The 71284-nt window shown below is 42.1% G+C and overlaps 4 protein-coding genes and 4 long non-coding RNA genes across 11 annotated transcripts in view; 1 reads left to right on the top strand and 7 right to left on the bottom strand.

Annotated features, from left to right (window-relative positions):
- The window catches only part of LOC125727002 (uncharacterized), a 4661-nt gene extending 2022 nt beyond the window's left edge, over positions 1-2639 (top strand). The window contains exons 1-3 of one of the 2 annotated variants that reach the window (XR_007388492.1): positions 1-880; positions 1108-1242; positions 1340-2639. The exon at positions 1-880 is cut by the window's left edge and continues 1825 nt beyond it. This is a non-coding gene — a long non-coding RNA (uncharacterized LOC125727002). Of the gene's footprint in view, positions 1243-1339 lie in introns of both variants that reach the window. The other variant, XR_007388493.1, reaches the window with a different exon arrangement.
- A 13430-nt stretch (positions 2640-16069) lies between these two features.
- LOC125727000 (uncharacterized) lies at positions 16070-18056 on the bottom strand. The gene is made up of 2 exons (XM_049003556.1): positions 17977-18056; positions 16070-16853 (listed from the first exon to the last, which is right to left on the bottom strand). Exons 1-2 carry the CDS (start codon positions 17985-17987, stop codon positions 16169-16171), a joined length of 696 nt encoding a protein of 231 aa, XP_048859513.1. The 5' UTR covers positions 17988-18056; the 3' UTR covers positions 16070-16168.
- Positions 18057-24280: 6224 nt separating this feature from the next.
- On the bottom strand, positions 24281-35610 carry LOC125727004 (uncharacterized). 3 transcript variants are annotated; one of them, XR_007388496.1, is made up of 9 exons: positions 35418-35610; positions 28394-28940; positions 28110-28149; positions 27752-27975; positions 27546-27668; positions 27372-27464; positions 26127-27269; positions 25654-25876; positions 24281-25388 (listed from the first exon to the last, which is right to left on the bottom strand). It is a non-coding gene; the product is annotated as an uncharacterized LOC125727004 (long non-coding RNA). The 3 variants fall into 3 exon arrangements; XR_007388497.1 differs by having other exon boundaries at positions 27752-28511; positions 28703-28940; XR_007388495.1 differs by having other exon boundaries at positions 27752-28940.
- A 6967-nt stretch (positions 35611-42577) lies between these two features.
- Positions 42578-44632, bottom strand: LOC125727011 (uncharacterized). Its single transcript, XM_049003561.1, has 2 exons — positions 42881-44632; positions 42578-42603 (listed from the first exon to the last, which is right to left on the bottom strand). Exons 1-2 carry the CDS (start codon positions 44328-44330, stop codon positions 42578-42580), a joined length of 1476 nt encoding a protein of 491 aa, XP_048859518.1. The 5' UTR covers positions 44331-44632.
- Positions 44633-44649: 17 nt separating this feature from the next.
- Positions 44650-46527, bottom strand: LOC125727005 (uncharacterized). The gene is made up of 3 exons (XR_007388498.1): positions 46142-46527; positions 45993-46061; positions 44650-44858 (listed from the first exon to the last, which is right to left on the bottom strand). It is a non-coding gene; the product is annotated as an uncharacterized LOC125727005 (long non-coding RNA).
- Positions 46528-47218: 691 nt separating this feature from the next.
- On the bottom strand, positions 47219-49851 carry LOC125727001 (histone-lysine N-methyltransferase set-1-like). Its single transcript, XM_049003558.1, has 6 exons — positions 49694-49851; positions 48604-48716; positions 48340-48502; positions 48058-48250; positions 47808-47888; positions 47219-47378 (listed from the first exon to the last, which is right to left on the bottom strand). Exons 2-6 carry the CDS (start codon positions 48713-48715, stop codon positions 47244-47246), a joined length of 684 nt encoding a protein of 227 aa, XP_048859515.1. The 5' UTR covers position 48716; positions 49694-49851; the 3' UTR covers positions 47219-47243.
- A 7995-nt stretch (positions 49852-57846) lies between these two features.
- Positions 57847-60342, bottom strand: LOC125727012 (zinc finger BED domain-containing protein 4-like). Its single transcript, XM_049003562.1, has 3 exons — positions 59120-60342; positions 58748-58911; positions 57847-57866 (listed from the first exon to the last, which is right to left on the bottom strand). Exons 1-3 carry the CDS (start codon positions 60187-60189, stop codon positions 57847-57849), a joined length of 1254 nt encoding a protein of 417 aa, XP_048859519.1. The 5' UTR covers positions 60190-60342.
- A 1037-nt stretch (positions 60343-61379) lies between these two features.
- Positions 61380-64909, bottom strand: LOC125727006 (uncharacterized). The gene is made up of 3 exons (XR_007388499.1): positions 63748-64909; positions 62525-62617; positions 61380-62117 (listed from the first exon to the last, which is right to left on the bottom strand). It is a non-coding gene; the product is annotated as an uncharacterized LOC125727006 (long non-coding RNA).
- Positions 64910-71284: the final 6375 nt, after the last annotated feature.

The raw sequence follows: 71284 nt of genomic DNA on the forward strand, positions 1-71284 counted from the left end.
GAATGATTTAGATGACACTATCACTGTAACTGAACTGACCACCATGGCGGCTGCTTCGCAAAGTGGTTAATGTCCCAGACCTGATGGCTTTCCTTCAGAGTTCTATAAAAAGTTATGGCCCCAGTTGTCCTCTCTCCTATTGGACATGTTCAACAACCTGAACCTCTTGCCCAAGCTAATATTTCTCATGCTAAAAAAGGGGAAAGATCCTCATTCTTACACCTCCTTTCACCTAAAGGCTTATTGAATACGGACTAAGATCCTGTCCAAAGCACTGGCCCTTCAGGCTTGTTTGACCAGATTGAGTTCCTTGTCAGAATTTTGTTGGTGGTTCCAGTGTCTTCATGTGAAGCTGAGAGGAGCTTCAGTGCATTGCGCAGATTAAAAACATGGCTAAGGGCTACTATGGGTCAAGACAGACTTCACAGTCTATTAGTCTGCAATATGCAGAAAGACGAGCTGGACAACTTTAACATAAACAACATATGGTAAGAGTTTGTGGGGCCCAGTGATACCAGGAAAAACACATTTGGTACTTTTGTTTAGTGTCTAGTGTGATGGTGTCCATGTGGCTGGTGTAAGGTGGGGTAGGAGGATTCTGAACCGTATGTTAGGCCTAGTGCACTTATGGATTGTGCTTGTTTGTTATAATGAAATAAGCTTATAAACTAAACACAATATATTTTAAAGGTACATGTTTACATCAGTATCTACATGGAAAGGGAGCAGACACAGGAAAAAGGTATTGAAGACCCTTGATATGATATTGCTGTTTTTGATTTAGATTCCAAAGTTAACCCTTTATTTAATTTATCCCTTTTCCCCAAGTAGAACGCTGCAATAATCTTTATTATTTTGCTTTGGAGTCGGAAATCACTAGGTAAGTTAATCGATTGTATGTGTTTTAACTACTAGACAGATGTTTAATTTATTAAACTTAATTTAAAATTAATTTATTGTCTTTTTTAAATTAAAAACAGGAACCCTCGTGGACCAAGACTTGAGGGCATTTGTACAATCCACCTGTACAACTTAAACTGGTTCTGCAGTCTTTTTCTCCCCACAGCCTCTGCTTGTTCCCTTCTTCTCTTTCTGTCTTCCCTCCAGGAGAGCTCCTCAGGCATCTCCAGCCTATAATTCCTGGGAAATGCCACCTGCCACCCATCCTTGGAAGCGTCGCCCATTCTCAGGATCTCATACGTCACCATTCATCACAGAGTCACAGCGCTTGCAGACATCTGGGTAAAAGGAAAAGCCCATTTTTTAAAACTTACACGTTAAATTTTCCTCTAATTACCATTTTATTTTTTAAAATTTCATTATGTTTAATTACATTTAGTATGGATTAAGGCACAGTCAGCCTGGATTAAGGCATCACCAGCCTGGCATCAGACTCTCCGGACAATGCCAGCCCAGAGGGGGCTGACCTGGAGGACATTCCCCCGGAGGACATGGAGTGGGAGCCTCCAGGTCTTGCCCTGAGTCCCACTCCGTGGTGTCAGCCCCGTGGCCAAAGTTTCCCCAGCCGAGGAGGCTATCGCCGCGACAACGGCAGGGTCAACGGAAATCCAGTCGTGGGCTCAGCTCCGGGAGGAAAAAACGAGGGTATGCTACCCAGACCTGCCTCCTGATCCAGGCTTGGTCCAAGATGGTCTTTCAGGGTATCCCATCCAATGGTTCCCAAAAGGAACCACCTCCGGTCTCCTCATGGCGCTGGTACTGGCCTGTGTTTTTGTTTTGCAGGGTCCCTGGTTTGGTCCAGTTCCTGTCCTGCCTGACCCTCGACACCCTCCGACTCTGCCAACCCCTCGCCGTCTACCGATGCTGTTCTTCCCTCGGCTGCCGCAGACGAGTGGAGCTTCTACAGACCCAGACAGGATTCCAAAGGCCCCCCTGGCCGTGACCCTTCTGCGGCACCCCGGAGCCCATCAGAGGCCCTGAACTGTTCACTTTACCTCCCATGCTACCTAGTGTCTTGCCCCTCCTAATACCTCAGTCTTTGGTCTGTAGTCTTGCTTCCCCGTGGCTCTCCCTGGTTTCACCTCTTAGCCTGATTTCACTGTTCCAGCCCCCACTCCAGTCACTCTTGCTTCCCGCTTTAGGTTCCCCTCTCCTGGCCATATTATTGTTGCACTGGTTCCATTGCTTGCCTGTCTTGTCTGGTTGTGTCCTGCCTTGTCTGTCCCTGTGCCATCTTTGGTCCTTTTGATGCCCAATCCCTCCCTTTTGTCTCCTTCTACTGTGTCCTTTGTTCCCACTTACCCACTGACACCCACTGTCTGTCTTTTGGTCCATAGTCAGCATCCCTGTTGGATTACCTGGCCTGTCATGAGTTGTGTCCTGGGGGTTAGTCTCCCCTGTTGTCCTTGGTTTTGCCCTGGTCTGTGTGTCCCCTTAATGATGCCCTTGTACCCGGAGGGCACAGGATTGGGAGGGGGGCGTTTACTGTCATGTCTTGCCCATTTAGTCAACCTTCCTCCCCTTCTGTCAGTCACTATCAGCTTCCTTGTGTTTTCCCATTCCTTAGTCTGGTAAAGTGCCCAGTCTTATCTTCTCCAGTTGTGTCCTTGTCTGTTTGCGTCTCTGTGCCCAAACCTGCCTGTCAATAAAACTCCCCACGAAGGGGATTCTGCCCTACAGCTTGCATTTGGGTCCTACTTCCCACCGGTGACGTGACAGAGGAATACATGCTTAGTGCCAGGCAGAAATCTTTGATTTTGCATCCATATGGTGACTTGGTGAAGTTAGCTGATAGTTCTCTTGATTCCAAAGACATATGATTCTTGTCTGTGCATTATGCATATCCAAAGTTAAGAGCTTCAGATTAATAGGTGCGAAAAACGCATCTTGCGTTTGTCGAGTTCGAAGGGTTAACTCACTGAATATTTATGTTACGCCGAACATGACTCATTGTCGTTTTGGACAGTAAGCACTTTATGTAATTCATCCATTGCTCCTTTTCCTTATGGTATACAGCCGCTTTATACATGTGGAGACTCACACACATTTTTCACATTCCATTACTTTCACACATTTTACTGTGATTGTACATCTCTTCTGATGTCACATTTATTTATTTATTTATTTATAACCTGGTAACTGCACACTGCACAAATACAAATAAATGATGAATTACCAAAACCTTAAATACTGTACAGAAGGATAAACTCAATTATTGCTGAAAAAATCTACACACAGATATAAAAATATAATATTCCCATCAAAATCACACATGCACAGCCAAAAATGTAGGCAGTAACTATATACTGCTTTGCCAAACAGGTACAGGTATCAGACACAGAGAACATCAACTTGTTCATTATACTCTTTGGTTATAAGATAACTGGGTACATCATCCAGCAGAAGGAAAAATAGGCCGACCATTTAAAACTGAGAATACATTCAGCAAACTGAATGTGACCTTGTTAGAGTGTATCTGTGTATTTTATCATATTATTATCCTCCTATATGTGTACGTGCAACCCTTAACAACTAACCCATGGCCCAGAAAGGGTTGCAGACAAGATGTCCTCACAGGGGCCTACCAGATTGTGACGCAGGAATAAGAGACCTTGAGAAAGGAAACAGATTCTGTCAACATAGCAGGGGGCCCACCTTGAGATATGTAATGCTTTGTATTAACCCTGTTTCACGGAGGCCTCACACAGCATTGACTAGTTAAAGACAAGACCCATGTAACCCCTCCCCTACCCTATAAATAAAGAAGCCAAGGGACTGTCCGGTGTGACACTCAACAGAGGCGCAGATACTATCTGTTGCACCTGAAGTGGGCACCCTTGCGCAAGTAAAACAGAAAGACGTGTGCTGTCTCGATTATTCCTGGGTCCTAGAAGTGGAAGTGTGTGAGTAGTAAGCTGCGGCGCTTCCTCACACAGGAGATTGTAGGAGTGAAAGCTACGGCGCTTTCTCCAACATAACTAGATTGTAAGAGTGAAAGCTACGGCGCTTTCTCCTAACAGACCTTCACTGCCAGACATGCAAAGTGTTAAAAGGTGCAGTGTTATACTGTACATAACATTTTAATTAAAGATATTCAAATTTAATATTGTGTACTTTAGTGAACTTTTGTTACCTTCCTCGCACAAATATGTGAATTCGTCCCATACTGAAAGAAATTACCCTTTATGCCCTCACCGATGTGAATTGGCACAAATTTCCACAGCTTTCTCACCATAGCCAGCCATTTTCTCCATAATCATAATCAATTCCAACTCCTATTATTTCTTTCACTGCAGACAGAATGACGTGGCCTTCCATCCACTTCAGTCTCATTCATTCTGCAATATGGGTGCTTGTGGTTATTAAGCAAGCAAGCAAATGATGAGAAAGTCAGTCTGTGAGAATAGGTGACTGCAGTGACTGTCCATCCGTGCCATCAATGTGTGCAGGGAGTAAGACCAGAGTACAGACGCACAAAGCTTATATTTCTTGCTTTTACCAAAAACAAGCTGAAAAATAAATATGTCCAGCTGTTGCCTGAGAACCGCTGCGATATTTTTATTTCAAATACAAGCTCGAATCCATCCATCCATCCTATGTAACCGGGGGTCCGGCGTCGGCTGTCAGAGGGCTGAAGCGGCAGACGCTGTCGGTAATCCAGGTCGGCTGATCGTAGATGGCAGTAAGCGCGCCAGGCATGACTCGGAGCCAAGGAGGCGAAGCAGAGATCGGTACACAGGAAGACAGGAACACAAGGAGGGGGAAAACGCTTGCACGCTGCATAAACCATGAAGATCTCGCGTCTGGCCAGAAATAAGAGACTGAGAAGGGGAAGGTTGACCACAGATGGGAGGGGCGGGGTTCCAAAGCGGAACCACACCTCCTCAGGCACTTCCATCTCCTGCCAACATTCCTCTGTCCTTTATTTCCCTTCACACTGCACTCCAATCATGCTCCACAACCATAAACCTCTGAAATCTCCTACACTCTCTGCACTCGACTGACTCCTTACCAGCTTCTCTCCTGCCGCTGCCTGCACTCCTTCATGTTCTGTCGGCACCCAAACCACCTGCTTTGCTCGCCCCATAATTTCTCCCAGATTTAGCGTGGGCTGATTAAAAGCCACTGCTAAGGGGGGATCCTCCTCTGGTGTGTTGTACCATTCCCACCAGTCCTCCGTATCTGAATGGCTACTCCCTCAGGGCCTAATATTATCCAGTCTGTCGTCATGCAAGATTCTGGAACATGCAGGTTGGACAGGTGTGTCTATGCTGATCACAGCTCCAGCACACCAGCTGAATCAGCCTGTTCCCCAGTCTCCCCAGGGTCTAGGATCATCAAATTTGTGAGTAAATGGGTGCCCTCTGAGGAAACCCCCATCCATTGTATCTACTCACCTGTTTTAATTAGGAACCGGAGGCCAATTAGTGGCCTTGTTTTTTTGGCGGTGACTGACTCAATTTCTTCGTCAGCTCCCTCTCATGCTCTTCAGCAGAGTCCTCCTCCTCTCTGTACAAGTCAATAGCGTGGATCAGCTGCTCCTCAGGAATAGTAATAAGCCCCACCACTTGCCTTAGCCTGCTTCTCACTGGCTTCGGGAGCGTGTCCTGCAGTGCCCTCCGGTACAGACCTCTGAACACCGAATCCTGCAGGTCCTGCTCTGCCTCAGTGCTCCACCGCTTTTCTTGGGCTTGCAGATAGGCAGCTGGGCTCTCCCCCTCCTTTACGGGCTCCACCTTCATTTCAGCCACACCCAGTCCCTGTCACCACTGCCAGCATTCTCTCCATTCCGTCTACCCCCAGGACACAAGCCTGAACCGCTTTTATGTCCCCCATCACCAAGAGCCGTCCCATAGTTTCCTCCTCAAATACTTTCATCCATTTTCAAGCTCCGTCTGCCAGGACTGTTCTGCCCATGGTACATACTGTGTCTGTGCTCCTTTCGCCACCAGGGGGAGCATCAGAGTGTCCCTATCGGGGGTCTCACAGCCCTCCTGCTTCCCACTGTTCTATGATCTGCATTATCCTCCTCTACTCCTTCCTCACTATCCGTTTCTATCTCCTTCTCCTGAAACTGACTCCATCCTCTACATGGAGGGTTAGGACTGTCCATCAGATGCATCAGCCCTTCTGCAGCCCTACCACTTGCTCCGTACCCCACCTTTATATCACTCCCCTTTTTCTTAAACCCACATGCCAGGCCTTCTATTATTATATCACTCCTTCGCAGTCCTTCCTTCACGGTCTGCCGCCACAGGTCGCTCACTTCCCTGTACCCATATAAACAACTTTCTTCATCCTTCTGTTTCTTCCCCTCTGAACTTTTTCTTGCCCTCTATTACTGGAAAGTGGCCCTTAAATATCAGAGGTGGCCCTTCAACTAACAGATACAGTCCCTGATACAGAGGAAGTCGTAACTCCTCCTGCTCTGTTTCACCTTTGACTCCTGCCTGATTCTCACTCATCACTCTCTCATCACTTTCTGCTCTTTTCTCCAGGCCTCTCCCTTTGCCTTAACCTCAGAACCTCCAGTTGCTCACTCCTTTTCTTGTTACACCTTTCTGTGTTCTTATTAGCCTTATGATACTTTATCAGAGTCTCCATCTCCTCACACACTGCCACATCCAGAAATATGGCAGAAATATAAAGTACAGATATTTTATGGGTTCCACTGAAATAAAGGTAGCTGATTATGAGAAAGATCTCAGTGTGTATGTTGCTGCTTCCATGTCCCACTCTCGCCAGTGTGGGGAAGCAATAAAAAAGGCAAATAGAATGTTGGGTTACAACTCTAGGTGTGTGGAGTTTAAGTCAAAGGAAGTGATGCTACGATTATATAATTCCTTGGTAAGACCCCACCTAGAATATTGTGTGCAGGTTTGGTCACCATACCTTAAGATGGACATTGCTGCCTTGGAAAAGGTGCAACGTAGGGCTATGAGAATGATTCCCAGTCTTAGCGGAATGTCTTATGAGGACAGGTTAGTTGAGCTGAATCTGTTCAGCCTCGAGCAAAGGAGACTAAGTGGGGGCATGAGCCAGTTATATAAGATTCTAACAGGTCTGGATGGTGAGTGACATGACATACTAGAACTCGTGGCCACAAGTGGAATTTAGCGGGAGAACATTTTAAAACGAATTTGAGGAAGCACTTCTTTACACAGCGTGTAGTTAGAGTATGGAATAGTCTTCCTACTAGTGTAGCGCAAGCTAAAACCCTGGGTTTCTTTAAATCAGAGCTAGATAAGATTTTACCAACTCTGAGCTGTTAGGTAAGTTTTTCCTAAAAGTGCTTGATGGGCCGGATGGCTTCCTCTCGTTAGTAAATTTCTTATGTTCTTAAGGTTACTTTTCCTATAGAACAAGTCTATACATTGTCCTTTTATTAAACAAACGAAATAGCCTTATGCTATTTATCTTATTTACACAAATGCTTGTCATTTTTGTCTCGTCTACACGGTTGTGTATTTACAATTCTCCTCTGCTCTCTGTATTGTGCATGGCGGACTTCCGCCCCGATGCAGACAGGTGAGCACACTCCCACCAGCGGACAGAGAGCGCTCGTCGGAAAATATGTCACGTCAACCATCTGAAAAGCAGACAAAAATATCTGCTGTGCCATTTATCTGTGTATGACTCCTCAGATCTCCAGTCCGGTCAAAAGTTTCACTAATTATCTACTTCTTCCCTTGCATGTTTAGTCCTATACTGAACTCCCTGATCGCTACACCTTACTGTTGCTTTAAGTTTAAGATTCGTCCAAATTTTACAGTAACCTACCCACACTTATACTACAGAGAAAGTTTTTGCATTAAAGCTCTCAAATATTAAGTTTCGATTCCACAGTTATGGCTTTAGATACCTAGGGATCCTGGTATATCATACTTATACAAGACTAATTATGGTAAATTACTATGTGAAATAAAGAATTATCTCCAAAGATGGGAAATCCTCCCTCTATCCTTATTGGGTAGAGTGGAGAGCATTAGAATGAACATACTGTCACGATCAGGAAATATCTGTAGCGGCGATCGTGCCGGAAACTGGCAAGGCAGGCAAGGTACGGGGAATAAAGGGGATTTATTAAGTGGACGAGGTTTCGGGAAAATTTGACAGGGACTAACAACAATCCACAATGACAGACAAGGGTAACTAGCAAGACCAGGACTTAAAACAGGACAAGACTAAGCAAAGTAATCAGACAAGGCTGGAAACAATCAGGGAAGCACACGCGGGTAATCAGGGGGCACACGAGGAGCCGACGAGCCGGATCATGACACATACTACCTAGGCTTCTCTTTATGTTCCAGTCCCTGCCCATAGGGGTCCCTATATCCACATTCAAAACGCTCAATAAATGGTTATCCAAATTTACCTGGCAAAACAAAAGACCCAGGATTGAACTGAAAAGACTATTAAACCCAAAAGAGAATGAGGGTCTGGACTTACCTAATTTAAAAAATTATTACTTGGCAGCCCAACTTATATCAGTAGTGGTATGGATAACCCAGGACAGGGAGGCTCAGTGGGTGGGAACGGAACAATCTGCCCAAATTTGCCGCTGGACATAGTGTGACGCCCGCTCCGTCCGCTCCTCGTGTCTGCCACGCCCCCTAATTACCCACGTGTGATTCCCTGATTGTGCCCAGTCGTGTCTTGTTTCCTGCTGCCTTGTTCCGTGTATTTAAGTCCCTGTTTTGCATTAACCCCTTGTCTGTCATTGATGTTAGTCAGTGTCTGATGTCTCCTTCCCCGGTTCCCTTAAATAAATCCCCCATTTTCCCTGAGTTCTGGCTACCTCGCTTGTTTCCTGCCCGCTTGCCTGCTCGCCCGCTTTAACCCCGGAGAGCCAGCGTGACACATAGCAATTATTTTTAATCAAGATACATGGAAAGTAAATAAAATCAATAACATTTGGATAGGAAACACTCTGAAAAGTGAGAGAGAGGCTGGGACGCCCTTCATCAAAAATGAAAATTGCACATGATGTTGATTTTCTACCATCTAAATTAGATACAGGGTTTAAGACATGGGGAGAAAAGGGTTTAACCAGTTGGATCAGTTGTGTAATGGAGGAGATCTAATGTCCTTCGAACATCTTAGAAACAAATGTGGCCTCCCAGTGCCCAACTGTTTTAGATACCTACAGTCAACAAATATATTGTTTATATGAACAATTAAAGGATTGGTTAAAAAGAACATTATATCATATATTTATAAAATATTACAAAAAGAGTCAACAGTGTTGATATCAAAGAAAAATGGGAACTAGAGATGAATACTATCATTAACGATGAAGATTGGACTCATTCATGTAAAGAAGGACACAGAATAACAAACAGTCCTACATGGTGGGAATTTGATTGGAAAGTTAAGATGAGATACTTTAAGACTCCCCTTCTCACCTCTACGTTTGGCAACACCTCTAATCAGGGGTTTATTGGAGGGGTTGTGACCTGGTAGGAGACCACACCCACATTTTTTGGGATTGTCCAAAACTGTCAAAGTACTGGCAAAATATACAGGAAGAGATAAAAAAATGTTTGAACATAAAATTACCCCTTGAACCAGCTCGTTCATTACCATGGACAGTAACCAGTGTTACTGTAACATCTGGTTCCTTCATTGGCTCTATATATTTTTCTAGAAATAACTAAATGCCTCTGTTGTAGAAATTTCCAGCCATAGACTTGCTTCCTATATGATGAGAAGATTTTATTTTTACTCAGAGTAAGAAGCTATAGATAATCAGCTCTGCATGCGATCTCCCCTTTATTGCTCGAGCAGGGCTCACGCACATCAACAAGTGTCAAGGCAGCAAGTGCATACAAACAACTTCTCAGGACAGTTATAGGGCCTTCAGGAGTCAAACTGCTGCCTCATTCAGAGATACCATTGTCTAAGACTTGCACTAAACCATTCTAAGCATTTGGGCGTATTTAGTGTCAGAATCCATCCCTGACTTGTCCTGTTCTCTCTTGTTTGTTCCCATTTGGCCAGCACATGTCACTGGCCATCCTATTCTCTCCTCTGTCTTGTAGCTCCTTAGCTCGTAGTGTGTTTGCCTGTTGCTCGGGCCGCCATGTGGCTTAGTTTGACATGTGATCAAAATTTAGAGTAAACTAATACATGATAGTTTGCCTTAAAAAAAGATCAACGGCAGAACAGGGGCCGTGAACGCAGTCTGCATTAATAAGGAATTAACCATTTTTCTCAATATAAAATTGGGATAATTATTCTCTTCAGAGGCCTCCATAGAATAGTGCATCCACCCCTCACTTATGTTTATAGAGGCATATCCTAAGGCAGCAGCATCTTTCAGATCAACAACAGCATCAACAATTTCACAGCTAGTTTTTTTTTTTTACTAATATTACACATCAACGTTGAAAGCTTACTCAAGGCTTCAGCTATTCAAAAATTATGGCATGAAAGCAGCTAATTCACACGTAATTCGCTACTCCTTCTATGCCGCTCTTAGTCACAATGCGAAGTTCCAAGCGTCTTGCACACTGATGTTTAATTACAGCACACTTAGCACTGACGTAAACACCGTAGAACTAAAGATACAGGACAAATACAAAGAAAATACATATTACATATTCGCTAACAATAACATACATACAACGATAAACTCAAAGTACAACATACCACTTTTGCCTGCTTGTGAGCTAAGAGGGAATGTTTGAAAATCCTTGCTTATGGATATTCTCTTAATTTTTCATGCAGTCTACAACTCCAGCGCCGCTCGCAAAACTTATTCCTCTCCCGCCAGCACACAGGAAATGACGTATAAAATATACGTCCGAAACAGTTAAAATATATGCAAAATATTTAAAGGAAACAACCCTTAATCAAATAAAATCCCCTTGCATTCTGCAATGTAAATAATATTAAATATAAATATAACACATATGAAATTAATCAAAAGCAGATGAATCTATTGAAAATGAAGTAGTAATGCCAGCTAATGGTAATAACAAATTAAACCAGATTACAATTTAAAACAAAGTTTACTTCTGTCAGCACACCTTCCCTTGCAGGACTGTAAGTTAAAATGTTAAATAGAAACTTTTAAAACTTAAATATTGAATTAATCAGAAACTATAAACTATTGCAGGAGATATAAATATTTTTCTTTTGACTGCAGGTGGACCTCTGGCTCTTGTATTTTAGCGTCTTGTTTGAAGAGCTGAATATTATATAATAATTAACTTTATTCGATGGGTGTTATGAAACATGCAGGAACTGAAGGTTTATTGATCGAAATCCGCAATGTTACAGCAATATCTCAATATTTGTAAGTTCATAATTAAAATTTTACATCTACACTTCTGAAATCAGTGTTTCAAAATATGTTGACTGTTGTTCACAAACCATCTGATAATACCTGATGCATTATCAAGTTACTATCTGTGACACTGACATTGGATTCGTCTGATACATCATATAAATGCAGCTTCTACAAGTGAGTTTCTGGTTTCTTAAGAAAACTTGTATAATGCTGACATCTAGTGGCATATATGTGAACTGTACAGGAAGGAGGAGTGCATACTATTGTACTGCATTTAAATAGATAAAAATGGTGATAAGGTGATAACATAACAGAAGAGGGAGTTAATACGCATATTCCAAAAAGTTGTAAATGTTATTAGACAAGCGATAAGACACGAATTCCTGACCATTTATTTCGATCAAAGACGACACAACAACTCTTACAGTACATCAAGTCTTCCGTTACCTTCTAAAACACTGGTGTTAGGCATTGGAGGCCGAACACACCCAGCCTCATTTCATGGGGCGCACGTAGACTTAATTACAAAAATTAATGTTGGTAAAGGATATAACCTGGTCAGCAAGAGTTTTTTTGGACAAGAAAATCGGGGCACGTTGAATAAGTTTCGCAGAACCCTGGCATTCTTGGTTTTTTTTTTTTTTTTTTTAAATATTCCCTCCCCCCCAGAGGGGGACAGAAGGACGAAAACGGAGAAGAAGGGAAATAGAGAGAAAGCGAGGGAAAAGAGAAAAAAAAAAAGAAGAAAGAAAACCACAGATAATCTACTACAATACCTGCTGATGAGAGAAAACAACAACCAACATCTGTACGAGTCACAATGAGCATGTTAAGTCTTACTCCTCGTTACTCCTCGTTACTCCTCGTCCCTCGCCCCGGCGAGGTCGAACCAAGCCTGACCCCCACATGTCTGTGTCCCGGAAGGGGAGAGGACACAGGCGCCCTCGCTCACCTTGGCTAGGGCTCTGGTGGCGCCTATGGGTTCTGGGACTCCAGGTCGGCGGTCGCCTGCAGGTCCCCCTCCGAATGCCTCGTCACCCTGCCTCGGTCCCGCCTCCGACTTCTTGTCGGTTGCCTGCAGGTTCCCCGCTGCGGTTCCTCCATCGCCTGCGGGTTCCCTCAATCCGGCGCGTCGTAAGACGTCGCCTAGGCCGGCTGTGGCCTTGCCTTCGCCTGCTGCGGCTCCCCTTCCTTCCTTGTCTTCCCCGGTTTCCCCTTCAGCTCCCTCTTTGCCTTCTCTGGTGCCCCCTCCGACTTCCTCCTTGTCCCCTGTGTCTGTCCCTCGTCCTGCCTCCTCAGCTCCTCCGAGGTCCCCTCCTGCTCCGGCCTCCCGGCCGCCTTGGCTCCCTTGGGCTCCCCTTAGTCCCCCGTCATTTCCTCCTTGGTCTCCCGTCTCTGTCCCGCCTATGTTTGTTCCTCGTCCCTTTGTTGCTCCTGTCTCTGCTCCTCGTCCCCCTGTGTTCCCTCTGTTCACTCCTGGTTCACGTCCCACCTGTTCCCTCGTTGTCTCCCTTCCTGATCTGTCTGTCCGTGTTCCCCGTCCTGTGTCAGGTCCTGTCGTGGCTTTTGCCTGTGCCAGTTTTGTCTGTCCGTTCTGTTCCCTGTTTCTTGTTAATGGTTTGGTTCTTGTTTTCCAGGTCCTGTATCCCTCGTCCCGTCCGTCACCTCCCTGGAGGCGCACCCAGAGTGTGCACCTTTGGGGGGGGGGGGGGGTTCTGTCATGCCCGGCTCGTCCGATCCTCGTGTGTGCCACGCCCCCTGATTATCCACGTGTGCTTCCCCGATCTTGCCCAGCTGTGTCCGATTATTTTCACCCAGTCTTGTCTATTTGCGTCCACGCCTTGTTCTCCGTCATTAATGTATCTTTGAGATGTCCTGTTCTCCCCGTAGTTATCTTACCCCAAATAAAACCCCAGGTTTCCCCGTATTCTATACAAAATAACCTTGCATTAAAATCAATACCAAAACACTGGATCAAAGGCAATGCAAAATAGTTCCATATCACGTCATAACTAATAATTATAGTTATATACATATATCATTAACAAGAATAAAACTGCAAATACAAGGGATTATAGGTATATATAAAAAGTGATTAAAAAAACATGCATACATAGAAAGTGCAAATTCATAGCATGGTTATTGTGATAATTGATTGAATCAACACATTGACACTGCAAAGCTATTCACACTCGGACGTGCCATCATCACCTACCTTCACTCTTATACTGGGGAGCCCTTTTCAGTCCTGGCAGGAGACCATCACGTAAGTCCTGAGAAAGTGCCGGGCGATGCGCGTTCTATCCTACAGCTGAGCTCTGGTCAACACTGAGATCTCCCCCTTCCTCTATACTAAATTTTGGGCATTACATGTGGGCAGGGGACGAGCTGCCCCCCCCCCCCCCCCCCCCCCCCATCAATGCTGCCTGCAGTTTCAATCAGAAAGTTTCTATAATTAATGTCCCCCCTCCTCCTAAGGATGGGGGTAAGTGTTCTACACACACTGACTGACTAGGTGCAGTTCCCAAAATAATTAAAGGAGTATTCTTGAGCAGTGCTTTCCCTCCCCCTGAAGATAAGGCAGGTGTCTCGTACACTGACCAGTGATGTATAAAACATATTGAGCAGCACCTTTCCCTGTCTTCAGCATGTCCCTCCAAAACCCGAGAAAACATGGTAAGTGTCCTTGAATAGGGCAAGCATCCCAGAACGAGGATTCTTTCACATACAATAAGGATTCTTTCATATAAGATAAGGATTCTTTCACATAAGATAAGGATACTCTGAAACCATTTGTGAAAAACAAATTATATAAGTGATCAAAGAGGGAAAAAACCATGCTTATGTGGTTTTATCCTTAATACAATAATATTATAGGTGACTCATGGACGACGTATCTGAATCTCAGGATGATCAGTCCATACAGGATCAGAATCAATCCACACCTCAATCACCTCATATGTATGTCTGTAACAGGAGGAAAATGATTAATTCTAGGCAACGTAGTCGTCCGCAAATTCATCCTAATACACATGGCTAATAATCTAATGCAGGGTATCATTACAGGCAGGGGTGTTGCCAAAGATTTTTAGCCCCACAAAAGCATATCATATTGGGCCCCCCAGTCCAGACCAATCCAGTTATTTTCCAATTTTTCAGGGCTCCTGTCACCCCGGGGTCCTTGAATCATCTTAACATCCTTACGACGTCCCATGTTACAAGCATGAATAGGCCAGACTCCTTTCTGACATACACCTACAGAGTCAAGAGTAGCAGGAAACGTTGTTGTTAAAGGATCACTGTCATTCTCCTTGTGAATATTAAAATCGCCAACTATCATGGCTTTGTCAGTAGTGACCACCAGATATAAAAAAAAACTCCATAAGAAAATTACTGTACGGACCAGGTGGTGTTTATACAATGATGATGATTGGAGGTGAAGGACCACAAGGAGATGAGCCAGCAAAACTAAGAACAAGTATTTCAAATGTTCAGAAGCTGTAACCACTTTTCTTGGACACTCCTAGATTAGACTGAAATATTGCAGCAACACCACCACCTTTGCCATTTGGTCGAGGGTTATGCTTATAACTGTACTCAGCTGAAGTAGATTCATTTAGTGCCATGAATTCATTTGGTTTAACCCAGGTCTCAGTAAAGCATAACGCACCAAGACTAAAATCAGTAATCATTTCATTTATTAGTAATGCCTGAGGAGCCTGTGATCTTATATTTAAAAGTCCAGGATTTTAGCCTCACATTACACCTGTTATCTAACATTGGATTTCAGTTCAGTTTTTATTAAGTTATTATGACATCCACTATGGTGGAATACACCTCCATGGTTTGAAGTGCGGGAAACAGACACTGTCTCAATAACATGAACTCTGGGTGACGACTCTAAGCAACTAGCAGATGGTTGGTTACGCCGGTTTGCTGCCACCTGGACTTGGCTCTGGCTAGTCAGCGATTGGCCTCGAGACTATGAGCAATGCTTTTTGACAGGAGATCGGCACCAGCCCACAAGAGGTGATTACCTTCCTTCTTCAAAAGCCCAGGCCTACCCCAGAATGTCGCCCAATTGTCTATAAAACCCACACCATTTATCGAGCACCATTCCGACAGCCAGCGGTAGAGCAATGATAATCTGCTGTACATTTCATCACCACGTCTAGCAGAGTTGGGGCCAAAACACATTATAGACACAGACATCATTTTTGCAAGGTTGCACACCTCTATGAAATGTATCTTAGTCATCTCCAATTGACTCAATCAGACATCATTATTGCCAATGTGGAAAATAATCTGAAAGTATTTACACTTACTGTTAGCCAGCACTTTTAAATTTCCTGAGATGTCGGTCGCTCTGGCACCAGGGAGACAATTTACTATGGTCGGTGGAGTCACAACTCTCACGTTTCTTAAAATAGATTCGCCAATTACCAGAGCACTTCCAACAGGCGTCTCAGTGGGTGTTTCACTGAGCCCTTTTGGAAATACGAATGCATGAATGGTGCCGATATGAGTTAGATTTGGATTTATGACTATGTCACCAGTTCGGCTCCCTAAGAAAGCTTAGGGAATCTAGCACTTCTGCTTTTGTCCGCGTCCTGTACATGAGAAACAGTTTTTCATATAAGGTGTGAATCTCAAAAATATTGTGTAATGAAGACCAAATCATTTGCATGTGATTTGGTGCATCTGATTCTAATTTCTAGGTTTAACGAAGTGATAAATGAGATATTTCATTTTCATTTTGTTCTAATTGCACATCCATCCCATGCATCCATCCATCGATCAATTTAAATCTCACAATAATGTTTAATTCATATTTATTTAATAAAATTTGCAGAAATGAATCAAACTGACAGATGTTCTGCTCAGCCTCAGACTCTTATGGATGACACTTTCGTTCTAATTACGCCTTCTCTTCTTCTTCTTCCTCTTCCTTCTGCCACAGGTCGTTGGCAGGGGCACATTCACCACAGTTCCACAGGCTGACACCACCACCTTGCCTGTGTCCGGATCATCAAGTGCCACTTCTTCTACTGTTGCTTCACAAAACAAAGTTGGTGGACTTTCCACTTTCACTTTGTGTTCCCATTCTTTGTCAGCAACTTCCACCTTTATGTCCACTATTTCCACTTCAAAAGTGGAAGTTGCTCCATCTTGGGTACCGTCCACTACCACTTCCCCAATGTCCAGCTCCTCAATCTCAAATTGAATCTCAGAGTGATTTAGATTCTGAAGCTCCACCTGGCAAATGTCAAGCAGTAGAGCTTCAATTTGAAGCTGGTCCTGACAGTGTTTTGGAAGCTGTATGCGTATGGTCCCTCTGTTCAGGTCAACAACTTCTACGTGACATGTATTGGCCTCAATGCATGTCTCCATGTTGTTAGGGGTTGGAGTTGGTGGGGAGCACTCCTCTTTCCTTTGCTCTCCAGGGGTTGAGGAGGTGTTACGTTGAGCCTGGTCAGAAGGCGGTCTTTCTGGGGAGCACTCCTCAGTGTCATCTTCCCAGTCAATGACTTCATGCCACTTGTCCCAGGCTGCCCAGTAGTCATCATCGGTCCAATCCACAGCTTTCAGCATTCGCTTGCTGTTGAATGAGGAAAAACAGCATGCAGACAATGCAAAGGAGCTGACAGTCACTCGTCATCAAGGGTGTAGGTTTGGATGTAAAACTGGTAGTGACCAAATCAGCCCCGAACCACCCAACCCCCTAAACCAGGGGTGGCCAATCTTATCCACAAAGGGTCGGTGTGTGTGCGGGTCTTCACTGCAGCTCCCTAATTAGATTAGTAATTAGAGGACTGATTGGCTGATGATTCCTCACACCTGGGTTGAACAGCTGACCTATAGGTTATCCCAAAAACCTGCACACACACCGGCCCTTTGTGGATAAGATTGGCCACCCCTGCCCTAAACCAATGCAGCACTCCCACAATACTGGTAGGGACATGTGCCTACTGTCTATACCCAAATCTACACCATCGTTCATAACACATGGTATAGAAGGGGGCACAAACCTACACCTGCACATTCTGCCTTATCTCTTTCTTTTTATTCTTTTTTTCTAAATAAATAAAATAAATTAATTACTTAATTAAACAGAAAATGGGGGGGGGCATAGAAACAACAATCATAACAATAATGGGGGGGGGAGAGGAAAATAAATAAATAAGAAAAAATACAAATAATAACAATAATAAAGTTGGGATGGAGAAAACAAAGTGTAGGGTAATGCAGAGTACAAACAACCATAACACACAAAAGACCCGTTACAAGTACATCAAACAACAAAACAGTACAGGATGACTGAAGGAAGCCACATACAAAGTGCCCTCCTCCAGCCGGGAGCGGAACCCCGGAGAGTGGCAGAGCCCCCCACCCAGCCCAAACCCAACCCCCCCAAGTCGCCTAGAAGGGTCCAAAGTCTCCCAATAATCCCCGGACCGCCCACCAGGGCCCCCCACCGGCACAGCAGAATCAAGGACCACCCAGTCCGTGGCCCACGGCCATATCTCACATGAAACTAGCTAGCTTACACTTGAAATTTAAATACAATCAAATATGTCACAAAGAAAAATTTTAACTTTACATAATAGCAAAACACAAAATATATTGCAGATAACTTATTTCAATAAAAATTCAGATTTAACAAATGCTACATGCAAAATAATACATGCAATTATACGGGAGTACTAAGAGGCATAACTCACCGTGCCATCATTGTCCAGAATGGTTCAGAATGAGCTTGGTTGAATTTAAATACATGTGTACACTAACTCAAGATTCTAGAATTCATCGCGTGCGACCAATCACGCGATGGGTCAGATAAGGTTCGTACCATCTGGTTAAAAGTATGGAAGGGTGGCAGTGCATGTCATGCTGAAGGTCTACAGTAGGGGTGTCAAACCCTGGTCCTGGAGGGGCGGAGCTCTGCACATTTTTGGGTTTCCCCTTGTTTAACACACCTGATTCAACTCCTTGCAAATCCTTGTGCTAATTACCACAACTTCTTGAGCTGAGTCAGGGAAAGAACTAAGCTTCACATGGCTATTTTAAGTGTGGAAAACCCAGACTTTGCGCCAGCACTGGACGGGAAAATGTTGTCCTAACTCTCTTAATTATTCAGAGGTGTGTTTTGGGCGTAACATGCAATGAACCAATCGGAATGACGCGTTACCTTACCTTTAAAAGCAGCGCTGCATGATCTACGGCGGATTGCTATAATTATTACCTTTAACTAGGGATGACCATTTCAGATATTTTCAACCATGGTCAACACTTGTTAATTGACTATTAACCATCAACTGATACGAAAAAAAATGTACTACAGCGATCCAACGCCTATCGCAGAAGTTACGTTCCAGACCCATCAGCGATAGGTGAAAACCCACGATATGGAAAGACCATATAATTAAAAAATATATAGTTTAAACCTTAAAATACCGTTCCCACATGTTAAACCCGTAGGTGAAAATCGGAGATATAAAAAGATCATATAAAAAAAAGTATTTTTTATAGTTTAAAATGCTGTACAGTTTTTTTTTCACTTGACTTGTATGTTTATATATCTGTGATTTTTGGTATACATTCTTATTATGGTAAGTGAATGGTGTTTTTTTTTTTTTTTTTTTTTAATAAATCTGTAAAATCCCTACAACAAACTTCTAATGTAATATATAGTAATGTTTTGAAGTCAACCTAAGCTGTTCCTTTTGTATTAAATGGTTTTCCGTTTGAGGGATTTGCAAAAACATGCAGTGCATGATGGGTAGGATGTAAAAGCTGCCTAACGTCCTCATCCGTCAGACGACATACATCAACACTAGGAAGATGCGTAATGTTCATTCCTGGTTGCGTTTGTTGGTCCAAAACGTAATTCAACATGTTCAAAAGTGAAAGTGGGGCACAAAAGAGGAAGGAAAAGAAAAACAACTTTGAGCAAGTTCTGTTCTAATAGGCTATTATATGCCGCAGGCCTTCTGCTTGCTTGCAGTTTTTTGCTTTTAGTTGGATATAGCCTGATTATATTCCACGGGCCTTTTGTTTGTTTGCATTTTCGCCAGGTAGGCTACCTTCTTTAAACTGCGTTTTGTTAGACTACATATTTCGGCATGTTTTATTGTAGTCTTTGTAAATATGTATATAGTTTAGACTAACCCAGCCACTTAACGGAGCAACACAGCTCAACTAGTTGCCGATCCTAAGCCCGGATTACTGGGGAGGGTTGGCGTCAAGAAATAAAGAGACAGTATCTTCACTGCATCACTCATGTCAAAATGTGGGAAATATGTGGTTGTATAAATAAATGCGTTAAAGCAGGTTAATGATTCTCTGCTGTCTAAATTGTATAAAAAGTTAGGCTACATGACATTTGAATGAGCTATACCCGAATGCATGGACGCACTATGAGAATGAGAGAGACGGCGCGTGCACACTAATTAACCTATATGCGCTGTTCACTTAGACAATACACTGTCATTTTTGCAACAGAAATGGATGAGATGGGCAGGCAGCTGGAGGTGGAATTTTTGTCCTTGGTAAAACTCTGATGGTCTCCACACTGGTAACAACGTTGTTTTCTAGGCATAGCCACACAAATCTCCTCCTGTCTGAAAAAGGCGTAGGAAACGCAATTTAGCCATTAAAACGTCACAGTTTTTGTGAGGGACAGTCGAATTCTCTCGTTAAGTTTTTTGTGTTCTTGCACCCACACTTTAAAACTTGTTTCAGCGCCACCACATATATGTGTGTGTGATCGGTTTTTCGCCCCGGGGCCTTGTATGTAATTCTTCCGCCACTGGTTGAAGGACTATGGAAGTTGGTCAAGAAATATTGTTGTTGATAACGGGGCGATAGGACGTCTGATATTGTACTTTGCAGCTGGGGACGACGGGAGGCTATATTGTATTAATGAAAGTAGAGGATTTTGAGGGATAATAGATGTGTGTTCCACCCGAATACCATGGTGTTTTAAGATGATGTGAGGGGGATATAGAGCTCTCGAAGGGACAAGCAGGCACACTTAGGTTCACTTCTAAAAACTATTTATTACAAGCAATACAAAATAACCTTGAATTAAAATCAATACCAAAACATTGGATCAAAGGCAATGCAAAATAGTCCCGTATCACAAGTGATATCTAATAATTATAGTTATATACATATATCATTAACAAGAATAAAACTGCCAATACAAGAGATTATAGGTGTCTGTGTATATATATATATATATATATATATATATATATATATATAAGTGATTAAAAGAAACATGCATACATAGAAAGGGCAAATTGATAGTATGGTTATTGTGATAATTGATTGAATCAACACTGCAAAGCTATTCAACAAATACAACAAGTTTGTTTTTGTATAGCGCATTATCACATTACATTGTCTCAAAGTGCTTTACAGCATCCCCACACAAAGCCCCCAGTGAGTAAGCCATAGGCGATAGTGGCAAGGAAAAACTCCCTAGAAGGAAGAAACCTTGGGAGGCACCAGACTCAAAGGGGAAGCCCAAACCTCCAGGGGCCGGCAGGGAAAGTCAAATAGGAGAGATGGTTAAGTGCCAAGTCACGCTGTCCAAATTATGAGATTTGAGGAATAACTGCAGAGCAGGAAGGATGACAAGCCAGTGCCGAGTCTTCTTCCAGTCGCCAGGCAACTAGAGGTAAGGCAGCGGGTCACACATGGAAGATCACACAGGCAGAACGGCGAGCTGGATGCAGGGACGTCACTGGAGGTGGCGACGTCACATGTAGCAGGGTGTGCTGGACATCTTGATCAATTGAGGTCTTCAGGCAGCAGCCCCCCAGGAGGAGTATGGGAAATAAAATGTACCATTAGTAAAAGTAGGGGAAGCTATAGGCAGTGATAACAGCTAGGTGAGTGCAATATGAAGTGCAATGTCCAGGTCCGGCAGATTTGGCTATGGCAGCATCAGTAGGAGGGAGAGGCAAGTGGGAATGTAGTCGTGGGGAGTCCCTGAAATGTCAGCACTCCAATTCCACAAGGGATTGTGAAGCTAGAGTGACAGTACTGACTGTCCAGTTTATCCAAAGCCAATGGCACCGATCCAGACCCAGCTCATCACCTCACACCATAGGTCTACCTGGGAGTGAGGAGTTAGCTAGAGCTATAACTAGTGTCCCTATATGCTAAACTAAACAGGTGTGTTTTTAGTCTAGACTAGAATATTGAGAGTGAGCCTGAAACCCACACATCCGGTGGAAGACCATTCCACAGCTGAGGAGTTCTATAGGAGAAAGCTCTGCAGCCTGCCGTAGCTCTGTCTACCCTAGGCAGTGTTGTGCATGAACGAGTTCAAAAGAACGCGTTCATTGAACACGTTCATATTTCAGTGAACTTTGAACTGAATATTAGTAAATATTAGTAAATCAAGAACTTGAACGTGAATTTTATGTGTGATGAACGGCGTAGACGTCATTCACTGTTAGAATGCAATTAAACATCGGGATTTATTTTCACCTGATGAGTCGAGTGACAAGGTCGGCTCACACATTTAAACAGCATGTTGCGTTGTCACTCAAGCACTAGCGAAGGGCTCCTCCACTCGAAAAATAAAATGCACAGGCTGACTCTTGCTCAGCGCTTGTGTGCAGTGCATCTTGGGTAACGTAGTGTAAAGCCAAGGACAGTCGAATCTAATGTCTTTAGCTTCACACTACGTTTCCCATAATGCACACACACACACATCTCAAAGGGCACAGCCTTGGCAACGCATGAGCACGAAGCGAACTGCTGCAGCAGTAACCATGGCAAGTGCAGAGGAGGAAAGCTCAACCACCAGTGGAGCTGGCACAGAAAACACGGATGATGCTGGCTGTAACTTGGACAATTTATGGGCATTTTACACACTGTCTCACAGAGACTCTGACGGTAAAAACCTAACCTTTCTGTGCAAGCTTTGTCCACCTGCGCTGAAAAAACAAGTTAGAACATCAATGACCTCATTTTCCAATTTGAAAAGACACGTTGAGTTGAAACATTCGTCCAGCGTGAAAGCATATATGCAAGCCCTTCAAGGTCATAGGGGGAAGGGCAAAACCCCCAGCCAAAGTCCCCAAACGACTCAAGTCACACCGCCTGCTGCCTTCAGGGGTATAATCTCCCAGCAACAGGTAGACAGATTAATAATAGACTACATTGTTGGAGATTTACAGCCACTGAGTAAGGTTGAAAAACCCTCCTTCATAAAACTAGTAACTGGTTTGCAACCAGGCAGACATGTGCCCTCAAGAAGACAGGTGCAGGGACTACTGAATAAGGAATTCATTGAGGTTATCAGTAATTTAAAAGCTGAACTTGACTTTGTATGCACAACAGCTGACTGCTGGTCAGCTGTCAACAAAGGATTCATGGGCATCACAATTCATTGGCTTGATAAAAATGATGTGTCACTCAGGAGATCAGCAGCCCTTGCATGTCGTCGTGTCAGAGGGTCACACACATATGATGTCCTGGCTAAAGTGCTGACAGATGTGTACAAGGAATTTAAATTTCAAAACAAAATTGTGTGCACAGTGACTGACAATGCTTCCAATTTTGTCAAAGCATTCAGCTGTTTTGGAGACAGTGTTGTTATTAGAGCAGCTGATGAGGTGACTGAAGGCAGTGACACAGGATCTACCCCTGCTGAGAGCTCCGATGATGAGGACGATGGTCTTGAGCCTGCACCTCTGTCAGAGTTAGAGGATCCCTGCCTCCCACCTCATAGAAGGTGCATGGCCCATACTTTAAATCTTGTTGCCACAGATGCAAAGAATGGATAGGCTGTACAACAAATTAGCGAGGCCTGTATTTTCCAAGGCATCTGCTCTGTGGAACAGGGTGAAAAGGAGTGCAAAAGCCTCAGATTTTGTTGAGGAAAAGCTAAAGATTGGCTTTGTCACTCCGAACGACACACGTTGGAATTCTATGTTCCTCTCAATGCAGCGCCTGGCTCACATAGCCACCTTGACTCCCCAGACCAGCAATCTAACAGTGCCATTGGATGCCACTCCTGAGTATGACAGACTCCTTCTGCACACCATCTGTCCAGATATTTAGGCCCAGGAGAAACCGATTGGGAGATGCCAACTTTGAAAAGCAACTGCTGTTAAACGTGAACAAAAAACAGTTTGGACTGAAGCCGTAGGCATGGTCTGTGGAGTGTTCATTACTTACAACAATGGGTTCCGTATGTGAAAGTTTTTATTTTTAATAGTTCAGTGAGATGGTGCCACACACCTTCAAGAAGCGTGAGAGTTTTTTTTTTTTAAAATAAAACTAAAGAGATATTTTGCTGAATATTAAATATTCTGTTCTGTCTAGTTTTCATTTGAGATGGATGGATGATGCCGATATGTGTTTACAGTACTTTTCTTTTCCTTCCCTTGTCTAGTATTGGGGCAAGAGAAACCATAAATAAGAATCATATTTTGTGTCCTTTGTCTATTCATGTCCATATATGCAAGAATGTAGGTAGGTTATAGATGTATGTTAAAACAAAATACATTTTCATTTAGACTATATATCGCACCTAAAAATAAAATGAACTGAACTTTGAACTAGTTCAAAAATTAAAATTGTGAGCTATGAATGTGAACAGTTCACTTTGAGCATGTGTGAACTGAACTTTGAACTAGATCATGAAAAGTGTGAACTTGCCCAACACTGACCCTAGGCACTAACAGATATCCCATGGCTTGAGAATGAAGCAAGGGCGGAGGGTTGTATGTGGTCAGCAGATCGCTAAGGTATTCTGGTGCAGGGCCATTCAGTGCTTTATAGGTTAATAGCAGTATTTTATAGTCAATTCGAGACTTAACTGGCAGCCAGTGAAGGGAGGATAAGACCGGTGTAATACGATCAATTTTTTTTGTGTTTGTTAGAACTCTGGCTGCAGCATTCTGCACCAATTGATTAATTAATACCAATTAATAATGCTTTGTGTGCCCTAATGTTGGAAAAATTGCCAAATAAATGCACATTGAGATGAGAACCCTTTATTGCTGTTGCAATACACCATGTCACTAGTCACAAGTACCAGCGAAAAAACTGGCCATCAACCCGACCATATATCACAGTAGGGGGTAGACAGGTCGGGAGACAGGGGCAAACAGAGAGAAGAAAAGAAACAGAATAACATGAGGAGAGAGAAGAATAAAAAAACTGCCCCCAGACTGTACTCCAGTGGGGAGGACATTGTAGGAACCGAAAAAAAACACCTCAGCAACATAAGCACATGGTCACTACACCTTACAACATAAAATGACACAACTTGCAACAGGTGAAGGTAATGGGGAGGAGGAGTTAGTCCAGCACAGACAAACAGCCATCCGGTCCTGCAGCCACAAGGGCGCTGGTCACAGACCCGCCTGTTCACACTGGGGGTATGAAGCAGCGAAGGCGTGGGATGGGGGGAGGGTGCGGTCAGTCCTTGGGATTGGGGGAGAGGAATGCAAGAGAGTCTCACTGCCTTGTTCTTCTGGGGGAGTTGTTAGTTAGTCGGCCAAGACCGCTGCTGATTAGGGGGAGCCAAAACCTGATAGAATAGGGTTGTTTGGGTTTCCGGGCGAGAAGCTGTAATCTCCAACTCCCTTAATGTCCACGCTGGTCTCCGCCATCCAATAATTTTTGCAAAGCCGTGAGCTTCTCCATGATGTTATCCAATTTGCGATCCATAGTCACAGTGATGTTATCCAGTTTGCGATCAATTGTCACAGTCTGAGTGCTAACAGCTCTGCCCACTCCATCAATCATTCCGGCCAGCCTAGTGGGGTTTTGAGCGGCTGTCACCGTTTTCTTCAATCTTCGATAAACCAGGGCAATGCCTAATCCAATCAGCATAATACCTGTAATCATGGTTCCGAATAGGTAGATGTCTTCAATGTCCTCCAAGGAAAGAGCTGCCAGGCACATGACCCTCCACTTCCCCCATCCGTCCATTGTGTAGCCAGCTGCATAAGTTCCTGCAGGACAGTCAGGTTCCCCCGAACCTAGGCTTCTCGTCGAGAAGATGGTGTCAATTGCGTTGAGAGACCAGCTGATCAAATCCATGATTTTACTTAGTTTGGAGAGCAGGGATGAGAGAGTCTCTCAAGTATAAGACAGTAGACTAGATGAGACGAGAGGAGCAAAGCAGGGAAGATAAGAGGAGGGAGAGAATGGACACAGACTTGCATTCATCACAGATAACTGATATAAAATCTACTCAAGGTTTACATAAGTTTATAGGCGTTCCTGCATATTGTTTTTAGTCTTCGGTACTAAGGTTTAACAATTCAATTTCATATGTTGTGACTTTTAGAGGCTTTTAGGCATTTCAGAGACTAATTTAGATACTGCCAAGTGCCACAAGCTCTTTAATGATCCAAATATACCTTTATTATAATCATCTGTTGCTTCCCGTTCCATGTCTGAACAGAGTGGCTTGTGTTCCTCCAGCCTGATAAGGCAACTGTCTTTCTCCCATTGCTCTCCCGTAACACCTGCTGTTGACAAGGCACCCTTAGTGTTGGAAGTTGAATTTAGCAAAAAGGGGATTTGGGAGCTGCATCCTGGGTTGTTCCCTGCCTGTAGACTCCAGGATAGACTCCAAAATCCCTGCAACCATGAATAGAACAAGCAGTTACAGAAAATGGATGGGTGGATGGATGGGTGGACTTTGTTCCAAGTGTGTCATGTTGTTTGGTTTCAATCCACAGAGTGCTCTGGCTGCCAGCACACAGTATATATGCAGCTGCTGTTCAGGGGGGAAGTGAATGGCCTGTGATGCATTTAACGGATTATTAAACATGGAGTAAAGTGATGGGCAAAAAAGAAAACCCCACAAAATAATATACGTCAGAATTACCAGATCTGGTGGCCAAAGCATTCCCTGAATGGATTTTTGAATGCAATCTGAAAAAAGCCAGCAGAGAAAGTGAGTACTGTTAGTAGTAGGGCTGGGTATCATTCCAAAATTTTCTATACCGATACCCTGAATTCAATACCGGTTCCGAACAATACTTTTTTCGATACTTTTATTTTAAGAAATATGTTTTAACAAGATTACATAACACGTAATCTCAGAGAAACTTTGGTTTTATTTTTTCAGGATGTTTGTGACACTTTTCACAGCAGGCTTATCTGTAAGACCAATAAACAAAGGAACAAAAGCACAAAATGAACAAAGTGTAGCTAGCACAATATATCAGTGCAAACCGTTTTAATAAAGTTCAAGCCATTTTAAGTCAATCAATTTTAAGGGTTTGTGAGGCTCACTGCTGCTTAAAGGTTTAGTTCACCCAAAAATTTGAATTGTCATTAATTATCTACAAATGAAGATATTTTGAATTTAATCCAAAAGCTTTCTGATCCTGCCATAGATAAATCGTTGAATAAAGTTATTTTTGTTTACCCTGCGCACAGAAGTATCACATGGACTTATTTTGACTATGTTTTTGGTTCCTTTCTGGGCATTGAAAACTGCATATCCAGTAAATCTATGGGAGGATCAGAAAGCTCTTGGATTAAATCCAAAATTATCGTCATTTGTGTTCTGAAGATAAACAAAGGTCTTATGGGTTTGGAACAACATTAGGGTGAGTAATTAGTGACAGAATTTTCATTTTTTGGTGAACTAACCTTTTAAGATCACCTGAAATCACTCAACAGTTCTTCTTCAGAAAAATTAGCATGTCTGCTTTTTCAGGAGACAGACAAGCCCGCTCCTGGCTGATAATGTCCCCAGCAGTGGAAAATGTACGCTCTGAGGGTGTGGATGATGCTTGCACGCAAAGATACCTTGATGCCAATTCTGAAAGCATTGGCAGAGTATCCTTCATGTCCCACCACCAGGTTACTGGACTTGCTGAGGACAGTGTAGATGGAAGCAGTCTGTACTTATTTATCTCTGCCTGCATCCTCTCTGTAGTGCTACTGACAGTGGTCTGCATTCTTGCTTCAACAGCCATGTCCTCCACAGCTCCTCAAGGGCAGAAAGCTTTGGCCTCTTCTATTTACAAATAAGTAAAGAAATAAAGAAAAATATAAAACTCTATAAAGATAAATGCAAACAAGCTAATAGGAAAAATAGGATTTCTTTATATTTTCTTACCAGTGCTGTTGCAGATGCACTGTCTTCATCAGAGCTGTCATCTTGGTTACCTGCTCTCTCTTCAAGTACCTGTTCTATCTGCTCAGTCGGAGTCTATATTCAATAACAAACATAGGTCACACATATTGATCTACAATTCAAGAGGAGTAGAAGATTATCAATATGAGTTAACACCTGTTCTGAGGTCCTTTTCATTAGCTCCTCCTCCAGTGTGGTCCACACTTCATTTGTCACTTTTAACTTGAATCTGGGATCTAAGGCTGTGCCCTCCTCCAAAAACTGTCTGATATTGCCATCCTTCAAGACAAAAACACTATGAGTCAATCACTGAATAATTCTAATGAAAACAAGTCCAAATTCAACAGGATTACACTGCACACCTGGTATCTTTTTGAGAGGTCATTCCAGATAGTGTCCTTGATGGTCTTTGTGAAGGAGGAGTCCTCTTTATTCACTGTGAAGTGGTGCTGGAGTTTAGTTAAGAATCTGACCCAAAGTTGGGCTCCTTTCAGCAGAGACGCAGAGGGTTGAAGTGTAAAGTATCTTTGTAACTTTGACAAACTCTTCTGCTTTTCTAAAATCCTCATCAGAAACTCTCTGCAGTCTGTAAAATATAATCACATTCATGAGCAAAATCCTTCACACTGAAAATGGCATTTAGAATAAGAACTGGAGGTGGCCTGGATGGCAGGGAACTGCTCCAGGAATCGCTCCACCATGAGGAATAAGCTATTCCACCTTGTTTTCACATCAAGGATGACCGCATGTTCTGGAAGACCTAAAGTGAGAAAGAGAAATTCATGTTTGATAACCACACACACACACACACACACACACACACACACACACACACACACACACACACACACACACACACACACACACACACACACACACACACACACACAAAGTGGCTATTTATTTGCAGAAATGTTTTACTGCATGATTTAGCAAAGGATTTTTATTAACTATTTGGCCAAAGAGTTTTGCACTAAGGTTCATCTACTCTGATTTCTACCTACCGAGAAGACGCTGCTTCTCTCTAAGGACAGGTTTAGCCAGGCTGGATCTTTTTAGCCACACCACCATTGCTCGGATCCTTCCTGCCCACTGTGAGACTGAGGTAATTGTGTAAAGCTTCTGAGCAGCAATAATGAGAGAGTGAGCAAAGCAGCAAATTTTTTTTAATACTCATCTTTTTTACTGCTACATCCATGTTTGCTGCATTGTCCACTGTCACAGCAACTACTCTGTCCTTTATATTGAATTCATCAAGAATATCTCCTCTCTCTTCTGCTACAATGTCCCCTGTCTGGGATGTGTATACCGACCTTGTATGTAGGACCTTCTCTTTCATGGAATCCTCTCTCACATAGTGAACTGACACTGTCAGGTAGTGGTCCTGTGCAATGCTGGTCCAGCCATCAGCAGTCACAGCCACATCCCTCACATCTTGCAACTCTTTCTTGACATTTTCTTTTTCAACTGCATACCATGCAGGTATGAGGGTATTTGAGAGCATGTCTCGGCTGGGGGACTGATATCTGGGGTTTAAGGTGCATCATCTCCCTATAGTTGACATCAAACACAAAAAAGTAAAATTACCATTATTTTATAATTGTTGCTTACTATAAAAAGTTAAATGAAATAAGACTACCTACAAACCTGGTCAACAGCCTTAATGGTAATATTACAACATAATTTACAGCTGCATGTTGTTGGAGGCCCTGAGTCAGGAAAATACTGAGAGGATGATGATGACTGCACCCGCGTGATCTTCTTGCAGTCAAACACGGAACAACTTTCTGCTCGTAAATTAATTCCGTGTACTGTCAGGTGTTTTATCATATTTGACGTGTTGCCAGTCTTGGACGCGATAACCTTTTTACAAATATTGCATCGCACGCTGTTGCCGTCAATCTTAGCATAATGTAGCCATACTTTTGATCGCTTAAACATCGTTTGCATTAAATTTATGCTATGCTTTAAAGTGTAGTATACATTACAGCCTCACATTAGACAAGCTCTGGGCGTGTGGGCGTAACCGCCGTAAACTATTGATTTTCAAGGCAAGCATTTGATCCAGGTACTTTAAGGGAGTGTTCACACTTGGCATCTTTTTTGACAAGAAAAAGCCGACAACGGCGCTTTTTTAGCAAAAAAAAAAAAAAAAAAAGCTGGCAGCGTTCGGTTACAAATAGCAGCCGAGCGCCTTTTGTTGCTATAACAACAGCTGCAATAGTAGCCTAGTGCTGTGTGATGCAAAAATGTCAAGAAAGAGAAAGTTACCAGGGAGGAGAATGTCGGTTCAGTTTATCTACCGGCACGTCTCCATTTTTTCTTGTTGTTATCGAAACGACAGGTCTCGCTACTCGCTTGTCATTGGTCGGCTGTCAAAGACTTTCAACTTGAAAAGACGCTCTGAGCTGCAGTAAAAGACGCCGGCGGTGGCGTTTAAAAAAGTGCTCAGGACTTTTTTGAAAAAACGGGTTACTGCATAGGGTTATAATGTAAAACAGACGCTGGCAGTTTGAAAAAAGACGCTAAGTGTGAACATAGCCTAAGGATGCCGCACGTTTTCTAGCTCACTGGCGTTGATAAGATTATACCCTTAGGTATCGAAATTTGGTACCGAACGAAAATGATTTTTTCGATATTCAATAGTATCGAGACGATTCGGTCGGTGCTTAAAAAGTATCGAACTCGATACCCAACCCTAGTTAGTAGTGTTCCACAATACTGTATTTTTGTAAGGTACACTTGGAAACTGTTTTCAAACCTTGATGTGTCACGGCAGGGCTTGCGAAGGGGTGGAAATGAGGGTGACAACCTACTTACGGCTCCAACTTACGTTTTATTGAAGACAAACAGGAGACAAAGGGATAAACTACAAAATAAAGAGCACAAGGGGTTAATAAACTGGGAGAAATAAGAATAAGCTGGAAAAAACGAAGCGCAAAAAACTAAGGAACTGGGATAAATGGGGAGCAGAACTAGAAAACCAACTATCTTTGAACCAAAAATCAGTTAAATGTGCAATTAGCCGAAAGAGAAAAGACTAGATGCAGTGTAAACAGTTAAGTGGGTGCAATATGTAAGCTCTGAGGGACATGACTATGGGAGCATAAGTAGGAGGGAGAGGCAGGTGGGAACGCAGACATGGGGAGTCCCTGAATGTCAGCACTCCAATTCCACAAGGGAGTGTGAAGCTAGATTGACAGCACTGACAGTTCAGCTCATCCAAAGCCAATGACACCGATCCACCACATGAAGGACAGAGTCGGACGGCACTGACCCAGACGTGATGCTGACAGTAACAAGTAACAGGGCTAAAATGCGCCAAAGCTCTTTGCGAAGACGCCTGCCTTTAATGTAACATCTGCCTTCCAAACCAAACCATGACCATGTTAGAGAGGGTGCAAAACTTTTCTGGACATGCAAATATCACAGGATCTTTCATGGACAGTCAATATGGGCTGATATTTGTGCCACTAGAAACTGAATATGAATTTTGTATATTTGAATCTGCAGTGGGGGCGGCATGGTGGTGCAGGGGTTAGCACTGTTGACTCACACCTCTGGGACCTGGGTTCGAGTCTCCGCCTGGGTCACATGTGTGTGGAGTTTGCATGTTCTCCCCATGTCTAATTGGAGTTGCTAAATTGCCCGTAGGTGTGAATGTGTGCGTGAATGGTGTGGGAGTGTGCCCTGCGATGGGCTGGCCCCCCATCCTGGGTTGTTCCCTGCCTCATGCCCGTTGCTTCCGGGATAGGCTCCGGACCCCCCGCGACCCAGTAGGATAAGCGGATTGGAAAATGGATGGATATGGCCAATAAAGTTAAGTGGCAAGCAGAATACAGGCTTGGAATACAATAGGGATGTGCATGAGTACTCGATTAATCGATTACTCGAACCCATCAGCGACGATAGAGCACGATCGATTGGCTCTAAAAATGCATGTTTTAAAATTAAACTACTTTCATTCTTTCTGATTGGTTATGCTGGTATTTGGGCGGTAGTCTAATATTTGATTGGTTACGGCTGTGAGAAGTTGCGGTCTAGAGACAAGACCGGAGAACAGAGCGAAAATGGCTTCTAAAGTGCGCAGCGATGTCTGGCAACACTTTGAAAAACTTGCCGAAAAAACAGTCAAGTGCAAGATGTGCAGCGCCACACTCGTCTACAACTCCACAACGAGTTCGATGCGTTATCATCTTGCACATAAACACAAAAAAGCAGATGTTACCGATGCCACTAGCAGCAGTCAGACGAGCATAAGAGATTTCACCATCAGACAGAAATGCGACAAAGGCAGGGCAGAGAAGATGACTGTCCCATCGCGAAAAGTCTTTCGAGGAAAGACACACAGCTGTGAACATTGGCAACTACCTGAAATATGTAACAGAAAAGTGGCTGTTAAGCTCTGAAAAAGTAATGGCATGTGTGCACGACAACGCTGCTAACATGGTTCTGGCAAATCAAAGTCTTTGGGAATCAGTGCCCTGTTTCGCACACACCCTGCAGCTTGCAATCAATGAGGGCTTCAGTGTTGCAACTGTAAAAAATGTAATAGCTGCAAGTAGCCGCTTGGTATCACATTTTCACCACAGCACAGTAGCTACAGCCGCGCTAAGGCAGAAACAACAAGAACAAAATATACCCGACCATAAGCTTATTCAGCATTGTCGCACGCGATGTAATTCTGTGTGTGACATGTTTGAACGCCTTTTGGAACAGAGGTGGTATGTGTGTGCTGTTCTGTCCGATCGCAATGTTACAAAACTTGCAGATGCGAGGACACTTGACCTAAAAGATGAGCACTGGGAGACTGTGGAAGAACTGACACCTGTTCTCAAGTCTCTTAAGTGTGCCACAACTACAATGTGCAGTGAGACCCATGTTTCCAGTTCAATGGTCTATCCGATCACACAGTCTCATCACTAGACATTTAAACACACAGAGGAGTGAGTCTCCAAGAGTGTCTGAATTTAAAAATGCCGTAGCCGAATTTCTGAAACGGCGCATAGTCGCAGTTGGTGAGGATGCTGAGAAAGTGTATCTGCCTCTGATTGCAGCGGCTTTGGATCCAAGACACAAATATCTCAAGTTTCTTGAGACAGAGCTTCGGGAGAGAGTAAAAGAGAATCTGAAGCAGCTTTGCGAGACAATCCCAAATCCCGTCAGACCCATACAAAGTAAGCCGACTCAGCAACGGCCCTCGACACTCTTTTCGGCGAGAACTACGGCATGAGTGATGTTTCTCCGCATGACACCGAAATCGAAAGCTACTTCAGGGAGCCATGCATCTCTGTAAACCAGGATCATATTTTGTGGTGGAAAGTAAATGAGTCTCGATTTGCAAAGCTAAGCACCCTTGCCCAGTGGTACCTGGCTGTTCCTGCAACTTCTGTGCCTGCTGAGCGCATTTTTTCCACCGCTGGTCTAATTGTAAATAGACTCCGCACTCGGCTTTCATCTGAGCATGTAGACCAACTGATCTTTTTGAATAAAAATATGTCGTCCTTATGTTAATTTTTCTTAGCCATGCATGGTAAACTATTCAGGCTGTTTTTGTTTTAAGTTTAAGCAGCATAGTTAAATTATCCCAGCTTTATGGCGCCAATAAATTTACCTTCACCGACTGATCATTTTGAAAGAAAAGTTATGTTACCTAATCTTTAAGTTTTATAGCTGTGGTAAAAATATTCAAGCTATTTTTATTTTAAGTTTACACAGCCAAATTATGCTGGCTTCTAATTTTTGTTAGGCTATTAACTTAACAGTTGTTTGAAGTTATATTATACTTTATTTTTGCGAACCTTTAACAGAAAACTTTTTTGATACACAGCTGTTGTGATGCTGCTGAAATAAAAATTGTTTTGTTAAAAATAACACTTGAATAAAATAACTGAAAAGCAGAGTATCATGTGTGTTTTATTTGTTTTATAAACATAGAAAAAGGTAACTGATCAGAGAGAGTGGGTCTGGGGGGGGGGGGGGGGTTGTGGGGCTTCAGTTGCCGTTGTTTTAAAGTAACGGGAGAAGCGCATCCACTGTTTTATGATTGGCACGTAGTTCAAGCTCGTATGCATTTTGTGTAGATAAATACAATTTGTAATATAACATTTACATATTTAGGTATCTAGGCTATGTGATTAATTTTATACACAATGTGTCATGTAGAAAAGGTGCTTCAGCTTCACCTCATGCTGTTATTTCTTTTAAATGTTTACTGTATACTGTGACGCAAACGCCCCGCCCCTTGCTTAAACTCCACCCCCGATTAATCGAGTACTCGTTTCTCAAACCTGTTTATTACTCGAAATGAAATATGATCAAAAATGCCCATCCCTAGTATACAATGAGTATATACAGATCCTTCCAGACATCATGTGAAACGTTAGAAACCGTACTTGCAAATGTTTTTAAACTATAGTTGGGCATTGGTTTGTCAGGGCACAGCACACAGTGACAGCCTTACCCAGCATTGTGGCTTATAATCCATGCACGCGAATATACACATACTGTACATGCACTGATTAACGTCTCATTACAGTTCTGCTGTTTACTTCTGTCTTTTAAAAGCATTCACTCTGTAACCCTAGTTTCACACAAACAGATGAACCCATTTCTGCTACCCTCTGCAGTGAGGTTGGCTTGCTAGTGTAGGTTAACCAATGTGAAAACACCAACTTAAGACTTTAGAACGCATATTCAGTAATACTACTTAAGAAACATCTTACTCGCATTTGTGAAAATGCCGAGAGCAAACACGCATTAAGGGAGATATCGTGTTGAAAGTGATCTCCTTCCGTCTAGTTGCTGCGACCCAGGCCACCCGACGCCTCTTCGTTACCTTCTCTACCTGCTGTCCATATCCTCTTTTCCAAGTGGGAAACCAAAAAAATCTCATGTTGTGGTCCACCTTTCTGCCATTTCTACCATGTGATTTAGTATGACAGCCTTTCACACAGCACGAGTGTCCCATCTTACCAAAAATAATGCCACACGCAAATGCAGATTCAAATATACAAAATTCATATTTAGGTTTTAGTGGCACAAATATCAGGCCATAAGTCAACACCGCTTACTTAACATCAAGTACTTAACTGTACTTAAGTAAGTGAAGAGTAACGACTGCATTTCTTAAAAAAAAAACTTAAAGACAGCAATGCTCAACTCAAACCTGTGTAGCACATTCTACCAAGGCAGTATGGTGTCAACACAGAAACTATGGAGCGTTACAAATTCCAAAGACTAGCCAACATTAAACATTACGAATGGAACGCAAGCATAATTAAACAGAACCAGAATGGAACAAAACAGAACATAAGCAGGGAAAACCTAGGACAAGAAAAATAGTTTTCTATAGTAACACTGGGAAACAAAAACCCAAGAAATATGAATGAACAGATGAGGGTAGTCCAAGACCAGTGTGCGATGAGTGAACAAACAGCGCCAGACGATAAAAGAGCCTCGCAATCTACGTCGTTAAAGTTAATTGCCAGACGTGGTTCATTTGCGTTGGCGTGGTAGTGGTTTGGTTTTGAAAAGACCGATGTTGCTCAAAAGACAGCAATCTGCAGACTATGTGGTAAATCGATTGCCGTGAAAGCTCGACAACTAACCTGTTTCACCATTTGCGAACTAACCACCTCACAGAATACGAAGAATACGAAAAACCTAAGGAGCACGAGTCTAAATTACCCAAGGAACAAGCGCAAAAACACACTCAGCAAACTTTAGCGGACTCATTCTGCAAGAAAAGTGCCTTAGGACAAGAAAAGCAGCAGATGGCGTGACGCCGTCACCAATTACATCGCAAAATATATGGTGCTATTTCAAGTGCTTGAGAGAGATGGTTTTAAACAACTTTTGGATACTTTAGGACCAAGGTGCACACTGCCTGGCCGAAAATATTTCAGTCAAACAGCTTTGCCTAAATTGTATGATTCATGTCGTCAAACTCTGACGCATAAACTGCAAAAGGTTTCACAGTTTGCCACAACAACAGATTTATGCTCAAGCCGAACATCCGAGCCATACCTCTCCCTGACGGTGCATTTCATTGACGAACACCGGCAACTGCAAAGCTTCTGTTCGCAAATATCCTACTTCCCAGAAGATCACACTGGCGATATCATTGCACAAGGACTGAAAGATGCGCTGGCATCATGGTCACTGCGAGAAGACAGCATGGTTTACACGACAACAGACATCGGGGCAAACATTATCACTGCCCTACGTAGGTACGGATTAGTAACCGGAAGACAGGAGTGTAACGAGTTCGCGTCACGAGATCTCGCGATATTACAGCATGACGAGATTTCTCGTCGGAGTGAAAAGTGGTCTAGTAAAGGTGCTGCAAATCAGCTGCTGTAAGCTTGTCGGCGTCTGACGAAATTACCGCAGCAGACGATCCAGACGCTTTGAAATCTTTTGCGCGGCAGCAGTTCGGCTACCCGACGAAATATGTAAACGCGAAAAGGCGACAGACAAAACACGAACCATCTGTAAGCATTGTAGGAAAATAATGCCGTACACAGCGGCTAACGCTACTACCGTGCAAAGCCATTTGCAGCACCATCATAGCTCATTACTTAAATCCACTGCACCGGTGAAGAAAACATAAAAAAATGTATGTTTGTTATTTATGTTGTTTTATTTATATTCTATTTCATGTTCAGTTGAGTAGTCATACGAGAGAAGCCTGTCATTTGAGTTTGTGGTGAAATATTTCTGGTTTCTAGTAATAATTTCCTCTTTGAAGTTTTCCTTAAAATATTGTTGAAATATAGTCTCGTCTCCTCGTGAATCCAATATCGTGTCTCGCCTCGTCTCGTGAGCTGACTATATCGTTACACCCCTACTAGAAGAGGCCACCTTGTTTTGGGCATAGGCTTCATATTGCGATTGGTGAGTAATTTAGGGTTCCTCTATAAAATGCAGTGTATTTATCTTATTTATTATGACGTTTACAAATACAAAAAGACCTGATAAGTAAAGCTGTAGATGACTAAAATATAATTTAATATATAAAATACATTACATTACACTATATATACTGTATATATATTATATATATATATATATATATATATATATATATATATAGAAACTCAAACTTCCAGTGTATAAACTTATCACCGAGTCATAAACAAGATGGTGGTCAAGACAGCACATGAGAGAGAGATTTATTGAACAAGAAAAAGCCATTCGTCGTCTTTTGACTGCAGACAAAAAGCACAGGCATCTTGTCCCAACATGGCAAGATGTTGAGGTGCTGGAAGCAGGAAGTAAAGCACTAGGCCCTCTTCTGGAGTTCACAGATGCTCTTTCAGGTGAGCAACTTGTTACAGTTTCTTACTTAAAACCTGTGCTGGCCTTGTTCAACTCTGATGTTTTGGTGCTGAAATCTGATGACACAGACATGACCAAAAATATCAAACAAACTATTCTAGAGTATTTGAACTCCAAATACACAGAGGACTGTGTGGACGAGCTATTGGGTTTGATTAAAAATCGCTTTAATAACGACGACAGGATCGAAGCCATTACGCCGGCAGCTGCGAGAGAACTTATGGCTGTGGGGACAGAGGAAGACAGCCCTACCCCAGGACCCTCACCTGCTTCAGCTCACCCGATGGATGGAGAAACTGGATCAGGTGATGATGCAAGGGAGGGAGCAAAAAGAAAAAATGTCTTTTGGCAGCTATTTCAAAAATCACAGGAATTCAGGGAAGACGAGTATCTGCCCACTGCCACTGAAAAAGAGATCAAGAGCTCCTTAATGATATCCGAGGTGGACAGTGGTCTCAGTGCACATGTGTGTGTACATCCTATAGGCCACTGTTCAATTATGTACTATAATGCAAACTGTAATAAGGTGACTGGTGAATTTAATGTTTTTGTTTTACCTCAAAGGCGGCATGGTGGTGCAGTGGTTAGCACTGTTGCCTCACACCTCTGGGACCCGGGTTAAAGTCTCCGCCTGGGTCACATGTGTGTGGAGTTTGCATGTTCTCCCCATGTCGTCGTGGGGTTTCCTCCGGGTACTCCAGTTTCCCCCCACGGCCCAAAGACATGCTGAGGCTAATTGGAGTTACTAAATTGCCTGTAAGAGTGCATGTGTAAGTGAATGTTGTGTGAGTGTGCCCTGTGATGGGCTGGCCCCCCATCCTGGGTTATTCCCTGCCTCATGCCCATTGCTTCTGGGATAGGCTCCGGACCCCCCGCGACCCAGTAGGATAAGCGGTTTGGAAAATGGATGGATGTCTCCCCTTAGTCTCCTTTGCTCAAGCTGAAAAGATTCAGCTCAGCTACCCTCTGCTTATAAGACCAGGAATCATTCTTGTGACCCTGCATTGAACCCTTTCTAAGGCATCAATGTCCTTTTTAAGGTGGCCAAACCTGCATGCAATATTCTAGGTGAGATCTTACCAAGGCACTGTATAATCTTAGCATCACCTCCCTTGACTTAAAATCCACACAACTAGAGAGATAACCATGCATCCTATTGGCCTTTTTAATTGCTGGAAGCATCAACATATTTTACCAACTATTAATGGTGAGAGGCGGCACGATGGCACACAGCTGAAGGGTTGGGGGGGTTGAATTCTGCTTCAGCTCTGCCTGTGTGAGTGTACTGTTAGTTTTAGTTAGGCAGACCAGGCAGTGTCGTAAACAGGTAGTCAATTCTGCGCACACTTGGTGAAACGTAGTATGTATACTTGACTGTACTTGTGTGCTCATGTACCTATTTTATCTCATCTTCCATTGCTGAAGACCAGTTCCAAGACTAAAAACACAAGTACATGAGGACGGTAAATGTTGGTCTTGCTCCACCCCAAACGTCAAGGATACATTGGATGCATCCTTGCCAAAGGAGAACAACCCCATTATTCATTGCGCCCCAATTTCGTTCTTGGAACGACCAGTCATGCCTTTCGTTCTTAGCAGACCAGTCATGCCTAGATCACAAGTACAGTCTTTGCATTCCTGATACTGACTTTTGAACTTGTGCAGACCAGATCCTGCTTCTGGGTATGGAGTGGAGGTATGACTAATAGAAAGCGCAAGTCTGATGTCATTTTGTAGGTAATTTGCTAACATTTTAGAGCATATGTTTCCCTAGGCAAAAGCCTAAGAGGAAAGTGAATGGGATTTCAGAAATTGGGCAAAAATAATATCAAACTAGTAACTGCAGGCAGTGACTGAAGGGTCCAAAGCGTAGGACGATAGGACAAGTAGTAGAGGTAGGACGGAAGAGAGCAGGAGGACTGACTGATAACAGCTTGTGTAGATAAGACAGGGTAGGAGATATAGGACAGAACAGGACTGGTTTGGGTGAGACGGTCAGAGTAGTTGGTAGGAACTGGGATGGAGATGGGTTTAGTGCAGGCATGATATGTCAGTAGATATCGGACAGAATGCAGAACCCTCCGGTGGAGTGGCTGAGCCCGTCTGAATGTCTGGTTCATTGATCCTCAATGCCTCCTTCGACTTGCTTTATGGAGAGTACGCTTTGCATGTTTGGCAGTCTAGCTCAAATACCCACCGAAGCTGGGTTCGAACCAGACATCCTCTGATTGCAAGCATACAAGGTTAGCCCACTGAGCCACACACAGCTTATGTCTAAGGTATAGCTCTACAGTAGTGACCGAAATTTGGTAATGATTGGCTGAAGCATGGCTGAGATATAGCGGTCTGATTGAAAGGGGCGTGGCACCAGTACAGTAAGGGTGTGTCTGCTGGCCGTATCTTAGCAAAACTTTCAGTTTTTTTTTTTCTAAATATTTACAAGGACTGTCTCCTGATTGGAATGATACTAGATTTATGTAAGTTTGGTGAAAATCCAAGGAGGTTAACGAAAAGTCAAGTTTTTAGACTCCTACGAAACAGGCAAAAGGGGAATTAGGTAGGATGAACTTCTGTATGGCATTGAATTTGCCATGGGTCAGTGCATTGGACCTGTAACAAATTTCAATGTTATCCATAACAGTTCAGGTGAAATAAGCAGAAATGCAAAAGCTGTAGCTGTAGCGCCCCCATGTGGCCAATCGGGGTGTCCTTAGCAGGGTATACTAAGGGTCTGAAGACAAATATATCACCCTGTTTTCATTGAGATGGGCTATTGTTAAGCCTGTCAAAGGCCTGTCAGAATGCTGCTTGGTGTTGATTGGCTGATGGTGGCCAGGATTTTATGACTAATAACTGCCATGATAAAGGACTGACCTCAGGCTTCAAAGTAGTACATGTATGCCAAATTTCAGTCGGATTGGTCAAGGCAGTCAGGAGATATTGGCAGTTTTTAGTTGTAGCGCCCCCTATTGACGAAATGCGGCCCGCCTTGGAGGGTGTCCTCAGAATGGGGTAGGGAGGTAGGATTTCAAGTTTGGTAGAGGTAGGACAAGGCAGGGCGAAGTTATAGCAGTCAGACCAAAACTGGACAAATTTGTACATTGTTTGGGCGTGGCTGATGGCTGCAGGATAGGCAAATGTCCGGATTTTTTTTTTTTTTATGATTATTGATCAGCTGAGAGTTCTGATTCGTTTGACACCTCATTTGTCTGATTTGGTAGGACAGGGTAGGACTTTAAGGAAAAAGTAGGATTTGCAAATTAGCAAAAAATCTAAGTAGGCGGAGCTTCATAGTCCAAATGGTAAGTTGGTAGGGCAAGGCTGTAGGTATCTAGAAAAAAAAATTTCGACTGTAGGACTAACAGGACAGGAGATATCGACCGAAACGCGTTGGGGGTGCTACGGCGCCCCCCTCTGGCTGACAGGATTGGGTCGGATTATCTGAGTAGTGGGTAGGAATTGACATCATCCTACCAAGTTTGGTCGGTCTAGTATTTACAGTTTGGGCTGCCCATTCAGTTTTAGGGCAGGAGAATAATAATACTAGTGACTGCAGGCAGTGACTGAAGGGTCCAAAACGTAGGACAATCGGACAGGTAGTAGAGGTAGGACGGCAGAGAGCAGGAGGACTGACTGACACCAGTAGCAAGGATAGTAAAGAGTCAGACAGAACTGACTAGTCCCGTAACACGATGGAGATTGTCAATTGTAGATCTGACAGGTTAGTAAATGTAGGACATAACACGAATGTTTGAGTGAAATGGTCTTAGGTAGAAATTAGGATGGATTACCCCGGGACCCAGCTTGTACGGCTGCACGTTTAAAGTTAAATTGTTGATTACCAGCTAACATTTTTAGGTTCACACGTTTAGCCCCTTCCCTTTCCATTGCCTGGCCATTTGGTTTCATGATTAGGATATTGTTTATGGTCGTTAAAGGTGGGTTCCTCCCCTATTTCCATTATTTGAATGGGTGCTTAGGATCCAAATTTATCTAAATGGACCATTTTAGGGCATACAATCCCACCGTCATATGCTACAATCCTTATTTACCTGAAAGGAGTCATACAAGCTCAGCTGAATCTCCAAACTTTGCAAAATGCCTCAAATTTGGGGGGGGGGGGGGGAGAGACTGGGTCCTTAGGACACAGTTGAACATAAGAGTTCTTAATCGCAAGCGTACAGAGCGATCTCTCCGGGCACACACCGGCATTGCCTCCCGCGAATCAACCAGATCCCATTTTAATACACATTTTAAAAAAAATCACACCATAATCGGCTGTAAAGCCAACCTTTGCAATGGGGGCGGGGGGGAAATCCTGCCAAGTGAACTTCTGTAGAATGTGTAAGAGTAATTTGGTGTCGAGGGGGAAGAGGGTCTGCTTTGTTGGGGATGGAGCACGGGGCTGAGATGAGGTGACGGAGGAAATAAAAGGAGAGAGTTGGCGCGGGAGAGGGGAGGAGAAAAGCAGCGGGAAATACGTAGCGCTGAACGGAGCTGTATGTTCTTGTTATTTTATATCAGGGGAGCACACACACACACACACACACACACACACACACACACACACACACACACACACACACACACACACACACACACACACACACACACACACACACAGATCACTTTTGGGGACCTATGTCAGAACACCCTCACTTTGGGGACAAGGTTTTCCCAGTGCTTTGGAACCAAAATTATTGCTAAACATGGCTAATACGCATGCCGTATACACGCCCATCAGTTGAAATTTCCAAAAAAATCCTGTTTTAAAAGTATGAAAAAAACCCTTGCAAATGAGGTCATGTATTTTTTAGGTGAATTTTGAGGACATGGCGACACACACACACACACACACACACACACACACACACACAAACTCCAGTTCAGCACTAATCTGAGGACATTTTCCCCAAATGAGGACAGAAAAGAAGTTGTCAAGAAGAACTTACAATAAAATGTAATTCTCATTGTTTACAATTTGAAAAAAGCATCTAATGCATTTTATGATTTTTAGGAACAGTTTGTAAGTTGTTTGCTATTTATAACACGGTCGGGAAACATGAATTTATAGAGCTGATCAGGAAAATAAAGTGTTAATGTGCAATGGAAATATTGCAGAAAATAAGCAGTCTATTATTATCCATCCTTACAAATGGATAAATAGGGACAAAAACTTGTGACTAACAAGAACTTTTATTTATTGTTTTTTCCATCCTATATGTACATATGTAGGTATACATATATACACACAGGTATAAATTGGCATCTTTCATTAAACAAGACATAAGAATATACATTTCAAAATCATAAACAGTCATAACTTTTTTTAAAACTTAAAAAAATAGCTGCTGTTTGAAATATAAAGACGTGAGGGCTGAGTGAAAATATGAAGCTTCGTATAGCTCTCAACTCTACTGTTCTAAAAAAAATAAGACTGTATTATTATTTTTCAACCTTAACATGAACTCTTTTGTTCTTTGAATTACATCATACCTTTTCTCTTTAATGCTGTTATTCTATTTTTTATGTAGAATTTAACCCCAGTCCATGTTCTGCTTTCAAGAACTTCAGGTTCTGCATTGAGACACTGAAGACACTCTTTCTTTCCAGGAACTCTACAAATTCTGATAAAGTTCATCATATGTCTCTCAACAGCTTTTACTTCCTCAACATTCCATGTTCGCTTGGATGATGCTTTGCCGCCACCACGACCAACATCCACACCTTCACTGTGAGACTGAGTAGAGTCAACAGACAAATTCTGTACATCACAAGATCTATAATCTTCAGACAGACCATCATTCTGTTTGTCAGGTTCCTCTTCCTCAGAACTAGATGAGTTATCAATGGTTCTTGGGTCGATTTTTTTCTTTGGGAAACAGGAAAATATTATCTGATGAATATTTTGAATTATAATCACAAACATTTCAGAAGCATATTAATAATTTATAATATAATAATTAATAATTTAAACTGATTTCTGAATATACTTATTTAAAGATACATTTAATAACAGAAAAATATTATCTGATGAATATTTCTAAAAACTATAAACACAAACATTTAATAAACTTTTCTAAATAGATCTCTAAAAAGATTTATGACTATACAGTCATTTAAAGAAACATTAAACAATACTAGCATACCATCTAGGTTGATTTCAATTTCATCCAATTTTTTCCCTTTGAAATCTGAAAGAGTTCCTTTTTCCATTGCCATTAACACTTTGCTCATTTTTGCCAGTTGAAGTGTTCCTTCAGGCAAGCGGTAATATTCTCTGTGGACACGGATGTCATGGCCCAAAAAGTCAGCCAACTGGTCTGCTTCATTTTCTTCAAGATTTAAAACTTTGGACATCGTGGCAATGTGTTTGCGAAGTTTAGTGGATGACAATGCTTCCGGTTGTTTAGCACCACATTCTTTGGCAAACTGCTGTATGCAGTCCCTGCCACGGTATGCAGAAAGTGCCCCCGATCGAGCAAACAAAAAAGGGTTTTCTGTTGGAACACCACATTGTTCTCTGAACTCCATCAGGAGCTCCATGGAATGAACCATGGAAGGTTTTAAAAGAACAGGAACCTTCCTACCTCGCTTGCCCCTAATCTCAAGACGCATAAAGTGTTGACACAGTTTTCTTTCAAAGTCCGACATGCAGATGGCAAGATCATCCTGAAGTTCTTTTTTGTTTCTTGATGCAAAGATGGACATGTGCATTTTTGAGACCTCACCCTCTCTTCTCCGGTTAAAAAGGATGACCTGCGTGAGGGTAACCTTGGTTAGTCCAGTGTAGCTGTCTCGTGAAGGACAAATCTTAAGTAGCCTAAGCATTTCTTCTTGCTTTTTTTCCAGGTGTGAGTGCAACAGTCTCACATCTTGAGTAAAGGGCAGCAGCTGAGGTGTGTTCCACTTTGCTTCCCTTAGTGTAGTTAAGGCACAGCTAGATATGCACTCACTCCACTTAGCTTGATGTACTTGAAGGTAACGACGAACAGATTTTGCTAGATCATTATCTCCAACAATTGTGGCATTGCTCTCAACAATGCTCGCAATTTTCTTAAGAGAATGACCAAGTTTCATAGCCAGTGATGGAATTTGGTATGAATGTGTTTCTTCATCGTAGCCAGCTACTACTTTCACAGCTTTAACCACATGAGGGAAGTTGGACGGAATAACAAAATCTTCCATCTTGCGCAGTGGTGTGCACTTTCGTGCTTCCTGCAGAAGTCTACCGATCTCTCTAAGTTTCTGCCTTATGTAATCATGCTTGCCCTTGTCTGATCCTATTTTATTGAAGAAATGCTGTCCTAACTGAAGGATACATCTATCACTCCTAACTATGGCAAAAATTTCATTATATGCCATGTTGCAAAGCACATCCTTGAAGCTCTGGCTAACATCTAGACCTACTGGTGTAGACATTGCACATAATGTTCGTACATATTTTTTACCACCTTCCGATGGATCTGGATTTGGATTTTGTGGACAGATTTTAATATGCTTCCAAAGGGTACCCTTAGAGTACAGACCTTGACAGTGAAGGCAATGTATGTAATCTTTAGCTTTTCTGGTCTTTGTGGGACGATAACAAGCCACCATGTTTCCTGATCCTACTCTAACAGTATCTACATTATGAGTGAAATTTCCACGTTTCCTCAGAATGCTAAGTTGGATGTGACGTTCTCTTGAATTCTTTGAAAATCGTAAAGCTTTTGCAACTTCTTTCTCATCACTATGGGCAGATTCTAAATGTCTTGCTATTTTTGAATATGGTTTTCCACAAAATAAGCAGTACTGCTTCTTGGTGTATTTCCCCTGTACACTTTGAGATGATGGCACACTGATGGAGTTACAAGTAAAAACACTTTCTTCACTATGTGGGAAATCCTGGGTTAACAATTGAGAAGACTTTCTGGTCTTAGTAGGCTCATTGTGAATCTGTTGTTTTCGTCTTGATAATTCTGGAAATCTTTGGCTGCTTTGGGTTTTCTTGACATCGGGAGATAGAGAAATACTTTGGTTGGACTCATCAGAGGAGCTTCCGTCGCTATCTGGCACATAGTCTACATCACTATAGTCAGTGTATTCAGAAACATCTGATGAACTGTAAGTGTTCATCACAGTCTCCTGCAAAAGAAATAAGAATTAAATGGTTAATGCTTCAAATTACATGAGGCTAATTACAATTACACCATCTTAAGCTTAAAATCAGAAAACTACCAATTTTGTATTTTGTTGACTGTTCCAAGCAGGGAAAACTGATTTAAAATGCAAAAAAATCCAACTAGCTGGCTTTATTTTAAATACTCTAGAAATAAAATAAACATTTCAAACTTTATGTTGGGCTATTTTAAACTGAGTATCTGTAAGCTTAACTTTATCATGTAAACTGAAAACAACTAAAAAGTGTGAAGTATTTCAAATTTTACAGATTTTCAGAAACTGCAGGTAGAGGAAAATGAAAGTGAACCAAAAGCCAGTGTTTAAAATGTCATCACTTCAAATTGCAAAACTGTTGAAGGGATGGGAATAACCAGCGCTCATTCATATATACAGTGTAAGTAACCACTCTATACAATCAGCATAGGTACTCAGCCTTACAGTAAGAAGTAATTACCGTAGAGCCTCCAGAAAGATACAACAGAGAATATAGAACACACTAGATAAAATATGTCAAAATAATGTTAGGAATTTAACTGCAAATGTCAGAGAATTTATTTTTAAAATTTCATAGATTAAGGATTTACCATCCTAATTATGTCTGTGGTCATTACTCTGATATTTTTAAGATATAAAATGAGCAAAACTATTGTGTGTAAATGACAAATAATCATAATCAAAGAATACAGTATATTATTTGTAAAAACTAGTATAACCTGACACTGACAATGCCAATAACAATAATTGTCCAGCATGCAGCAAAACTGTTCTAAATTAGTTAGCAATGAAAACCCATTATTATTATTATTATTATTATTATTATTATTATTATTAATAATCTGATTACACTTTATACTTTTGACATCGTTGGAGAGTCCTCTGTGAACTCGTTTCAGAGATGCTTCCTTTACTGTTACTCTAAAAGCAGAAAATATTCAATGCACATTATGAACATACTTTTAGACCCTAAATGAATTTATTTGGAATTTTCATGTTATAGACCTATGCATATATACTTTTATTTACTTTATATAAGGCTGACATTTTTACCAATGCAAAAACAGTGTAAAATGTCTACTTGAATGAGTCCTTAGAACATACCTCCACTTGATCAGCTGATAGGTGACCAAATTCATCAGAGGCAGAAGGTAATCCAGATCCAGATTCAAGCTTACGTAAGGAGAAAAGAAATTAACCTACAGCACCTAATATTCAAAAAAAATAAATAAAATTAAACGTGTTCTTTTTACCTTTTCATTAATCTGACTAACTTTACACAATAGCAAGGTCCGTTCTTTTTCAAGTCTCCTTCGTTCATTGTCTTCCATCACATAGTGTTCTAGACATTTGTTATGGTGCCTTTTCAGTTTCTGTAATCGTGCCTACAATGACAAAAGCAGAAAAAAATATGTAAACAGATTTCACACACGGAAATACCAAAACAAATACCTCTAAATTTCAAGATAAAACTGGGGACATGAGAAAACATGGCTAATTTTTATTTTTCCGGTAGGCTGATTCGATCTTCTATTTTCAAAACTTCTCACTCATTTTACACAACAGTAATACCTAACAATAGCTTTTCCTCTTCTTTGCCTAAAATATGCAAACAACTATGCTAAGAATTAAAATTAGTGTGAGATTATAGTGCCATTTGACACACCCCAAGTTGCACAGGTCTTCACCATTAGAATAAGAATAAGAATAGAATAAGAAGCCTTTTAGTGTTATTACACACAATGATTACATGTTCATTACACCATGCGTTTCTGAAACGACTAAATAAAAAAGTTAACTTGTTACTAAGACCTTAGTACTAATGTTTAACAAAGTGTGGTAATACAATTAATATGGTAACAATATAGAATTTTTAAGCAACAAATGCCAATAATATAAACATTGCACAGAGAATTACAAGCAATGTAAAATACTGCACATAGAGCAGATATTTGCACTTGGCTGTAATTATTACACAGAGAGAATTATTGCAAACCCAGCGAAGAGGTGTGGGTTGGGGAGAATGTATTATATGATAACTGACACATCAAAGAAAAGCTTATATTAATCCATATCATCAGCATGATACCACACAAGCAACTAATCAAGCAGAACTAGTTAGCAAGTCTTTGCTTTGCTTATACAGTACAGTAAACAGTATAAGACTAATTCTGAGAAGAACACAGTCAAGTATTGCATAAAAGAAACTCATACAGTACATTCTCCAAAAAACAAACTGGGATTCAAGAAATTAAACTATGTTCAGAGAATTTGCACACTCAAGATAGTGAAAAATAAGGACCCTCACACTTGACAAATTCCAAAATGGGGACATAAGTCCAAAGTATATCCGATCTAAAACAGATATATTACCATAGAGGACTTCCGTTTTCTCTCCACAGTCATAACTTCACCAAAACTGTCACTAGTCTGGGTCATTTGTTTGTCCATTAGCGACTTATTTTTTTTGGCGTGCGAGTCATCCATTGCCTATAAAAGAAAACAAACTGAAAAAGAATGACTATATCAGAAAGAAAGATACAAAATTCCAGTGTTAACAATTCAATACAACAATCCAGGACTGCATACTGCCTATATTCTTTACTGGAATTAAGCCATCAAGATTTTTAAAACACAAATTTTACACAGAGATGACAAACAGGGATTAATTGCCCACGATTGATAAAATTATACTTTGAGACAAGGAACAGAAACACACATGGGTCACTGATGTATAGAGGAGACACTGATAAATTAGGATTAAAGTGTGCACCTTATTGAATATGATGGAACAGGATGCTCATATTATTCATGCTGGACAATGTGTTAAGTGTTTGTGTTAATCATTAATTATTAAGTGGTTTTACCAAATACTAAGGAACATTGGAAATATACAGCTGAACAAAATGTTATATTCACCTCTATGTAGCCAGACTCCAACTGGGGTATCTGGCTGTCATTCTGGACACTTTTCTCTTTTGGTGGGGATGATACAGCCACCTTTAAAATGGCATTACTGTGTTTTAATTTAGAGCTATTTAGAACAAAACAGTAAAATGAATTTGTTCCTATGCAACCCATTATCACACTGTGAGCAACTCTTGCAAACAGTAATATATGAAATGTTGTAAAAATGCCAAAATAAGCAAAAAAGAGGAAACCTAAATACCTGTCTTCTCCAAGGCCAATCTGAATCTCCATAATTATAATTAATCTCTTCTCCTGACAAAATGTCTCTAACAGCAAAGAGACAAAGATGTGGACTTCCTTCAACATCTACTACTTTCATTCGACAGTTTGGATTCCTGTGCTCATCATTGACAAGCCTCCCTAAAGACTTGTCCTCTTGAGATGCGTCTATACTGTGAAGAAGACAAAATACGGTGACTCACCTGAACCAAAATCAGCAAAAGTATTTTAACACTTTTAAAATTGTCAAGTTCCTGCTTACCACCAGTTCTTCCCTTTCCATTGGAAATCATAGAGAAAAACACTTTTAGCCTCACTATATCCATTCTTTCGTTCAAAACTCTCTTTCTCCGACAACAGTTCACCCCTATATTCTACTACAAAATCTCCTTTGCAAATGTCCACCGTGCTGAACACTCCTCTTCCTACAAGAAAACAATAATTCATCGATAAATGCAGTCTAAACAGACACAATATTACACATCCCAAGAATATTACATAAGCAGTCCACATTTGTGATACATACCTTTATAAACATTAATATAACGCTCTTCAATCACAGCCTTATCAGACTTTAATCTGATATGCAACTTGACATCCTGCAATGGATGACATCTTTTTCTCCTAATGGAGTTCATTCTGTAACAATGCAGATTACAGTTATCACTTAAATTATATTCATAAAAAACAAATATAATTCCATTATTTAATAGAAACATTAATTGTCACTCAATTAAACTCAAAATATTGTGCAGGACATGGTTTCCAGGGCTGGGCAATATAGTTGAAAAACAAAATCTTGATATCTTAGGTCACTGTATCGATATTCAATGTATTTAAATATTTTTTAAATATCTCTAAAATACTTTTGAAAAGTTAGGATAGAAAGTCAGAATGATTTTTTTTGATGAATGGTTTTATTTATTCAAAGTAGTGTTTCCTAACTGAAAAACATAAAAATGCATCTCTGCTGAACATCGCATGCGCACCACGGAACATTAATTACTACCTGCGCCATCATTGCGTTACTTATTCTTGCACTGCCTGCTCTGTTTGTCATGCCATTTTAGAGCAAATCATATTGTGTATATTTACAATTAATAAATAAAATCGATATGACGATACACTATCAAGCCAAATCGTATGTAAAAAGTTATCGAATATAAGATAAAAATTCGATATATCGCCCAGTCCCGTTTTCCAAGACTAAAAATAATGGGAAACACCTTCATAATATTATAGATTATATATAATTATGTTTCCCATTATTTTATATATATACAGTATATAAGCGAGCAGCTCACGTACATGGACCGAGTGTTTCAAATTGGCTACATGTCATGTGCTACATATCCAGTATCTCATTTACACTTCATAATTTAAAGATAAGTTAATAAGAATAGCATAATTATGATATACTCCTTAAAACAGGTGTGTGCCTATAGTCTGTTCAAATTCTTATTTTTAAGACATTTAAAGAACTACAATTGTTACGCTTCTAATTCCCATACATTTTACTTACTAAGTTAATGCGGAAATTATTTCCAAAATGTATATTATTTTCGGTAAAAAAAAAATTAAAATTCTAATGTAGATAAGAAATGGAACAACTTTACCTGTTGGCGCGAAATCCTTCCTCCGATGTTTCCCCGCGAAAGTGACGTCTTTCCAAATTATAGCCGCAAAATCCACTTAGTCCACTTGTTAACTGCGCAGTGTGACATAAATATTCCTCCGCGCTTGTTATTGCACATGTAATATATATGACGGCCGAAAGAACTATTTAAAATTATAGGACTTCCACTTAAAACAGGTAGTATTATAAACATTTATTTTGCTTTCAGAATGTTTAGTACGCATAATACATGCTAGCGTTATATATAGTGGCTTGATACATGGAATTAGCATATTATTAGCCATATATTGCTCCTTATTTTATAATATATCAGAATGTAGTATGCCAAGCACGCTACATGTTAGCGGTTCTAGCAACCTGATGTATGGAATTAGCATAGTCGTATTTGTTATATAGTGCTCCTTATTTTTCAATGTATGACAATATTTGCCACGCATACTTACTATGTATGCGTGGTGACCTGTTACATGGAATTATTAGAGTCATATTTGCTATATGTTGCTTTTAATTTTCTGTTTTATCTGAATGTGGTTTGCTAAGAAGACTACATGGTAGTGATTGCTAACATTACAAATAAGTATAAATCGGCGTAGGTAAATTTGCTACTGTTCCTTATTTTTGTACTTTATCAGAATGTTTATGGTTGGCATGCTACAGTTATATTAAACTGTTATATTTATTGATGTACTTTTACTGCGTGATAGAAATAATATTACCAGGGCATGCTAGCAATGTGTAAATATACTGTATATATTTATGTTATGCTAAATATTAGCCTAAAGCTTCCTCCAGTACAAAAGTAAAATTTCATTGGTTTAGATCATCCAATCAAAAAAGTAGATTTTCATTGGTTTGTTTGGATCACCTGATCAAAATGTGCGCGTAGAGTAAGGAAGTGCAGTTCACATGAATTCCTGTTGGGGCGCTGCGTTTTACACACTCTGGGGGGGAGGCACACACACTTTTGGTACACAAATCAGGTCTTTGTCATTTTTCGGGACACGTGAAATTTTTTGGCCAGTGATGTTTAGCATACTGAACATGATAGTATAGCTAAACAAATGAGGACGTGGTTTTTGGTCCCCAGTTAACTGGTGTGTACTCAGGAAAATGTCCTTAAATGTCACCCCCCACACACCCCCCACTCCTAAATAAACCTCGAAGCCTAACGAACCCCAGTCAAGAAAAGAGCGTCGCAAATGCATTGTTTCGGTCACAAGCCAACATGCTATTTCTACAACACGCATAAATTTCACTTACCAGTACTACACGCAAAAGGCGAATAAGTGACTAGTGCCTTTTGAAACCTCTAAACCTGAGAACATTAAAAAGCTTACCATAACTTGCAACAGAAAACCCGTCTGCAAACTGAAGAAACTCGTTAGTTGCACATTTTAGGAATTGCATATAAACTCAAATATCTTCAAAATGAAATGCAGTGAAAGTCGTAGTTTTTTTATTGCAAAACTCAAAGATCTCAAATGTTAAAACAAAAACGCTCAGTTCAATAAGGCCATGTACAAAAAGTTGACAGAACACAGGTTTTTTTTTTTTTTTTTTAAAAAAAAAACACGCAAATACCAAAACTTCAAACCTATGATTTAGTGTTGCTACTTCCAGGCGCGCTGAGTGGAATACCTATAGAGATGACATTACAGTCCTCGTCAAAACAAAAAGACAGACAGTCCTCACCAAGGAAGTGCTCCTCGACTGTTTCCTCTACTGCCGTCAGGTGGCGTAGCTGCAGATACTGCATCATACAGGAGTTTCCCACCGTTAAAGTATAATCCGTACCATCAATACTTTTTACCTTTAATACGCCCCGCAGTTCTTTCGTATATGACTCCGACTTCTGCAGCATCTTGCAGCCATTGCATCTCTGAAACCGGCTGTGTGTCTATCGAGTCTTGCCGGCTTCTACACAGGCAACACTTGAAGCCGGCTTTTATTTCCACGCCGGCGACTGAAGCGTCAACGGTGGTACTCAAGTCCTCCGTTGCGTCCTCTGCCTCCCCGACATTCAAGTCGGGGATCTTCTCCATCAGTCTCCCTCGTTGTCGTCAACTCGACCTTCCCTTCGAACTGGCGAGTAGTTAGATTCGTGAAAGTAAAAGATGACTCCAGCGCCACGGCATCAGCCTGTCGCTCCCAGATGTGAAGTACGATCTGGGCAGTGCCGTCCCACAGTGTGACACGCCTAACCTCCTTCTGAGCGCCCCTCACGACGGCAGTCTTTACCGGTGACGCTGCCACCACATTTGCCTTCAACAAACCTACCTATAGGAAAGAAAACCAGACATTGCGTTACCAAACTGCTTGTGCAGAAATTGCATAGTCTTAGAAAACGTCTACATTGCCATTAGAAGCTTATTCATGAACGCACCTTCCTGCCTGCAGGCAAAGCTGCTACGTCCGTAAGCATCTGCCTCGCAGGTGCTGGGGGCTTCCGTGACGGAAAAGGCAGAGTGGTGACAGACCTCAGTTAAGTGATTTGCCATGACAAAGTCAGATGTCCCTTTGAAGCCTGCCAAAAAAAACCCATAACACATGCTCAGTAACATTTGCTGTACAATTATGGAATATTATTTAGCACTATATAACGTAGAATACAAGTATTATGATATTAAAGAGTATGCCAAATATCCATGATGTAATCACCACAATATAAACATTATAAAGTCCAACACAATGTAATCAACAGAGTATGTATTTGCACCTTGTTAGTCAGATTCTGTTAGCTACTTTGTTAGTCTTAAATCTATAAATTTAAGATTATTAACGTATATTTTATCACTATGTTAAAGGACAAATATATTATTAACCTTTTAGTTAGACAATGTTTAAACAGACTGAAATTGCCTAGGTTTACTACTGAAGGAAGGGATTCGCCTGAGTTCACAGCTGAGCATTTTTTAAAAAACCAAGTGGAGCTGCTCACGCCACCATTATGTTCAGCCGAGAGACCAAACGGTAAAAAAAATGGACAAACTTATCACCTAGGGGTGTGGATTAAGGGGAAAAAAAACAATTATTGTGAATGGCTGAAGGAATAATGATACTTAAGTGACGAGATATTGTTAAATGATAAGAACTTGTATAAAAATTGGTGTAAAACAGTACTGGACACACTTACGTGTCCAGCCTTGGTTGTAGCTTCATTGTTGCAATAAAGATTGAGTTCTGGATACTGCACAAGCGGACCTCTGACTTCTGATTTGGCGGAGAAGGAGAAATAACCACGACAGTCCCAGAGGTGTGAGGCGACAGTGCTAACCACTGCACCACCATGCCGCCCCCTATCAGCACTCTAACCACATATATTTAAGTACCATTCAGCCTTATTTACTTTATACATGAAGCCTGGCAAAAGCAGCCAGCCTTTACGGACACTGGAGGACATCCTTATTTTTGCCACCGGAAGTGACAGCATTCCAGCTCTTGGCTGTAACCCTGCACCTACACTTGATTTTCTTCATCATTCTTCAAGGTTCCCTCAAGCCAGCACTTGTTCAAACATCTTAAAAATATCATGCCATGCCTCATATGAAGATTTCAAATGCGACATGGACTTTGGAATTAAGAATTCGCCTGGTTTTGGAATGGCTTGTTTACGCGTAGTTGATGTTGCATTGTATGAAATTTTTACAGTTTAAAACCCAGCAGTATTCTTCACTAACACTACTGGTTCACAGATTCAAGAAAGTTTTTAATAACTGAGGCTTTGTTATTGGTGCCAGCTTTTAGATACATGATTTTTCTGCTGTATCCACCAATTCTGTCACGCCCGGCTCGTCCGCTCCTCGTGTGTGCCACGCCCCCTCATTATCCACGTGTGCTTCCCTGATCTTGCCCAGCTGTGTCGCCCAGTCCCGTCTATTTCAGTCCATGTCTTGTCCGTCATGGATGTTAGTCGATGTCAGATGTTTCCTGGTCCCTGTACCGTGAATAAATTCCCGTTTTTCCCCGTATTCCGTCTGCTTGCCTGCTTCCTGCCCGTCTGCCTGCCCGTGCGATCACCCCCTTCACCGGCGATCACAACAAATTCCTCCTTGGATTATAATCCTCCACCTATTAAAAAATAAAGAAATCATTTAATATATATATATTTTATATTAATTTTGTAACTATATTAAGATGATCTGGTCAAATTGAAGCAGCAGTTTGATTTTCAGTAATAGAAATGTTCATAATATTTATGTAAATTGTTTATTACTAACTTGATTAACTTGTGATTGCCATCAATGTGCCAGAGTGCCCATGGCGATGGTACACTATAGCCTCCTCACTTGATGGTGTTAATTGTCAGGCCCCTTAAGAAAACACCAATGGGATTGACAGCCCTCATAACTTCCCTTAGCCTCTTTTTCTGCACCCTAAATTTTGAAAGACATAAAAAAGATGAATTGGTAATTCAAATTACTACAGACAGTAGTGAATGTACAGTATGTGCTGCAGTTACCTGCATACGTTCTGAGGCAAGCAAATATATATATATTTATAAAAAACTAAATTTGTTGTTTGATTATAGACAAATATGGTTGATGCTTAAGATTTATCTAAAACTTACCTCACTCCCATACTGCAAAGAAACCCTGACACGTTATTGTAGCCTGAATCTGGAAACTCTGTGATCACATTTGTCACCAGGTTATGCAGGTCTTCCTCAGATATTGATAAGTGCTATGGATTGAAAGTCCATGTTCTTCCATTCTTCTGTGGACAGTTCTTGTACTAATACCCAACATTTCTTCTATCTGTGGAACTGAGAAGTTATGGTCCAGGAAAAACTCCAGCTGATCTTTGGTGACATTAATTTTAGGTTGACCTCTAGTACCTGTATGACTTGGTGTTACAACAAAACCTGTGCAGACATTTTTGGGTTCACAGTTCAAGAGCAGCTTTGCTCTTGACAAGTTTTCTAAAACTAAATCAGTTTCACGTTTCAGAAAAGATCTGATTAGAGTAGTTTCTATCTGTTCTATTCTATAGTAAATAAAATCACTGTCGTCAAGAATTGGATTCTCAAGGTAACGGACTGTGTTTTTAAGGACATCTGCAATACTGTCCAAATAATCTTGAGGAAGCCGTTGGAATCTGTAACAATATAGAACATATTATTAATTAACACCAGTATACCCCCACACTGCTTAATTACTGAATTTACATCTCCGATCACTAAATGCTGCCAAATTATGCCAAATAGATTTTCCTGCTATTATTGGGAAACTATTCATTGATATAGCTTATACCAACATTCCAGATTAACGGTGTGAAATGAACTTAAGAATGCAAATCCTTTTCCCAGGAACAAAAAGTAGACTAGGCCAATGGGTGAAGAAAACAAAGACAAATATAAACCTAATGTCAGTGTATTGTCATTGAGGTTTTGTACTCAGGCACCTCGCTGTAGACAAAAACAGAGACAGAAGTAAACACTGAGGCTCAGAGAAATAATCCTTATTCTTAGATGGACATCAACAGAGTTTGCCTTTCAGCGGGTACAGATTTATTCATACTTTATCCAGCGATGTAAAATATCTGAGCTGTGTCTTCAGGTGCACATTCATCCAGCTTCTAGCCACTTATGCTTGTCAGGGTTTTGAGGTGCTGGAGTCCATCCCAAGAGGCACAGCACTGGAGGACAGGATGCAGGTCCACTTCTAGGCTATTAAAGGTACCACGCAGCCTGTGTACATGCCATTGGACTGCCAGAGGAAACCCACGCCAAGGTCAGCAGAGGTGGAATTTTAACCCTTTTAACTTGACTGGTGAGGCAACAGTGTTACTGTTGCCTAGTTTATATACAGACGAAGATAGAGATGCTTTATTGTCATTGTAAGTACAATGAGATTTAGTTTGGAACACGCCAGCAGATGCACAGTAAACTTACATTTAAATAGAATCCGAGGCATAAAACAGAATCAGAAAATAAATGATGTACAGACACTGTACATGTATAGAATCATACACACACACAATACGGTGCTGGTAAGTTGGTGGGTGAGCAATTCACAGAAGTAGAGCTTATCACGTGTTTTAAATGCACATAAATATGGATATTGCACATGTGGGGTATTGCATCAGAATGTTTGAGATCAGTGCTGTGAGTTCAGAAGTGTGATGGATGTGAGGTAAAAACTGTTCCTCAGCCAGTTTGTGTCTGCGTACAGGGTTCTGCAGCATCTACCAGATGGCAGAGGTGTAACAAGTTTGTGTCCAAGGTGGGTTGGGTCGAAATTGTATTGATTTTCTCAACTTTGTGGTATTTATGAGAGCATCGAACAGGATAGTGAAACCCAGCTCTGTAGTTACCGTGATACCACCTTAGGGGGCACTGTTGCACTGTTACCACTGTTACTGTATACAGAAAATTAAACTGCACTTGGAAGGAATGTTTTTATGGTTTTATATACTGCCACATGTCATTGCTAGCGGATGGGACAAAGACCTGCCGAGGTCACCCTTGACAAATATAGTGGCCTTCTGTTTTACAGGTAGATGGAGGCTTTCTGTTTAATAAATTGGGGGCAGTTCTTTGTTTTAGAGGCATGCAGGTAAAGGTTCTGTTTTAGAGGTAGATGGAGGCTCTCTGATTTATAGGAAGGCGGAGGCTCTGTTTTATAAATGGATGGAGGCTCTCTGATTTATAGGAAGGCGGAGGCTCTGTTTTATAAATGGATGGAGGCTCCCCGTTTTAGACGCAGGTTGAGGCTCTCTGTCTCAGAACCTGACTCTCTTTTACCTGACAGTCACGCTGGCTTCCATCTCACCAGGAAGCAGAGTGACAGAGTGACACCCACTATATAAGTGACCCACAATCGGAGCCCGATGCCAGGGTGACACAGCCAAAAAGGGATGTGTCAGTAGAGGCAGAAATCAAATTAAAAATGAGCAAATTGTGTGCCGTGCGACACAGTGCTGCCGGCAAGCTTATGTTTCCGGTTTCATAGGAATTTTCATTTCTATTTATAAGCTTCATAATTATTTTGTGCTAGTCTAATACATCATACATAGACAGGTGCAGTAAAAGATGGTCTTAGAAACTCGATTAAGTGACAAACTTCTGATATTTGTTGATAAAAAAGTTTGTGAGAGAAAGCATTTTTTGTGCTTCCGGATCAAGGCGTCACTTAACTGTAATAAATCAACAAATATTTTAACCAGTAAGGTATAATTTAAAGCCATATACGTAAATGTTAGTGAACACCTTAGTAAGTAACTGTTAATTAGGTAATACTTGCTGTTATATGTGTACAGTAGCTTTGTAGCTTGTGTAGCTGTACTTAGCTGTCCCAGTAAGATTACACAGTAAGACATGAATGTTCATGCGATGTTCCAGTGAAGTAAAAGGGCATCTTAATTTACATAGCAAATTATTTTATACAAAATAACAGCTTTTTCTGAGTTAGCAAGGGCAGCCCGTCCCTGAGCAGTATGGGGTTAAGGGTGAAGTCATTTTGCCAGCAGTGAGAGTTGAACCAACAACCTTCTGATCACAGGCATAGCATCTTGACCCACTGAGGTGCACAGCAGCACACCCCTCGACGGTCACCTTTCACACCAAGAGTTTGTGCTGTGACTTCATATCACTGGAGGAAAATTGTCCCTCTGTTCTCCTCACTCTGAGATCTGAGATGTACGGTAATCACATGAAGCTCACTGCCGCTGTCCTCCTGACCCACCATTAATCAGCACACATAAGAAATTAGAAAAAAATGAGGATTTGCCTTTAAAAGGCTTGTGATGAGATACTATTTGACGGACAGATAATTGACAATAATGACTTTCAATGTCTTTTTTATTGATTTTGAAGACAAAAAAAATCTAGAATTTAATGTATTACCTCTTGCTCTATTTTCACACTATACTCTCTCATATTGGCACATTAGTGATACACACACAAACACTGTTTCCCGTTCCTTTTGAAGGTTACTTGATGTCTTCCTACGATTCATGAGAACCTGTCGGATAAGTTGACGGTCATCTCTGCCATTAGAATGTCGCTTCCGCCCTTTACCTGGCTGGTTTCTGGTCGTTCCCAGTGTCTCCTCAAATTGTTCCTGGGTACTGCTGTCTCAGAAATTTTGAACCTGGAAGCAACCTACTGCTCAGCGTAGCCAAATCACACAGATGTTACAGCACGTTCTTCGCCACTGCAACAGAAAGGAAAGTCCACTCACCTCTCTCGTGGCCCCTCTTGCCTTCAGAGTCAGTATTGAGTGATATGTCTGCTGTCTGAGGTTGGCCTTTTTGGGTTGCTGAGTAGTAAATACTTTGGAGGGCAGGGGGTGGTTTTTGTGTGTGGGGGTGGGGGGGCATACACATGATTCTGCAGTTTGAGTATGCTTCCCATCACAACGCCAACACTGTAATAAAGCTTACTGCCGTTACACTGCATTGATGTGATTGAGGAGCAGGGGGCCAGTGGGCATGGGGGAATTTATTTTTATCTGGCATTATTTGAAAATGAACCGCTGGCTTTAACTCAAAGCCCAGGGTTCCCTCGGAAAGTTCACAGAAAGCACAGTGTCTTTGTTGAGAGTTCAAGTCTAAGACTGGGTCTGTTTTAAGGACTAGTAACTCAGGTGGCTCAACTGCATTTTATTTATCTATGTCTTAAAATATCACGTTTATATGTCTCTATTTATATTCTATTTATCATTCCATTTGCTCTATAACCAACGAGAACGATATTTCACCTCAGTGGATCATACAGCTGAAGAACAGAATAAAAATACTTTGCTGGGTGTTTGTTTTATCAATGACTGTAGTGACTGAAATCCCACTGTGGAGAGAAATGCAATCCTGAGGCCCCGCCCCCGATCATGTGACCCAGTAAAATCAGTTAAATGTGACTGAAATGTCAGTCACTGAAAACCTGTAAACTTTGACAGGTAATAGCACTGCTGCATTCGTGTGGCAACATTTGAAAAACCCATGAAAGCCACGTTTCGCTTTGACCTCACAGTAAGGCAGCTGGGGTCTCCATAATTACAACGTGAATGAAAAGTGACACCTCGACAGTGAATATTACACCTGTGCCAGGAAGCGAGGTCTTCCTTAAACTTCTCTTTAAACCTCACCACATATGCAGGGTCCTCATCAGTTACTTCCATGACACGCCGCAGGTGGCAGAAGGCAGGTAGAACTACAGAGCAGGAGACGTAGGCCTCTCCTCCTAGCAGTTCAGTCACATATCTGCAGTGGAATACACACACACACACACACACACACAGATAAGACAGCAAATTTAAAAAGCTTATTTTAATACTAGGTAATATTAATAAAATATTTGATTTCATTTATTTTTTAAATAAGACGTTTTCATAATAACAAAACTGATTTAAGATGCATGTTTGATACATTTAATCTAAGCCTACAATAATGGTCACAATGACAGGCTCACCTGCAGGGCTCTAGAAGTGTCTCCAGTCTCTGGAGTTTGTCCCACTCTGGAGGCGTCAGGAGGACAAGTTTATGCTTCTGTTTATCCAGAGTCGCGGTTACTGCAGTTTGGTTGCGGATCAAGCGCTTCACCATCTCCAGCGTGGAGTTCCAGCGCGTAGGCACGTCCTGGGCCAGCGGCTCCTGCTTGCGCCCCAGTGACACCTGCTCTGCGTTCAGCTCTGCTGTGTTTGCTGGACTGTGCTTGAAATGGCCAACAATTTTGCGGCATTTGGCCAGTGCAGTGACAAAGCTGTCTGTGAGGCTCACTGTGATGCATCTCTGTAGAATGTGCGCGGTACACGGCATGTGATTGAATGGCATGATGCGAGCCGCGGCGATCATATAGCGCGCACTGTCCGTGCCTACTGTTGTCACCTTCTCCTCAATGCTCCAATTGCGAGCAACAGTCTGGAACTGCTCTGCACAAGCCTCCGCAAAGTGATGCTCTTCCGTTTTCATTATAGTCAGCGCAAAGGATGTCAGACCCCAGGCTTCAGTGATTAAATGCGCAGTAACTCCCAGGTAATTGTCATTACTCACTGTTGTCCAGTGGTCTCCTGTCAGAGCCACGCATTCCGTGTGAACTAAAGCCTCTTCTTTTTTCTTTTTCTCTGTTTCATACAGTTCGTGGATTCGAATAGTTATTGTGCTTCTCGCTGGGGGCTTGTAGGACGCGTCCTGAGATGCAACCTTTAAAACATCCGCGAAACCCTTGTCCTCCACAATGCTTAGCGGTCTACAGTCCTTTGCTATCCATTTAGCTATATTGTCGGTCAGTTTGTCCAAAGAAGACTTACTGAGTGGCCTGCGTTCACTCAGAGTGGTCTGACGCAGGCTGGGTGAAGCTGCTGCCCCGACAAACGCGTGTTTGGCATTAAGGTGGTATTTTAAGCTCGAATATGAACGGTGAAACTGAAACTCTTTACTGCAGTGAGTGCAAATTACAACGTGTTTGCTTATTGTCCCGTCTGTGTTCTTCTTGTATTTAAATTCCCCATCCAGAAGGCCATCCTGTTCCTGCTTCTCCATTTTCAGTGGCGCGGTAAACAAAACAATTGGAATTATGGGAGCGACTCATCTGCGCTTATAGTTAAATATTCTAACGTAATTAATTCCAAAATTTAATTATCGCAATTAACGCGTTAATTTCGACAGCCCTACAAAATATATAACAAATCAACAAGTACATTTTTCAGCGTTGTAGTTTCACACTATATATTGGGATATTCTGGCATTTGTTTCTGTGACAGAGATAGCAATTAAAAATTTCTGGTGCATAATTATGTAGCAAAATTACAAAATAACATCCTCCTAGTGTACGAAGTACATCCACCGTTATCTGCCTTTATCCTCTAGCGAATGTTCTATGTAGCGAAAACTATAGAGTGAGTGAACGAGCAAACAAGCGGACGTTTTGAACACAGCCGAAGTCCAATTTGAGTATTTTCTGGAAAGAGGCTCTTGTAGTTCTTCTTGTTCTTTAAAGTGGATCATTAATTAAAATCATTTAGAAATTGTGTCTGACAATAACTCATTTTATTTAATGGCTCTCCCCCATGACATAGCTATGACATAAACACTGTCTTGCGGAGCATGACTCCCTGGACGGCCAAGGTGCATATTTTAGGTCCTGGAATGAGACACTGGGTACTTCGCACATGACCATGGGGTCAATGCGTTGAATTGGGGAGGCGGGGGGTTAGACTTGGCCAAGTATAGGAAGAACAGAACAGAGATTCTTGTCATACCAGCCACTGTGTCACCAAGGAGGGTCGGGGTCAAGGGCCGTGAGTCTAGTACAGACATTGTCACCAGGCAAGTCGTTACAGCCAGTACTACACGCATGCAGCTGACACGCATGGCATTGGTTTGGGCTTGGTGGGGGGGGGGGGGGGGGGGCTTCTGTATATCAGAATCAGAAGGCTCAGGATTCGTAGCTCTGTTACATACAGTGTTCAAAAGTTTGGACACACCTCCTGTTCTTTGTTAATCAACAGGACAGTGACCCAAAACACGTCTCCTGGCTATGTGAGGAGAGTGATGGAACCAGCCAGCACAGTCACCTGGGCCAAACCCAGCTGACACAGTTTGGGAAAAGCATCCAAAGAGTGTCCAGAATGTTCTGGTGGCTGCCAATCCTGGGTTGTTCCCAGCCTCGTGCCCATTGCTTCTGGGATAGGCTCCGGACCCCCGGCGACCCAGTAGGATAAGTGGTTTGGAAAATGGATGGATGGTTCTGACTGACACCAGGTGAAGTGGGAGGTACGACCCGCTTTGGTTTCGAATGAGACGGCAGAACGAGTGCAGACACAGACGGATGGATTTTTTTGGCCATTGTACCATTTTGGGTATGAACTGCTTTCCAATCACAGCTTGCTTTATATATGTATTTAGAACCCTGTTAAAAGTAAGACACTGAATTTATCACTGTTAAGTACTTGCTTACCTTTCACCAGTGATGCACATTTCTATCAATTAAATGAATGTTAGATTTAACAGACAATTTCATAAAAAGCGACATTTTTGAGAAAGCAGGGCCAAACAGTGCCTGGAGTAACGGTGGGTTAAGGGCCTTACGGAGGGGCCCAGTAGTGACATTGAACAGGTGACCTTCCCATCATAGACATAGCATCCAAACTCAATGAGCCAAACAGCGCCTCCACTGGATTGCTATGTGTTTTGCAGCTCAGGTGATTTTTTTTCCTACATGTTGATTTAAATGTGGCTGGTATTACTACACCATGAAGCTTCTCCTCTTCCTCAACACCCTCTTCATGGCATCAGGATGCTGGTTACCCATGGAGACCCTAGAAGTTTGGATCAGGAAGGAGGCAAAGGGCCAAGCATCCTATGGCATATGCAAATCACTGCAAATCACTGCGTGCAGTGTGCAGAGGTTAGGTGACACATACCATCCTGTAGCTCAGAGATGGAGGAAGGGAGACAGCTGTTTGGTCCTGGAGAGGAAATACATAAAACCTCACAGGAAGCAGGAGTATTTATCAGGGTCTCACAGCCTCATTCTGCCCTCCTAGACATGTCTATCTACCTGCCTGTCTGTCTGTCTGCCTGTCTATCTGCCTTCCTGTCTCTCTATCTCTCTACCTGCTTGCCTGCCTGCCTCTCCATCTGTCTGTCTATCTATCTGCTTGCCAGTCAGTCTGTCTGTGTACCTGCCTGCCTGTTACACTGTGGACAGCTGCTGCATTCACAGCCAGAGTGCAAATACCAGAGTAAACGACTTTAATATCTAAGAATGTTCCTTGCTGATCATGACTATTGACACAACATTGGATAGTGAAGTTGACTGAAGGGTAACAGCTTCCCGCTGTTACCCTTCAGTTACCAATAAGGGTACACTCACTCAGTGTGGTCTTTTCCAGTGCAGACCTCCTCACGTCGACCTCCAAGAGACGAGCTCATGTCTTTACCACTGAATTAGCTTCAGCCCCCAGGCCTGTTTCATAAAACATTTACATTTTCACTTACAGCACATATGTCCCCGTTATATAATTTCCATTTTTCCATTTTCATTTAGTCTACATGTATATATCATTAATCATTACTCCATCCGGGAATTTTACATGTCATATACTAACATACACTGTACATATGCGCATCAAAATATTTTTTTCACCAGCTTCTGGGAAAAACAAAATATATAAAAAAGATAGATTATCATAACTAAGACTGAAATAACAAAAAACCCATAAAATATTACAGTAAAACGAAAGTGATGACGATGATGATGATGAAAACCCTTTATTGCTGTTGCAATATACCATGTCACTAGTCACTAGTACCAGCGAAAAACAGGCCATCAACCGACCATACATATACACAAACATCACAGCAGGGGGTAGACAGGTCGGGAGACAGGGGCAAACAGAGAGAAGAAAAGAAACAGAATAACGTGAGGAGAGAGGAGGAGAATAAAAAAACAGCCCCCAGACTGTACTCCAGTGGGGAGGACATTGTAGAAACCGAAAAAAACACCTCAGCAACATAAGCACATGGTCACTACACCTTACAACATAAAATGACACAACTTGCAACAGGTGAGGGAAATGGGGAGGTGGAGGTAGTCCAGCACAGACAGACAGCCATCCGGTCCTGCAGCCACGAGGGCGCTGGTCACAGACCCGCCTGTTCACGCTGGGGGTATGAAGCAGCGAAGGCGTGGGATGGGGGGAGGGTGCGGTCAGTCCTTGGGATTGGGGGAGAGGAATGCAAGAGAGTCTCACTGTCTGGTTCTTCTGGGGGAGTTGTTAGTTCAGCAGCGGCCTTGGCCGAGGCCAGTGCTGATTGGGGGGAGCCAAAACCTGATAGAATAGGGTTGTTTGGGTTTCCGGGCGAGAAGCTGTAATCTCCAACTCCCCTAATGTCCACGCTGGTCTCCGCCATCCAATAATTTTTGCAAAGCTGTGAGCTTCTCCATGATGTTATCCAGTTTCACAGTCTGAGTGCTAACAGCTCTGCCCACTCCATCAATCATTCCGGCCAGCCTAGTGGGGCTTTGAGCGGCTGTCACCGTCTTCTTCAATCTTTGATAAACCAGGGCAATGCTTAATCCAATCAGCATAATACCTGTAATCATGGTTCCGAATAGGTAGATGTCTTCAATGTCCTCCACGGAAAGAGCTGCCAGGCACACGACCCTCCACCGCTCCCATCCGTCCATCGTGTAGCCAGCAGCATACGTTCCTGCCAGACAGGTTCCCCCGAACCTAGGCTTCTCATCGAGAAGATGGTGTCAATTGCGTTGAGAGACCAGCTGATCAAATCCATCGTTTTACGTAGTTTGGAGAGCAGGGCTGAGAGAGTCTCTCAAGTATAAGACAGTAGACTAGACGAGACGAGAGGAGCGAAGCAGGGAAGATAAGGGGAGGGAGAGGGAGAGAAGTGCGACCGCCTCCGCTGAGAGCCATGCATGTTCTCCCCATGTCGCCGTGGGGTTTCCTCCGGGTACTCCGGTTTCCCCCCATAGTCCAAAAACATGCTGAGGCTAACTGCACTTGCTAAATTGCCCATAGGAATGCATGTGAGAGTGCATGGTGTGTGAGTGTGCCCTGCGATGGGCTGGCCCCCCATCCTGGGTTGTTCCCAGCCTCGTGCCCATTGCTTCCGGGATAGGCTCCGGACCTCCCGCGACCCAGTAGGATAAGCGGTTTGGAAAATGGATGGATGGATGGATGGAATGTGTATACATAATATTTAGTGTAGTAACTGCTTCTGGCCAACAGGGGGCCACAGGCAAACGTGTGATTTGAGTGGTGACAAACGCTGCTGCTACAGGTCATGGTCGGGCTCCTGCAATCATCCATCCATCCATGCATGGAGGAGAGCACCAACTTTTATGGAGGAATAAGAATAATTTCCTCTCTGCCCGCTTGACTGGGCTTGATAACTGGTCACTAGAACTGGCATTGAGGAGGTACCACGGCTCATCTGACATGCCCCTGCACCCTTCTGTGCCATCTGTGCAAGGCTGCGTTTTTTTATAACCTCTATGCAATATTTCTGAAGCCTAACCAAACCCCACTTCTTCCTTCCTACCACGGAATACAGTGCAGCACTACAGACTGGACTAGAGTCTATCAGGCAACACAGGGCACAAAGCTGGGTTCACCCGGGACCATCATGGGGCAAACCACCCTCCAGGCACTTTGGACATACCCATCAGCCTCACTGTATGTCTTTGGACTGCAGGTGGAATCTAGAACTGCCAGATCCATACGTGAGAGAGAGAACATGCAAACTAGGAACACACAGGTCAGAAACAGGAACCAAGGTTCCTAAAATAAACTGGAGAAATGGCTCAGTGATTTCTTCCATCAGTAACTGGCATGCTGTATAGACAGTCCTCTGTATCGAAACTCAACCATAATCTGCGCCAAACATCCAGAAATATCCGCACTAATCACATCTCTTGTTTGCATCACTGACTGAGCTTGCAGAAGAGACCGCTGGAACGTACCAACTCCAATGAGGAACATAAAGTATGCTTCAGTTGTTAGTATGGCTATGGACTAGCTTCAAGTAGTTGCAACTTTTCCTCCTTAAAAGTAATATTACTGGTCCTCACGCTGTGGGTGTCTTCAGGGAAGGATCTAAATCTATATTTTCTGGGGGTGCCACTGAATGTCCATAGCTGGACAAATAATCATGCAAAAGCATAATATCCTATTATGAAATTGCTCAGGTTTGTTTTATTAATGTATTTACGAAAATGAAATTGTGCAACTTTTAAAAGAATAAGGGCATCATACATACATGTGGTAGTAAATATTCAGTGATTCTCATTTAGCATTTTGAGTCCCAGCTGTGAGCCTCAGAGCCCCATGTGTCTCAGGGTAAAGCAGATGCTATAAATCCTTTGGCTGTACAGCTGTCATGTTCTATTTGTGAGAATAATGTGTACAAAGAAGAGTGGAGTCAAAATCAACAAGCATGCAATGACATTAAACACCCAGATTACCTGCTAATCGCATACAGAAATGCCTCAAATTTAACGAAGGACGACATTTTCCAGGTCATTTTTCTGTCTGAGGAAATGCATGTAGATGCATACACAGTACTGAAGAAAAGTCGTAGGCAGTCAAAGAAAATGTTTAAAGCTATTTATGTGGCTAGAAAGTGTAGTAAAATGCTCAGAAAAAAAAGTAAAACAAAAACTAACAAGAATTTTTTCTGTTCTCCAAAAAGTTACTGATATCTTGTTGGATGGCTAAATGGACACCACTTCAGTTCCTAAACCTCTACGAAGTTAAATTTTACCAGACAATTAAACGTTTGCATCAGTACCTGTCCGATCCTGTCCTGTGTGTCTTGTGTCCTTTTGATCAGCAGGCGTCGCTCTATCCATCCATCCATCCATTTTCCAAACCGCTTATCCTATTGGGTCGCGGGGGGTCCGGAGCCTATCCCGGAATCAATGGGCACGAGGCAGGGAACAACCCAGGATGGGGGGCCAGCCCATCGCAGGGCACACTCACACACCATTCACTCACACATGCACACCTATGGGCAATTCAGCAACTCCAATTAGCCTCAGCATGTTTTTGGACTGTGGGGGGAAACCGGAGTACCCGGAGGAAACCCCACGACGACACGGGGAGAACATGCAAACTCCGCACACATGTGACCCAGGCGGAGACTCGAACCCAGGTCCCAGAGGTGTGAGGCGACAGTGCTAACCACTGCACCACCATGCCGCCTGGTGCGTCGCTCTATGGGTTGAGTAAATGGCTTAGAGGCTAAACCCCTCCAGTCATGAGTTCACCTCTTAAGGTTTTATTGGTTTTTGGTTTCCTTAGTATCTTTTGTCTCTCTTTGTGTCCCTGTTTAAGGTGTAACCTGCTTGTCTAACTTTGTTCTGCTTAGACTCTTATTCCAAGTCTTCTCTAGCATTATTAACCCCTAGTGTTTAAGGTTTCTTACTTTCAGTCCTTGTTACGCCGTCTGCTTCTTGTTGTCCTGTGCTGATTGGTTATTTTAGTTGTTCCACACTGTTATGCCCTGGTACAGTGGAGATAAAAAAATGTACACATCCCTGTTAACATGCCAGGTTTTCATGATGTAAAAAAAAAAAATTGACCACAAGTCATTTCAAAACTTTTTCCACTTTTAACGTGACCTAAAATCTATACAATTCAACCGAAAAACAAAAATGTGTTTGGGGGGAAAAAATTTTAAACAAGAAACATACATAAGCTAGCTAAGTGCGCACACCCATAAACTAATATTATGTTGGAGCACCTTTTGATTTAATTACAGCATTCAGGCTTTTTGGGGACACACCTGCCATCAGTTAAGTGACTGATTAACCCCAAATAAAGCTCAGCTGTCCAGGTAGGTTCTCTCATGACCTTTACTCAGTTGTATCTTACACCAAAAGTCATATTTCACAGAAAGCTTAAAAAAAACATGAAAAGGATCATATTGCAGAAAGGTGTGTCAGCAGGAAGGGCAAGTTTCCACGGCCTTAGATACCATGAAACACACCGCAGAGTCACCAAGAACTGGAAGTCCCTCCAAGATTGATAAGACAAGAACTGGTCAATATATGTTTTATTATAGCATCTGGTCCTTTCACTCAATCATACTGTTTAATGAAATACTGAAATAAAATTATATACATTTATAAAGAACAAACCGTATCATTCAAAATATCTTGCGTTATCAGAATGAAGCACGTACTGTAATTGAAGGGACATTTGGATACTGAAACCAACTGTGCAACACAGAGACGGCTGTGCTTCAGGTACCACCAGACTTGTCTTTGAAATATTCCTGCACACACACACTATATTATATATACATACATATAAATACACACATACATAGATACTGTAATAGCTTGGATTCAACCACGAGAGGGCAGTAGTAGCATATAGTTATGGCAGCACAGGCGGGAAGTCGAAGGCGGCAACACAGTGAAGTTGAGTGTGTGTGCGTTAGACCCGGAGCTGAAGTTAATATTGAACCTCTTGTCATCCCCTAATGTGTCTCGGCGCACACACATACATATACACAGACGAGGTATAACAGAGGGAGCAGGATTATAAAACACACAGCAACATGAACACACAATGACCGAGTAAACAACTGAGCAGAGACAGGCAGTTAAACAAGCCAACTGGGCTAATAAGAGGATCAAAGTGTGGGACATCAGACAATCGACCAATCACAGAGGGTGCAGGACAACGAGCAACGATTGGAACAATTACCAGGCACTGACCCTAGAAAACACAAACCACTAACTCTGAAGACTACACTGGGACAACAAGGAACAAAAATAAATGGAGCTAGACGAGAACAGCGGCCTGTACTACGAAGCGGAGTTACTGGCTTATCGGGGTATCTTGTCGAATTTGAGGTAGTCTGGGCAAAATGTAAGTGAACGAATATGAAGTCCATTTAAACTGCGGTACCTTAAATCCGACAAGTTACAGAAACTGCAGCTTGTGCAATACATCTTAATGAAAGACTTCCAATTTCAGAGGGAATTAAACTGAAAATTGTAGTGACGTATCTTCAAATAATATCTGAGAAATCAAATACACAGCTCAGATTCCAAATTTAATTTAAAAGAACAAATTTCAGAGATAAGGAATACATTTATGGAGTCTTCAATTTCAATAGAAACCCTCTAGAGGATTCGGTCGAAACGGCATCCCCTTTTAAGGAGGCACGGATCCTGCGAAGAAGCCGGAGAATTAGAAGACAACTTCAGCCTTGTCGCGGTATAACAAAACTTTGGTTGATAAGGTTGAGTCGACACTGCAGGTTCATTTCATACAAGTTTAATATATTTTCCCTAAGAAAGCACCCTGGAATAATACTAATGAGGTAATCAATGCACATTGTACATTCTTTTACGTTATAACAGTAACACAATCTTTCGGCTATTGTGGCATTGCTCATCCCAAAAATCAATGACATACGCACCAGGCATTTTAAAGAACGTATGCATACAAATAAAAAGCTGTGATACTGTCATGTACTGAATGTAATAAAATAACCAGGGGAACGGTGTTATTTGCAACAGTGGGGAATGTTGTGGGGGAAACACAGGATGTGAGGAAAGTAAAGAAGCGAGGAGTTAAAACGTGTCTACGTGTGATTGATTTAATTCAGACAGATTAAATTCGAACATAAAATATAACATTGGCGACGAGTAGTGGGCGAATGCACGTGAGGAAAGTCACTACTATTAAGATGGATAAAGTCAGTATCCCGATGTTTGAGTGCTTCAAAGACCCAGTCACGCTAGGACGGCGGTGGACGAGATGGCTAACGTCTTTCGAACTGTTTGCGGATGGAAAGGGACTCATAATCGGTGAGGATACACCTGCTACAACATTACGACGGAGGAGAGCATTACTTTTGCACCACGCAGGGCCAGATGTCCAAGATATATTCTCGACTTTGCCGGACACAGACGAACAGGCCGACTATGCAGGTGCAGTGCGGGCTCTGAATGACTATTTTGTGCCGAGGATAAATGTGACGTTCGCGCGGCAAGAATTTCATGCACTTTCGCAAAAAGAAGGGGAGACTGTACAACAGTTCGCGACGAGACTACGACAAGCGGCGAGGGATTGTTCATTTGCTGGGGACATGGCAAATCAAATCCGCGATGCAGTGATGGCAAGATGTTCATCAAGTTACGTGAGACGAAAACTCCTGGAGGAAGGACACGATCTCACTCTCACTCGTGCACTGGATATCGCAGCACTCTGTGAGAGGATCGAGGAACAGATGTCTCTCTCTCGGGAGGAGTCTGCATGTGCAAAGACAGAAAGTGTGAATCACATAAGCCAAAAGCACAGCAGAACAAAATATAAGAAAAAGCTAAATCTGCAAACAAGTAAGTCTGAGCAGCAACGTTGCTATAGATGTGGAAATAAAGATCACTTTGGCAAAGACCCAAGGTGTCCCGCTAAGGGACAGAAATGCCATAAATGTAATGGCAAAGACCATTTTTCAAAAATGTGCAAAACTAAAAGCGCTAAAAAACAGACTGTCAACAATATTGAAGAACAAGCTGAATATGCATTTGTGATAAAGGACAGTTCAGTACAGAACAGACTGAATGTGTGCCTAGGAGGAGTAAATTTGAACATGCTCATAGACTCTGGTGCTACATGTAACATAGTTGACGAGAACACCTGGGAAAAACTAAAAAAGCAAAATATAAAATGCCAGTCATATGTTGTGGGTGTAGAAAGAAAGTTGTATGCATACTCATCTAACCAGCCACTACCTGTAAAAGGAGCATTCAAATGTGAGACAATAATTGGGAGTGCTAGTGAATACTCAGAGTTTATTGTCATCAAAGGACATGGGGAGCCACTACTAGGGAAAGATACAGCCATAAAACTGGGGGTTCTAAAAATTGGCACAGACATTGCAGCAATACAGGACCTGAGGCAGGCGATGATATCACAGTACCCAAATGTCTTTCAGGGTGTAGGGAAGTTAAAAACTAAACAAATCAGCCTTTATATAAATCCTGCCATTCAGCCAGTAGCTCAGCCTTTAAGGCGGATACCATTCAATTTAAGGGGACCTGTAGAGAGAAAGATAAAAGAGCTGTTAGACATGGACATAATTGAAGCAGTCAGGGGACCTACTCCATGGGTTAACCCAGTAGTCATTGTGCCTAAAGCAAACTCTGAAATAAGGCTGTGCCTTGACATGCGTCAAGCAAACCGAGCCATAGTAAGAGAGAGATACCCCATTCCAACTGTGGACGAAATTCTGCAGAGCATGAACGGATCTAAAGTCTTCAGCAAACTGGATCTGAAGTGGGGCTATCACCAATTGGAATTGACCCCAGCATCACGTGAAATCACGACATTTGCCATACACAATGGAGTCTACAGATACAAGCGCCTGATCTTTGGAGTGTCTTCAGCAAGTGAGCAGTACCAACATGAAATTGCCTCTGCACTAGCTGGAATAGAGGGCGTCGAAAACATCTCAGATGACATTGTTGTTCATGCGGCGGACCCAGAGACACATCACCAGCGTCTGCAAGCCGTTATGGAGCGTTTACAACAGAGTGGACTCACTTTGAATCCTGACAAATGTGAGTTCAATATGGATCGCTTAGTGTTCATGGGAATACTGCTAACAGACAAAGGCATTGGACCTACATCAGAGAGGGTCAGAGCAATAGCAGAAGCCAGAGAGCCTGAAAGGGCATCTGAAGTGAGAAGCTTTCTAGGTCTCGTGAGCTACAGCAGTCGATTCATTCCAGGATTTGCAACGGTGGCAGAACCGTTGAGACGTCTGATCAGAAATGGAACAAGGTTTGTGTTTAGCTCAGAGCAAAGAAAAGCTTTCAATAAGCTGAAAGAAGCCTTAGCGAAAGCTGGAACTCTAGCATACTTTGATAAAGAGGCACCAACAAGAGTGATTGTAGATGCAAGCCCAGTAGGCCTCGGCGCTGTGCTTGTTCAGCGTCAGCAGAGCGAGATGGTTCCTATATGCTACGTGAGTAGAAGCTTGAGTGACTGTGAGAGAAGATATTCTCAAACTGAGAAAGAGGCCTTAGCTCTTGTGTGGGCTTGTGAGCGACTACATCCTTATGTGTACGGCCGACAATTTGAACTGG

The sequence above is a fragment of the Brienomyrus brachyistius genome, unplaced genomic scaffold, assembly GCF_023856365.1.
Source record: "Brienomyrus brachyistius isolate T26 unplaced genomic scaffold, BBRACH_0.4 scaffold84, whole genome shotgun sequence".
NCBI classification, from domain to species: domain Eukaryota; kingdom Metazoa; phylum Chordata; class Actinopteri; order Osteoglossiformes; family Mormyridae; genus Brienomyrus; species Brienomyrus brachyistius.

Excerpts from the sequence above, each read along its gene's own strand:
- LOC125727001 (XM_049003558.1), bottom strand. The coding sequence starts at position 48,715 with ATGAACTCCATTAGGAGAAAAAGATGTCATCCATTGCAGGATGTCAAG. Across the intron at positions 47,889-48,057 it reads ATTGGCCTTGGAGAAGACAG|GTGGCTGTATCATCCCCACC; the intron begins GTATTTAGGTTT and ends GCCATTTTAAAG. Across the intron at positions 47,379-47,807 it reads TGGAGTCTGGCTACATAGAG|GCAATGGATGACTCGCACGC; the intron begins GTGAATATAACA and ends TTTCTTTTATAG.
- LOC125727012 (XM_049003562.1), bottom strand. The coding sequence starts at position 60,189 with ATGGAGAAGCAGGAACAGGATGGCCTTCTGGATGGGGAATTTAAATAC. Across the intron at positions 58,912-59,119 it reads ACACTTCTAGAGCCCTGCAG|ATATGTGACTGAACTGCTAG; the intron begins GTGAGCCTGTCA and ends ATTCCACTGCAG. Across the intron at positions 57,867-58,747 it reads CCTCGCTTCCTGGCACAGGT|TGGCGAAGAACGTGCTGTAA; the intron begins GTAATATTCACT and ends TTTCTGTTGCAG.
- LOC125727011 (XM_049003561.1), bottom strand. The coding sequence starts at position 44,330 with ATGGTGGCTTGTTATCGTCCCACAAAGACCAGAAAAGCTAAAGATTAC. Across the intron at positions 42,604-42,880 it reads AATTGAAATCAACCTAGATG|AAAAAAATCGACCCAAGAAC; the intron begins GTATGCTAGTAT and ends TGTTTCCCAAAG.